At 42.9% G+C, this 72,089-nt stretch overlaps 2 non-coding genes across 2 annotated transcripts; both read right to left on the bottom strand.

The window, feature by feature from the left end:
• Positions 1-24,877: 24,877 nt before the first annotated feature.
• LOC119929379 lies at positions 24,878-25,015 on the bottom strand. The gene has a single exon (XR_005451505.1). It is a non-coding gene; the product is annotated as a small nucleolar RNA SNORA7 (small nucleolar RNA).
• A 14,373-nt stretch (positions 25,016-39,388) lies between these two features.
• On the bottom strand, positions 39,389-39,526 carry LOC119929222. The gene has a single exon (XR_005451357.1). It is a non-coding gene; the product is annotated as a small nucleolar RNA SNORA7 (small nucleolar RNA).
• Between the last annotated feature and the right edge of the window lie 32,563 nt (positions 39,527-72,089).

The following is a 72,089-nucleotide window of genomic DNA, read 5'->3' as shown; positions in this document are numbered from 1 at the left end:
TTTTATCACCTGACTAGAAAGAGATAAGCTTTTATCCCCCAAAAGCTCAGAAAGAGAAAAGATGCAAGGATACTCCTTGCTCATGGCCTCTCTCCTCTCTAGAATTCCCTCCCCCAACATATATGACAAGCTACCACTCAACCCATTTTCAAAATCCTACTAAAATCACAATTCCTCCAAGAAGCCTTCCCTGACTATTCTCTCATCACCTCATCCTCTTTTCTCTCCCTCCGTGTGACTTATACTTATCTGAATCCCTCTCTGCACTTAGGTACTCCCCAAGTAAACACACACGTACACAGTTTTGTACCTATTTTTATACTCAATAGACTCTATCTGCAATTTATTTTAATATCTCTCTTCCCAAATAGATTGTAAGCTTCTTTAGGGCAGGGATTGGGGCCTACTTACTCAATTGTACTCTCCCAAGCACTTAGTACAGTACTCAATACAATAAGCACTCAGTAAATGCCATTGATTGAGTGATTAATGGAGAAGGTCAGATCTCTGTGGAGAAAACACCATTCCATCATCCTTGAAACACTTTCCTACCTTGGTTTCATTGAAGTGGTACTCATCGGATTCTCCCCATACCTCACAAACTGTTCTTTCTCAGTCTCCTTCATAGATTTTTCTTCTGCCTCCCATCCCCTAATTGGGTGTCCCGCCGGGTTCAGTTGCCAAGTTCCTTACTCTACTCACACTACACTCATTCCCTCAGGGATCTCATCCAGTCACATTATTTTAGACTGTGAGCCCACTGTTGGGTAGGGACTGTCTCTATATGTTGCCAATTTGTACTTCCCAAGCACTTAGTACAGTGCTCTGCACATAGTAAGCGCTCAATAAATACGATTGATTGATTGATTATTTTAACTACCCCCTCTTTGAGGATGACTCCCAAATCTACCTCTCCAGCAATGACCTCTCACCTAATCTCCAAAGCCCTCTTGCCTTCAAGAGATCTTGGAGGCACTGAAACTCAACATGTGTAAACTGAACATTTCATCTCCCTCCACCCCTAAATCTACTACTTTCCCAACTTTCCCATTTCCATCACCAGCAGCACCATCCTCCCTGCCCCATAAACCCGTAATCTTGGTGTCATCCATGACTCCTCAATGACTCAGTTTTTGCCTTCGGTCATTTGTTAAATCCTGCTGGTTCTTTTCCGCAACATTTTTCAGTTCTTCCTGCTCCTGTCCACTCAAACAACTGCCGCCCAGGCCCAGACTCTTCTTGTAACATGGTTAGACTATTCTATCTGTCTCCTTCCTGGCCTTCCTACCTCCAGCTTCAGCCCCCTCCTTTAGTTATCCTGTACACTGTTCCCCAGATGATCTAACAGAAACTTTACTCAACCCACTCCTTGTCACATTTGGCTTCATTGTCTTCCACCAACTCTCCCCATCTTATTTATCTGAGTCAATCAATAGTGTTTACTGAGCTCTTACCATGTGGAGAGCACCACACTAAACCCTTGGGCAAGTGCAGTATATCAGAGGGGGTAGACACATTCCCTGTCCACAAGAAGGTTACAGTCCAGAGGGAGGAAACAGACATTCAAATAAATTATGTATATGTCCATAAGTGCTCTGAGGCTGAGGGAGGAGTCCTTAAAAGAGACCACAGAAAAAAGAGGGACTAAGGGAAATCAGGGCTTAATCAGGGAAGGCCTCTCTTTCTTTCCTCCAGACATCACCTTCTTACTGTAGTTACAGTTGCTTTCAACTCTTCTGTCTCTAACCTCTTCCTCCTCTGTTCCCCTGGCCTATAACTCCCAATACTCCCTACCCTATATGGGAAGCAGTGTAGCCTAATGGAAAGAGCACAGATGTGGGAGTCAGAGGACCTTCGTTTTAATACCAGCTCCATCACTTGCCTGCTGTGTGACTTTGGGCAAGTACTTAACTTCTCTGTGCCTCAGGTTCCTTAACTGTAACATGGAGATTTAATATGTTTTCTCCCTCCTACATATTCTAGGTAGGACATGAACTGTGTCCAACCTGGCTAACTTGTATCTACCCCAATCCCCCCAGTATTCATTCATTCAATCGTTTTTAACCCCCCCAGTATTCATTCATTCAATCGTATTTATTGAGCACTTACTATGTGCAGAGCACTGTACTAAGTGCTTGGTAAGTACAAGTTGGCAACATATAGAGACAGTCCCTACCCAATAGCAGGCTCACAGTCTAGAAGGGGGAGACAGACAACAAAACAAAACATATTAACAAAAGAAAATAAATAGAATAAATATGTACAAATAAAATAAATAAGTAGAGTAATAAATACGTACAAACATATATACATATATACAGGTGCTGTGGGAGGGGAAGGAGGTATGGTGAGGGGGGTAGGGGTGAGAGGAAGGAAGGGGCTCAGTCTGGGAAGGCCTCCTGGAGGAGGTGAGCTCTCAGTAGGGCTTTGAAGGGAGGAAGAGGTACCTGCCGGACCACAGGTCTCACGCTGAGAAGCAGGGTGGCTTAGTGGAATGAGCACAACTTGAAAGTCAGAGGTCGTGGGTTCAAATCCCAGCTCCACCACTTGTCTGCTATGTGACCTTGGACAAGTCATTTAACTTCCTGTGCCTCATTACCTCACCTGTAAAATGGGGACTAAGACTGAGAGCTCCACGTGGGACAACCTGATTACCTTGTAACTACCCCAACACTTAGAACAGTGCTTGGCACATAGTAAGTTCTTAACAAATGTGATAATTATTATTATTATCATCTTTAAAGCCCTCCCCAAACCCCATTTTCTCCAGAAAGCTTCCCAGATTAATTTTAAGAACTCTATCACATCAACCTCTCAGCCACCAGTAGCACCTACAAATTTCATTCCTTTCCTCAGCACCGATGTATGCATGTATATTGATTTGTATCTTCAATGACTTATTCAGCTATTTCATCCTGACATATTTCTATTACTTACTGCTATATCCTTTTTCTTCCGCCTATTTCCACTATTTGTAAATCGTTTTTGCTTGTATCCCCCATTAGACTGCTAGTTCTATGGGGTTAAAAAATATATATCTACCAACTCTTTTGTAATGTCCTCTCCCAAATACTTTGCATATGGTAATCAGTTAATAAATACAATTTATTGATTGATGTATCTTGCTTCTGTTGTTCTCTCCCAAATTATTTCATTTTTTGAGTTGCACTCAGTGAATGTTCAAAAAATACCACTGATTAATTACTTAATTGTTTGGGTTAACTCTCTCACTTTCTTCCTGTTTCCCTATTTCTTTCTTTTTTTCCCTCCATTTATAACGGTTTCTAGATTGAGGAACTTTGCCAGAACAGGAATTTTGTTAACTTTAGGCTTTTTTTAAAGTCCCAGTTTGACAGAATCCTAAACCAAAAAAAAAAACAAACCAAAACAAAAAAAACCCAGCAGTGGTCCAGGCCCTCTTTTTACAGAGAGCCAATTCCCAGAGGAAGGATTCTTCACAAACCCACTGAAGAGTTTATTTCTGCAGGGGCTTGGGGCCTGGAACCTTTACTTCCCAAGCGCTTAGTACAGTGCTCTGCACACAGTAAGCACTCAATAAATACGATTGAATGAATGAATGAATAAATACGATTGAATGAATGAATGAACCTTTCACACCTATGTTACCTGTTTGTCAAAGCCAATCGTTATTGCCCCATCTCCCTCCTGCCATTTCTCTCCAGATTTCTTGAAAGCATTATTTACACTCAGTGTCTCCACTTTCTATCCTCCAATTCTCTCCAAGATCCCCTCCAATCTCTTTCCTGGCCCCTTCACTCCACAAAAGCAGCCCTCTATAAGGTAACTAATAATAATAATAATAATAATAATAATAATAATAATAATGGTATTTGTTAAGCACTTGTTATGTACCAAGCTCTGTAACTAATGACCTTCTTCTCACCAAATCGACGGCCTCTCCTCTATCTTAATCCTCCTAGACCTCTCAGCCACTTTTGACACCATAGATCACCCTTTTTTCCTCAAAACATTATCCAACCTTGGATTCACTGACACTGTCCTCTCTTAGTTCTCCTCCTATCTCTGACCTCTCCCTCTCAGTCTCTTTTGCTGACTCCTCCTCTGCCTCCCACCCTCTGACAGTAGAGGTCCTTCAAGGCTCAGTTCTAGGTCTCCTATTTTCTCTCTAGACCCACTCCCTTGGAGAACTCATTAACTCTCATGACTTCAATTGCCAGATAATTCCCAAATCTACATCTCCAGACCTGACCTCTCTCCTTCCCTTCAATCTCACAGTTCCTCCTGACTTCAAGACATACATATTTGGCTGTCCCAGTGACACCTCAAATTAAACCTGTCCAAAACTGAACTCCTTATCGTCTCATCCAAACCCTGTCCTTCCCTTGTCTTTCCCGTCATTGTAGACAATGCCACTATCCTCCCTAACTCACAAGCTTGTACCTTGGCATTGTCTTTGATTAATCTCCCTCATTCCACGCACCTATTTGTTCTGTCACCAAATCTTGTCAGTTCTACCTTAACAATATTGTTAAAATAATAATAATTAATAGTAATAATAATTATGGTATTGAAGTGCTTACTATGTCAAGCACTGTACTAAGTGCTGGGGTAGATGCCAGGTAATCAGATTGTCCCAAGTGGAGCTCACAGTCTTAAATCCCCATTTTTACAGATGAGGTACCTGAGGTCCAGAGAAGTTAAGTGGTTTGCCCAAGGTCACACAGCAGACAAGTGGCAGAGCTGGGATTAGAACCCATGACCTCTGAATCCCAAGCCTGGGCTCTTGTCACTCTTTCATCTCCATCCAAACTGCTTCCGTGCTGATCCAAGCACTTATCCTATCCTGCCTTGACTACTGTATCTGCCTCCTGTCTCTCCCGACTCCATTCCAAACTTCACTCTGCTGCATGAATCATTTATCAACAAAAATGTCCAGTTCATAATCATAATAATAATAATTTTTGTATCTGTTAAGTGCTTGCTATGTGCAAAGCACTGTTCTAAGCACTGGGGAGGATACAAGGTGGTCAGGTTGTCCTCTGTGGGGCTCACAATCTTAATCCCCATTTTACAGATGAGGTAACTGAGACCCAGAGAAGTGAAGGGACTTGCCCAAAGTCACACAGCTGACAAGCCGTGGACTCGGGATTTGAACCCATGACCTCTGACTCTAAAGCCCATGCTCTTTCCACTGAGCCACGCTGTCCATCTTCCCACTCCTCATGAACCTCCAGAGGCTGTCCATCCACCTCTGCATCAAATAGAAATTCCTTACCATTGGCTTCAAAACACTCAATCAGCTCTCTCCACCCTACCTCACCTCACTAATCTACTACTACTGCTAATAATAATAATATTGACATTTATTAAGTGCTTACAGACTCCACTCCTCTACTGCCACCTTCCTCACTGTACCCTGATCTCATCTATCTCACCGTTGAGCTCTTTTCCACAACACCCCCACCAGGCCTGGAATTTCCTCTCCCTCCATATACTCCAGAACATCATCCTTTCCACCTTCAAAGCAATTCTAAGGTCACATATCCTCCAAGAGGCTTTCCCAGATTAAGCCCTCTTTTCCCCGGCTTGCTGTCCTATCTGCTTCATCTGTGCACCTCAGTCTGTGACTTTTGGACATTTGGGCCAACCCAACATCACTTATGTACATAATCTTTAAATCATATATTTTAAATTACTTATTAATTCATATTAATATCTGTCTCCTCCCTCTAGACTGGAAGCACATTATGGGCAGGGATCGTATCTGTTAATTCTGTTGTATTGTACTTTCCCCGGCACTTAGTACAGTGTTCTGTATATAGTTAGTGCTCAATAAATACAATTGATTGAATAGTTACATTAATCAATCAATCAATCAATCGTATTTATTGAGTGCTTACTGTGTGCAGAGCACTGTACTAAGTGCTTGGGAAGTACAAATTGTCAACATATAGAGACAGTCCCTACCCAACAGTGGGCTCACAGTCTAAAAGTCTTAAGTCTTCCCTCTAGACTAAGCTCCTTTTGGGCAGGGAATATGTCTACCAACTCTGTTGTATTGTGCTCTCCCTAATAACAATAATAATGATGGTATTTGTTAAGCACTTACTATTGCCAAGTACTGTTCTAAGTGCTGGGGGGTTACAAAGTGATCAGGCTGTCCCATGTGGGACTCACAGTCTTAATCCCCATTTTACAGATGAGGTAACTGAGGCACAGAGAAGTTAAGTGACTTGCCCAGAGTCACAGAGCTGCTCAGTGGTGAAACTGAGATTAGAACCCACGACCTCTGACTCCCAAGCCCAGGCTCTTTCCACTGAGCCACACTGCTTCTCTAAAAAGCCACTGTCACCCGACTGTGGCAGGACTCGAACCTGCAATCTTCTGATCTGAAGTCAGATGCCTTATCCATTAGGCTTGCGGCCACCCATTAAGTCTCTAGTGCTTAGTTAAGTGCTCAAAATATACCACTGATGGACTGATCGAGTCTTTCCAATTCCAGGTCTAGGTATGCAGTGTCTAGCCAGCAGAAGGAAGAAAAGTTTCCATGATCTTTTTTATGTCTCATCCGGGATAGCCTGTTCACCAAAGATCACTTTTAGCTGCCATAATAATGCCCCATGATATAAGAGGAATAAGGACTGAATATGCAATTAAAGGTGGTTTTACATTAAATATGGTGGCTGAGCCTCGCCTAATGATCTGTCCTTGGAAATGGTAGTTTTTTGAAAATTCTCTGCGGTCTTCTAGGTGTGGGCCACAAAAACTTAGCCAGTTTCTGGAGGCATTTTAAAGAGGAACCCGGAGTGAGTCCAGCGGAGCTGTAAAACATGTTCTGAGTGCAGCTGAGGTGGTGAAATGGCTATTTGTATAACTCCTAAAGATTTACCTTATAAATAGTAGCCCTTTCATCATCACAGATAATTGGTGAAGCAATAAAGTTGCTTCACCATTTCACTGTACCCATCTTCATTGAAGATCAAAGCAGTAAATATCACAGGAGTTAATGGGTTGAAAAGTTTCCCTGAAATGCAAGCTGGGAAGCCTTTGGCAGTGCCTCTCCCTAAAGAGTTTAGCATAAGGACAGAAAGAAGAAGGGAAGATTCCATAGGAGGGGAAAAATTCCATTGAGCCACCCAGGACTAGAATTTGGCCCTCAACTTGGAATATTCCCTCCCTTGATTGAGGACAGAATGCAAATTATGAGGCAGGAAATAGTCTTGGAGTTCCAGTACAGCCAGTTCCTGGGGATGTGCAGGTCTGAGAGATTAAATAAAACATACTTAGATAAACATCGATTGATGAAAATCATGACTATGGTGGGGGCCGGTTTAATCTCATCTTTCCTTATTTTGGACCCCACAAGCTCTCCTGAAGCCTATTACTGCGAAGAAGTCTCAGTGACCATCCTGGCTCCTTTGATAGGAATAATAATAATTATGGTATTTACTAGGTGCTTACTTTGTATCAAGCATTGTCCTAAGTACTGGGGTAGATACATGGTAATCAGGTTAGAATCTCTGTTCCACATGGAGCTCACAATAAGAGGAAGAATAGATATTGAACCCCCATTTTGTAGTTGAGGAATTGAAAACACAGGCACAGAGAAGTTAAATGACTTGCCCAAGGTCACACAGCAGATGTGGTGGAAGAAGGGTCACAACCCAGGCCCCCTGACTCCCAGCCCCATGCTCTTTCCACTAGGCCATGCTGGTTCCCGTAATAATAATGATGGCATTTGTTAAGCACTTACTATGTGTAAAGCACTGTTCTGTCAAAAGCTATGGAGGCTCTCACCTATTATGCTGCTGAGCTGTCTTGGATGCAGGTCAGGCTGAAATGATGCATGGCTCACCAAGTGACCAGGAAGTTTTGATTATGATGGCATTTATTAAGTGCTTACTATGTGCAAAGCACTGTTCTAAGCGCTGGGGAGGTTACAAGGTGATCAGGTTGTCCCACGGGTGGCTCACAGTCTCGATCCCCATTTTACAGATGAGGTAACTAAGGCACAGAGAAGTTAAGTGACTTGGCCAAAGTCACACAGCTGACAATTGGCAGAGCCAGGGTTTGAACCCATGATCTCTGACTCCAAAGCCTGTGCTCTTTCGAATGAGCCACACTGCTTTTCTGATAGTTTTGATAGTGTTTGTTAAACACTTATTATGTTCCAGGCACTGTACTAAGCACTGGGGTAAATACAAGTTAATCAGGTTGGACACAGTCCCTGTAATGCATAGGGCTCATAGTCTTAATCCCCATTTTACAGATGAGGTAACTGACACACAGCGAAAAGAAGTGACTTGGCTGAGTTCATTCAGCTGACAAGTGGTAGAACAGGGATTAGAACCCAGGTCCTTCAGAGTCTCAGACCTGTGCTCTTGAGCACTAGGCCACACTGCTTCTTGAATTTTCTAGGTAATAATCAACAAAGAATAATCTAAATTCCATAGCTGTCAACCACCCACCCTCACTGATGGCTTTTGAACAGTTAATGACAACGATGGTAACTGTGCTATTTAAGTGCTTACAGTAAGGACTGCACTAACTGCTGGGGTAGATACAAGATAATCATGGATAGGGGATACATGAGCATGTTTGAAAGCAGCAGGAAGTAGCCACTGGAAAGTGAACAGTTGAAGATGGTGGTCAGGGAGGGAAGGCGGGGGCAAGGGAGCTGAGTATAAGGATATGTGCATAGATGCTGTTGGGTTCAGGGTGGGGTGAGTATCAAATAGTTAATGGTTGCCAACCTAAGTGTATAGATAATGCAGGAAAGAGGGTGAATTGGGGAAGTGAGGGCTTAGTCAGGAAAGGCCTCTCAGAGGAGATATGATTCTAAAAGGGTTTTGAAGGTGGGGAGGGTGGGGATTTTTTGGATATGAAGGTAGAGGGAGTTCCAAACCAGAGGGAGGATATGAGCAAGAAGTTGGCAAAACAACAGGTGAGACTGAGGGATAGTGAGTAGGTTAGCATGAGAGGAGTGAAGTGTGAGAGTTGAGTTATAGTGAGATCAGGTAATGGAGTGCCTTAAAGTCAGTGGTGAGAAGTTTCTGTTTGAGTCAGGGAGTGATGGGCAACCATTGAAGGATTCTGAGAAGTGGGGTGACATACAGAATTTTCTTTAGAAAAATAAAGACAGGAGTAGGGAGAAACAGGAGGTAGGGAGGTCAGTGAGGAGACTGATGCAGTAGTTGAGGCAGGTTATAAGTGCTTGACCAGCATGGTAGCAGTTTGGATAGAGAGATAGCGAGATTCTGGTGAGATTTTGAAGGAAGAACCAACAGGATTTGGTGATAGACCATATATATGGTTTGAACGAGAGAGAAGTCAAGGATAATGCCAAAGTTACACTCTTTAACACAAGGAGAATGATAGTGTTGCCTAGGGTTTGGGGAAGGTCAGGGGAATGAAAGAGCTTGGGCAGGAAGATGAGTACGGTTTTGGAGATCTTAAGCTTGAAGTGTTGGCAGGATATCCAAATAGAGATGTCCTGAAGGCAAGAGAAAATCTGAGACTCCAGAGAAGGAGAGAGGTCAAGGTAGATCTGTGAATCACCCACATAGAGATGATAGTTGAAGTTGTGGGAACCAAAGAGTTCTCCAAGGGAGATGATTTAGATGGAGAATAGAAGTGGACCAAGAACTGAGCCTTGAAGGATTACCACAGTTAGAGGGTGGGAGTCAAAGGAGGAGCCTGTGAAAGAGACTGAAAAGGAGTGACCAGGGAGATAAGAACCAGTAGAAGACAGTTTCAGTGAATAATTCTTACTACTCCAAGCCAGAACTATGGCCTGCAAACTAATCAACCATGTTCATTCATTCATTCAATTGTATTTATTGAGCGCTTACTGTGTGCAGAGCACTGTACTAAGCGCTTGGGAAGTACAAGTTGGCAACATATAGAGACGGTCCCTACCCAACAACAGGCTCACACATTTGAAATGGCAGCACTCCTTTGCTGTTGTCTTTCTTGAGTCAAATCTGCTCCTGAGTTATTTCTCTACTAAACTTGGGTTAAGGCAATCATGCCTAATTCTCTATCTGTGAGTATTTTTATTTGTTTGGGCTGTACATTCTGGACCTCACCTCTGACCTTTCATTTCCATCCTCTTTGGGGGGCTATTTTCCTGATTTATTAACTTGGCTTTGAATTTTATTTCATTATACCTAGTGTTGAAGATCCACACACAAACTAGTGTCATTTACAAATTTGTGGAACACTCTCTCACTTCTAAGGCTACTGATGAATTTACAGGAATGTATGGATATTGCTGGTCCTTGCCTTTAAAATAAGCGTGACGAGTTTACCCAGTCTCCCTACCTTTCAAGGGCTTATGAGTAATAAAACTGGTTTTCTCCATATACCTGGCATTAAGAGTTTCTAATCCTAGAAGAGTGGACAACGACTCTTTGCTGACTGGCTTTACGCTCTGGTACTTGTAAAAAGGAAGTTGGGTTCTCTGGATTGGGCTATCTTTGGCTTTTTAAGAAAATGTTCCAAAAGCAAGCCAGCCTTTGTAGAAATTTTCTTTCATTTTCGATAGTTCTTCTGTTCTATTTTCAGCCTTCAGCATAACCCTTTCGTTCCATTGTAAGCCACGGACTCACATCCAATTGAAAAGACCATCCCCAACCACCACAATGTTTCTGATCCTTGGTCAGTGTTTGACCGCATGAGCCTGTTTGTTTGTGGCTTGTTCAGTTGTTTTATCAGCTGGTTTACCAATGGTAGAAAAACTCACATGAAAGAGTAAGGTTAAAACAGTTAAAATCATTTTTTTCATTCACAATAAGTGCAGCTGTCACATGCTTTAACAAAGGTTTCCGAGTTATCCTGAAATATTTCAAAATGTTCTATTCCACTACCCAATTATCCCAAACCAAAACCATGGCCCAGGGTACACATCAGATTGGCTTCAAAGTTATTCCATAGTAACATCACAGTTATTCCATAGTATCAATCTGTAATAGTACATTATTGGGGAAAAATTCCAGTAAAACACCTAATTATTTTCTCCTATATCATTTGTTCTTTAATAGAACATTTTCTTCTGCAATAAATTAGGTCATTAAAAATGTTAAGCAGGGCCCACCAATCAATACTCTTTGGAAGAAGATGGACATCTGGGCTTGGAGAAGTTTGAACTCGGACTATGTAATAAAACTGCAATAATAATAATTAGGGTATTTTTTAAGCACTTGCTATGCATCAGGCACTGTACTAAGTGCTGGGGTGGATGTAAGCAAATTGTATTGGACATCGTCCCTATCCTCTGTGGGGCTCACAATCTCAATCTCCATTTTACAGGTGAGGTAACTGAGGCCCATTCATTCATTCATTCATTCAATGAATGGTATTTATCAAGCGTTTACTGTGTGCAGAGCACTGTATTAAGTGCTTGGGAAGTACAAGTTGGCAACATATAGAGACGGTCCCTACCCAACAGCAGGCTCACAGTCTAGAAGGGGGAGACAGACAACAAAACAAAACATATTAACAAAATAAAATAAATAGAATAAATATGTACAAGTAAAATAAATAGAGTAACAAATATGTGCAAACATATATACCTATATACAGGTGCGGTGGGGAGGGGAAGGAGGGGGAGATGAAAAGTGAAGGTCACACAGCAGACAAGTGGGGGAGGCAGGATTAGAACCCATGACCTTATGACTCAGGCCCGTGTTCTATCCACTATGCCATGCTGCCTCTATGAGGTTGACAAATTCTACAATCTGTAGGGAGACTGACACCAAGTAGAGGATCAAGGCTGCTTCATGTTGGCTTCCATCAGAATGACTCTGATGACCAAACACAAGAGGACAAAAAATTGAATTGGAACCTTATGGGATAGATTTCTTTTATCTTATTCTTTGCCATTATCATTCTCATCAGTTTTTACTGAACTTCCACAACATGCAAAACAATGGGGATTTTCAGATGACTAAAAACAATCTATCTCTGAGGAGTGACCAGTGAGAAAGAGAAGCAATCACAAAACATCAAACAAGTAATTAAAAGTAATAAATGCATTCACTCCTCCATGACACAGGCATTGTGTTCTTGTAGAAACCCACATTAAGGAGAATTTGCCTTGTAGAACTCACCCTGTGTCGATGTCATATGAAGTGTGCACAACCATTCATCTTACGCTGTATCTTGCCACATCCAGGTGGATATCCCTTGAAGTCTCCAGCCCTTTGTTATCCAAAGCATGCATGTTAGAGATATTTATAGATGGAGGCATGGGTACAAGGATAGCATAACTTAATTACCGGTGGTCTGTGGATGGTGAATAGACAGTTATCAGAGCTGGCTTTATGGAAAAGAGAGGATTTTAGAACTCCTTAAAGGAGGTAAGAGACATGGTTAGGTGAAGCAGAAGAAAGAAAACATTCCAAGTGGAAGGAATTTCCTGGGTTATTGGTCAAAGGCTGGGGAATTGTGTAAAAAAGGTATTTTGGAAACAGTCTTGGGTGGTGGACAGAACATATGCTGGGGGTAGGAGAAAAGTAGGTCAGGTACGGGGAATCAGTTGGTGGAGAACCTTACAGCAAAGTGTGGTGCATTTTGGTTTTATGAGAGATACAATTAGAGTGTTATCTTTGGAAACTTCATAGGTGTAAGAGAAAGATAGAATGAAGTGTTAGTGGGGTTGTGATAAACCTTGCCCCTCATAAAGACATTTCAGGGTGGTGTATCATTCAATCATATTTACTGAGCATTTACTGTGTGAAGAGCACCATACCAAACGCTTGGAAGAATACAATATAATAGTTGGAAGACACGTTCCCTGCTCACAATGAACTAGAACATCCTACAGAGGGAAGGGACAGGGGGCAGAAAGAACAGCATGGAGGATATGGCAATAATCAAATGGGAAGTGATTAGGATTTGACCCAGGGTATTGCTTGTAAAAGCAGATAGGAAGGAGTAAATCCATGAAATATTACAGAAGACGAATCGGCATAAGTGGGTACATTTTTTTTTCAAATTGTTATATTGGAACCCAGCAGGGTAATGAGTCACTATATGGGGGTTTTGTAATGATTTATAATCTTCCTTTTTAATCAACGGCATAGTGAGCGGTCAACAGCAGTATCCGGAAAAGACCAAAGGGGGGAAAATTTACCCCAGTTTTGATAAATGGCCCCCTGAAATCAGGTGTTATTTCCTTCGGAAGTACCCTTTCTCTCTTGAAGACAATTTTAATGCAGCCATTGTGCAGAAAAACAACCGCTATGTTTTCTAATATGTTTCTCCTTTCATGGTGAAAACTGTAGTGCTTAGAGTGCTCTTAGAAATGGGACAAGGGTGGCAAAGTGGCCATTCGGTATTCTGAGGAAACTGTGCTCTTGAACCTGGGCTTTAAGCACTAGCTTAATGGCTTCAATTATGTCCTGATTTTCTAAACAATGGCACAGAGGTTTAATAGATCACTCGATGTTATCCCAACTGGTTCAGTGCCTGCCCTCTGTTTACGGTTGAAATGTAAGGATTTCCGAATTTCAGTTGCAGCTCATCATGTTTAATTAGTATGTCCTTTTTGGGTGTTAATTTAAACAACTGCAAAATGAACCTGACAATTCTGAAAAGTTTCACAGTGATGGTGTTTGGATTTGTTGTTTTCAAAGCTTTTCACCTCAAAGAAGTGCCATCAAAGGTGGAAACATGCATTTTTTCAGGGTCTTTCCATTAGTGAAAATGGAAACTGTTTACTCTGGAAACCCCAATTGTATGGTAAAATCTTTGATTTACTACTACTACTAATAATAATAATTATGGTATGTGCTTACTGTATAAGAACAAGCACTGGTGTAGATACAAGATAATCATGTTCCACATTGAGATCACAGTCTAAGTATGAGAGGGAGAACAAGTATTGAATCCCCATTTTGCAGATGATGGAACAGGCACAGAGAAGTTTAGGGTCTTGCCCAAGATTTTATGGCAGACAAGTTACAAAGTAGAATCAGTATGGCCTTGTGGATAGAGCATAGGCCTGGGACTCAGAAGGACCTGAGTTCTAATTCCAGCTCCGCTATTTTTCTGCTGTGTGACCTTGGGCATGTCACTTAACTTCTCTGTGCCTTAGTTACCTCAACTATAAAATGGAGACTAAGAATGTGAACCCTATGTGGGACAGGTACTGTAACCAATCTGAAGAAACTGTATTTACCCCACTGCTTAGTACATTGCCTGGCACACAGTAAGCACATAACAAATACCAAAAACAAAACTAAACAAAAAAAACCAAACGAGTGATGGAGCTGGGATTAGAATGCAGGTCCTCTAGCTCCCAGGCCTGTTTTCTTTCTACTGGATTATGCTGCTTTTCTACTAGCTCAGGATGTGAACGTTTATAAGCTCTTTGAGTTTCTTGGGTTGTATTTCCCAACCCCTATCCCAAGCCATTGCTGTGACCTCTCCAGAGAGAGAGAGAGGGAGGGGGAGGAAGAGGTAGAAACAGGGACAATCAATCAATCAATCAATTGTATTTATTGAGCACTTACTGTGTGCAGAGCACTGTACTAAGCGCTTGGGAAGTACAAGGGGAAGAATGGAGATGTTTTAGGGAACAAAGCATACACAAGTGCCAACACCAATAATTCAGAAAGGACACTTTCTGCATGTTTCAACCTCTGGTAGTTCTATTTTTACTTTTCAAATCAAGGTTTGCTTCGAGCATCCCATTAGATATTAGGTAATAAGTCCCGGGATGGAGAAGACCTGTCTTTTCTTCTTAAGTTGAACTGCTTATGTTTTGTTGCAGTTGAACCTGACTGATGTTTTAGCATTTTTATTGTTTGATTTATCCTTATATGGTGCTAGTCCCCATTCACCCCTCTTAGAAGTTAGGCTGTAAGCTTCTTAAGGGGTAGAGTCTATGTCTAATGTCCACCATGTCTTGGTAAGTAGCATGGCCTAATGGAAAGAGCACGGACCTGAGAGTCCGAGGACCTGGGTTCTAATCCAGCTATGTGACTTGTCCAGTGTGAGACCTTGGACAAGTCATTTCACTTCTCTGTGCCTCAGCTTCCTCATCTGTAAAATGGTGATTCTATACTACTCCCTCCTGGTTAGGACATGGGACAAGGACTGTGTGCAGTCTGATTCTTTTGCATCTACCCTAATCAATTAATAATAATCATAATCTTTTCCCTGTGCTTAGCACAGTTCTTTGTCCACAGTATGTGCTCAATGAATACTATTACATCTACTTCTTTTATTACCACTTCTTCCTTTGATGTTCAGGCTGCTTCAGTACAATTCTTTTTGAGTTCCTCCCATTATAACAATTCTTGGTAAGAGGGGCCTTTAACACTTCTGGTTTGTGTCAAATAGGAATGAACCCAAATTAGGTCTTATTGGAGCACCACTTGTAAATGATTTAGGTAATTTTACTGTTCTCCAAGAAGAGAGGAGAAATCAAGGGCATATTCATTAGTAATTCAGTGGCATAAAAGTGATAGCATCCATTTATTGCTTCTACTACTTCACTTTATTTTGCGAACAGGGTAAGAAGAATCTGAATAGCTCAAGCATCAAGTTTAAGACTAGCGGTGAAATAGATTTTTAAATCGATAGCAGACAAAAAATTTTCACTGACATTTTTGGCATTTAGTGAATTGAAAGAAAATCATGACTTCTTTATAATAGGGTCATTTATATGTATGATCTTGAAATGGCTTCGGAAAGGCTTGGACTCCTAACCTCCTCACTGTACCTCGTTCTTGCCTGTCCTGCCATCGACCCCTGGCCCACGTCCTCCCCCTGGCCTGGAATGCCCTCCCTCTGCACATCCACCAAGCTAGCTCCCTTCCTTCCTTCAAAGCCCCACAGAGAGCTCACCTCCTCCAGGAGGCCTTCCCAGACTGAGCCCCTTTTTCCTCTCCTCCTCTCCATCCCCCCAACCTACCTTCTTCCCCTCCCCACAACACCTGTATATATGTTTGTACAAATTTATTACTCTATTTATTTTAATTGTACATATTTACTATTCTATTAATTTTGTTAATGATGCGCATCTAGCTTTATTTCTATTTATTCTGTTGACTTGACACCTCTCCACATGTTTTGTTTTGTTGTCTGTATCCCCCTTCTAGACTGTGAGCCCGTTGTTGGGTTGGGACCATCTCTATATGTTGCCAACTTGTACTTCCCAAGTGCTTAGTATGGTGCTCTGCACACAGTAAGCACTCAATAAATACGATTGAATGAATGAATACCTGTATTTTGGTTTCATGAAAACTGTCTGTGGGTCATATTTCACTTTGTAGCAGTGCATGTGCAGATAGGTTGCTATGATGTGATAGAGCAGGAGATTAAGCTTGTGGTGGGCAGGGAACGTGTCTACCAACTCTGCTGCATTGTGTTCTCCCAAGCATTTGGTACAAAGCTGTGCCCACAGTAAGTGCTCAATAAATGTATTAATGATTATGATGATGCCAAATACTTCAGTACACAAAACAGTAGACTGTGAGAGTATATCTTTCAAATTCAAAATGTCAATCCTAGCAGTGAAAGTTTATAGCTGTTTGCAGACGTGGCTAAATAGACCTGTGCCCATATAGCCCATCCAACCCTGTGCCTGTAAGGATGGCCATTTGCCGTGCTGATGAGTTTGCCACTTTCACATCTATCTCTTCATTTTCTAGTCTCCTTAATGCCTCAGATCTTGGAGAGCAATCTGCTTGGTGGCCACATGCCAGGCTAATCTGTCCACTACCATCACTACTTCGCTTGGAATGATATTTTCCTAGGTCTTTAAAGACTTTTGCCTTGCTTTTCTGCTTGTGTATACCTTCGCTCGCCATAGCATTGCCATTTGGGATGCTTGCTTTTTATCTATTTTTCTTTCATGGAATGGAAGTGGACATTGCTTCAATTTCGGTGGTCTGATTGGAGACCAGGAACTCGTGGTTGATGGACTCTCGCTATTAGACATTACGTATTGCTTGTGGGAAATGCTGATGAGATTGGATGAGAAGCTCCAAGCTTCACAGCCATGTAGACTGTTGGGTAGAAGTACACCACTGTAGACCTTCAATTTGGTATGAAGGGCAGTAGCGTCCCTTACTGATTAGAGCACGGATATGGGAGTCAGAAGGACCTGAATTCTAATCCTGGGTCTGCCTCTTGTCTGCTCTGTGACCTTGGGTAAGTCACTTTACTGTGCCTCAGTTACGTCATCTGTAAAATGAGGATTAGAACTGTGAGCCCCATGTGGGACATGGACTGCGTCCAAACTGAGTAGCTTGTATCTACCCCAGCATTTAGTACAGTGCCCAACACATAGTAAGTGCTTATCAAATACTATAAAAAAGCCATTCCATTAATCATCAGATTCTGACACACTGTCAAAGGACATACTAACCTAATTGACTGTTTCCACTGCTTAGGATAGTATACTACACGGAGCCATGTTATCACTGAGTTTCATGACCTATGTTGCTGATGATAATCTTTGCATCTTCTAACTCTTTCATACTCCCACAAGCATTTAATTCAGTGCTCTGTTAAATGTAAGCAATCAATAAATACTGCTGATTAATTGATTCCACTGTGTCTAAACTGCTTTTGTTGAAGTTGGTAGTGACCTTCAGTCTTCTTCTGGCTTAATGTTAATTCATATGGCATGCTCAATTCGAAAGTGTTTTTTTTGGCCAGCAAAGAGAGATGACATCCTCACTGTTAGATTCAGGTCCATCATGGTGCATCAGGTAATCATGCACCATTAGTCCAGTTACTTGGAATGAGTCTGCTAAATCCAAGAGGGGAGTGGAAGTTCCTCTCTTTCGCAGCTGGTCTAGTATGGAGTGTGCTCATATGTTATATTCCTTAAGGTGGATGCCCACAACACTGAAAATCCATTCCTCCTGCATTAGCCACTGCATTCAGGATGAATTAGATGAATACTTCTGACTTGTTGGAGCTTTGGGAAAGAGTTTATTCAGCTTCTACTCAAATTGTCTTTACTAAAAAAATGAAAATGGGTCTTGGGGTGGGTGGAATGAAACAGTACATGCATGTTTCCTCCAGGACAAGTTTGTTCCCAGGTAGAACCAACATGAAATAACTGAAAAGTGCAGTGTGCAGAGTTGTTTTTTTTTTTCTAAACCTGATCCTAAAGTGAAAAATGCTTACAAGATGATTAGAAATGAAAATAGAATTAGAAATAGAAGTGCTAGTAGTAGTAGTAGTACTTATGTACATATCTGTAAATTATTTATTTATAGTAATGGCTGTCTCTCCATCTGGAAACCTGTGGGCAGGGAATGTGTCCACCAACTCTGTTGTACTCTTCAAACTGTTTAGTACTGTGCTCTGCATACAGTAAGTGTTCAGTAAATACCGTTGGTTGATGGATTGATAGTAATAGTTACAGTAGTTATAGCAGTAGTGACATTTATTAAGCACCTATTCAGAAAGTACTGTACTAAATTCTGGGGTGAGGTACAACAATATAGATTCATTCAAAGTTCTTGCCCACAGGAATGGTAGAGCAGGGCAACCTCATGAAGCAGCGTGGCTCAGTGGAATGAGCATGGGCTGTGGAGTCAGAGGTCATGGGTTCAAATCCCGGCTCTGCCACTTGTCAGCTGTGACTTTGGGCAAGTCACTTCACTTCTCTGTGCCTCAGTTACCTCATCTGTAAAATGGGGATGAAGACTGTGAGCCCCCCCGGGGGACAACCTGATCACCTTGTAACCTCCCCAGCGCTTAGAACAGTGCTTTGCACATAGTAAGTGCTTAATAAATGTCATAATTATTAGTGTTATTATTAAAGAGCAAGGGCCTGGGAGTCGGGACACCTGGGTTCTAATTCTGTCCCCATCTTGTCCCTGCTAAATGACCGTGGACAAGACTTAATTTCTCTGTGCCTCAGTTTCCTCATCCGCAAACGGTAATTACATAACTGTCTCCCTCCCACTTAGACGGTGAGCCTTGTTGTGAGACAGGGACTGTGCCTGATCTACTTAACACCAGAGCTTAGCACAGAATTTTGCACATAGTAAGTGCTTAGTAAACCCTACAGTTATTGTTGTCATTATTATTGTTATTACAGGGAACTCAGAACCAAAAGTATGTGGGAAACGAACACACAGGGGAAAAAATATTGGTAACTCCAACAAAAACAGTAATGATTAAACAACTATAAGAATGACAGTTAATTATGGCTGGGAGAGAATTCATCTCAGCATCCTCATTGTTTCAGGCAGGGCCATCATACTTGGCCAAAATAGAATCTTTCCAACACTGCAAATGGAAAGGAATAATCCTGCAGAGTTTAGACCTTCTCCATGGTGATGGCTTGTGGAGAAGAAGTAGGGGAGGGGGGTTTCCCAGTCACCAGGCACTCCCAACACCCCATCTTCCCGCCCTACTCTGAACATGGGGATTTCAGAGGGATTGCTGAAAAGTTCAGGGCAGCCTGTCTTTTTTAGGGAAGCAGCTAAGCTTTTTAGGTTCTTTAAATGAATGAGTTGCTCATTGTGTCTCACACTGCCAACTTCCTTCTTACAGTGTGTGACATGTTGGGTCCCAGCCCACTGGAAGCCACAGAGTCATAATAAACTCTGAGACAATTGTCTCTGAGACAGTTGTACTCCAGGGCTTTAGTACTTAGGAAGTGTAGAAAACAGGCCTCAGAATTAGAAGGACCTGAATTCTAATCCTGGATCTGCCACTTGTCTGCTCTGTGACCTCAGGGAAGTCATTTCACTTCTCTGTGCCTCAGTTACCTCTCGTGTAAAATGGAGAGTAAGGCTATTAGTTGTGAGACATGAACTGGATCCAGTCTGATTAGCTTGTATCTACCCCAGCGCTTAGAACAGTGTTTAATACATACTAAGCGCTTAACACATATCATCATCCTTATTATTAGTAGTATCCCAAGTCTTTCTGTGCTTAGTTCCACACTTTGCATGCTCAGTAAATCCTTGGTGATTATGAGGAGTGCCATCCATTCAAGTAGGAAGCTTCACATTGCTCCTTCATTGAGTTTCCTTGCTGGCCACTGGTTGGAATTAACAAAAAGGCCCCAACAGCTTGTTAATCAAGACAAATATTAGCATAGAGCTCTGAAAGGAGTCTATAAACCTTGTTGAAAGTTTGTCAGAGGTGAATGGAATAATAGGAGTAAGATAAACAATTCACTGTTATTTCCCTAATGCAGGCCCAAACTCCGCATTGTTAATGTTGAAGTTGATCTCCATCATACTTGAATTGGGTAGTGTGCTTGTAAAAATCATCCACAAACATACAAAGAATAGTATCCTTTGAGTGCTAGAAAGGAAGAACAGCTCCTTTTTAGTATTCATGGTCCTCCTGGCTCTACTTTGAATTGCTATGCAAATGATGGAGTTCTTGGTGTTTTGTGCCTGGCTATAACACGCAGTGAACTCGCTGTTCACTCATGCATGCTTTGGGGATGATTAGAAGGAGGACATGGCTACCTGCAGTTAGACCTTAATTTAACAGAGGCAATGCAGCTAATTGGAAGTAGCGGAAGGAACCTTATATCACAGAACAACTCAGGGACATAATGGCTTCCCTGGTAAAACCGTGCTTAAAATCGTCCTGTTGAATTAATTTTCCTTCAGTATATGGCCATTAATCTCAGAATTATATCATTATGTGTTGCCGCCCCTATAAAAGGATCTGAGAATATTTTATTCATTCAATCATATCTATTGAGTGCTTACTGTGTGCAGAGCACTCTACTAAGCACTTGGGAAGTACAAGTCGACAACATATAGATATGGTCCCTGTGCCACAATGGGCTCACAGTCTAGAAGTTTTATGCAAACTACAAACACATTTCATCAGTTTGTTCTTTTGGATTGATCATCCCAGTAGATCCATTCTTTTTAAACATTATGCATTTTCTTTCTAACATCAAGTTCTCATGGTTTCCAAAGTGTGGGTACAATCTCCTCAAATAGAGCCAGTGCATATGTAGGAAAAATACACTAGTCTATCAAGGAAGCCACATAGAGTGATAGAGGGTTTATAGTCACCAAGTTTCCTCTTTATATTAAGTGTCCTATTGTTACCAATGGCCAATCGACCGATACTGCAGCATGAGGAGCAGTGTGGCTCAGTGGAAAGAGCACAGGCTTTGGAGTCGAGGTCATGGGTTCAAATCCTGGCTCCGCCAATTGTCTGCTGTGTGACTTTGGGCAAGTCACTTAACTTCTCTATGCCTCAGTTCCCTCATCTGTAAAACGGGGATTAAGACTATGAGCCACCCGTGGGATAACCTGATCACCTTGTAACCTCCTCAGTGCTTAGAACAGTGCTTTGCTTAATAAATAACAGGGCTTAATAAATGTCATCATCATCATCATCATTATTATTACTGCACCCAGAGCAATGTATTAAGCTGTAGTAGAATATTATACTTCTTAGAACTGATCCCTGCCCTCAAGGAACTTACAATTTCATGGGGGAAACAAGCACTAATGTGATTTATAGATAGGAGGAAGAATACAAAGGAGATATATACATAAGTTAGTGTTTGAGTGATAGGGTCTGTGAGATAAATGCTACAGGAGTCGGTGAGTGCATTAGCATTCAGTTGGCACAGAAGTTTTGGGGGATGCTTTGAGGAGGAGATGTCACTGTAGGGGGTCATTGAAGATGGGGAGAGCTGTGGCCTGTTGATTTTGAAAGGAAAGTGAGTTTCAGGCAGAGGGAAGGGCATGAGCAAGAGAGGTCAGCGGCTGAAGAGGCAAGAGTGAAGCCAAGTAAATAGGTTAGCTTGAGACAGCAAAAAGTGCAAGCTGGAATGAACTGAGAGAAGAGTGTGGATAAATAGTGGGGAAAGAATTGAAAGTGCCTTACAGCCAGTGGTCAGACATTTCTGTTTGACGTGGAGTGGAACGGATACCTAATGGAGATTTTTGAGGAGTGGGAGATATGTGTAAAGTGATCTTCAGGAAAAATGATCCTGGCAGCAGAATAAAGTAGGGAGGCAGGGAGATCAGTGAAGAAACTAATGTGATAAAACTAAGTCAAGCCAGAATAGTACAAGTGCCTGAACCAATAGGATGGGTATCTGAATGAAGAGTAGTCGCCCCTGCAAGAATAGGAAATAATTCATTGTATTTCAGTTTAGAAGGGAAGTAATCATTCCCAGGATTGACCCTGAAAGGGAAGACTTTGAAGATATGGGAGCAAAGATAAACTGCCCAAGATTCTTGCTTAATCTCCAGGATTTACAAAACTGGGAAATTAGCTTCCCTAGGAAGAGTCTGATGACGTTCTCTGCTTAGTTTCTTCCTTTTCCCTGTAATGAGCACAGCCTTTCTTGGCAAAGACCTGACAATAAAGGAAAATGAAAATCAGGAATGGGGAAATTACAGCCAAAAGCTTAGAGACCTGAAATGAAGGTTGGTTTGGAGCCAACTCTAAATTTGCGAAGGCGAAGATTGGGATTTCACCAAAATTCTTTCCCTCTCGAAGTTTTGATTACTAATTTTTTTTTCATTTTAATAGTGATGATCACAAATCACTCCTGCTGCTCACTCTTTGTCCCTGTTCTGCTTGCTAGCTGGCAATAGCATAGCTGGCAATCAGTCAATCTCTTGCATTTAGTGAATGCTTTCTGTGAGCAGAGCACTGTACTAAATTTGGGAGAGTACAATACAGTAGAGTAATTAGACCCAATCCCTGCCTGCAAGGAGTGTAAAAACTAGAGGGGTAAATCAATCAACAGTATTTAGTGAGTGTCTCCCAAATGCAAAGAATTGTAGAGGCATACCCAACGATAGAGATGTGATGTGTTCCTTGAAGTTGGGGACCTATTGGAAACAGTTGTACTGTGGGGTACCTTTTCCTGTAGACTTCCATGCAGTTTGTTAGAACCTGCCCAGAAGTTATGACCAGACCCTATCAGCAGGTTAAAATTGCACTTTTAATCCCTCCCCATTACTAGAGACTTTCTTACCTCCATCTTTACTTCCTCCCCTGTCTCCCCACTCCCAAACTCCATTTTTTAAATTTTGCCACCCTACCCCTTCCCCTCTTCTAAACCCCAGCCAGGAAAGAGAAAGGAAATGGGAAGTGGGAGGCAAGGCTAAAAGGAGCAATTGTGGGATGGGGCTATGGTAGATACGATTCGTTCAGTCATATTTATTGAATGCTTACTGTGTGCAAAGCACTGTACTAACAGCTTGGGAGAGTACAATATAACAATAAACAGACACATTCCCTGCCCACAACAAGCTTGCAGTCTAGAGACAATGGTGGCATGAGGCAACTGGTGCTCTCCCCGGAACAGGGCTGGGGGAAAGCATGTTATATCTGGCTGCACTTGCAGGAGGCTTTTGGTAAGTTAAGCCACTGGGAGTTGCTGCCATGGGGAGGATGGAGTCATTGCTGAGGGCTTTGGTGCTTCAGAATCAGAGTGAAGTGGAAGAGGCTACCTAAGCCAGGCAAGACCAATGTCCCTTCCATCCAACCTCAACTGTTGGATTTGAACTTGGATCTACACCCTTTCTTCTCCCCACTCTCAGCTCCACAACACTAATGTACATAACCACAACTTATTTATTTTAATGTCCGTCTCCCACTCTAGACTATAAGCTCCTTATGGGCAGGGAGCGTGTCTACCACAGTAAGTGCTCAGTAGATATGATTGATTGATTGAATGAGTGAACTATGCTCCCGTTCACCCAGACAATGGCCAAAGTGAAGAAGCTGAGCTTTGAGTCTGTCTTCAGGAAACAGTAAAACCTCGGATAATCCCTCCCCTCTTCCATTTTCTCTTCCTTGAAGCCCAACTTCTGCCGGGGTCTATGGAGGGAGGCAGCCCAGGTAGGTCATTCTCTAGACTGCGAGCTTACTGTGGGCAGGAAATGTGTCTACCAACTCCATTGCATTGTACTCTCCCAAGCACTTAGCACATTACTCTGCAAATAGTAAGTATTCAATAAATGCCACTGATGACGAAGGACGGGGAAAGGAGGGAATTGACTTCCCTGTAGCAAATGGATGTAATGTTCACAGGGTGACAGATCCTTGGTCAGCAATTAGTAAGAAGTGCATCTCTGCTTTTGACTTACTGTGGGCATTAAGAACCCTGGAGACACCTATTCTATGTTCTTGGATTGTACAATAGAGGTCAAAGGCACAATTTCTGTCGTCAAAGAGCTTTCGGTCCAAGAAGAGAGGCAGCTCAAAACTGTTTACATTTGGAAGGAAAAACAAAAGAATTAAAAGAAGAATAAGCCAATAAATAAGTGCTTATAGAATAGACTACATAAGTCAGTATGTTCAAGAATATTACAAGTGGCTGTTAGTGCTTCAATGCTGAGGTGGTATTTGAGAGGATATGACCTGAGGAGAAGGAAATTAATTGGGAAATGTCTCCTAGAGAAGGTGGGATTTTTAGGAGGCCCCTGGCAATTCTATCGTGAGGTTTTGAATCTGCCCAAGAAATGTTAATTGTGTGTCATTAGGGTATGTAGTGTCTGACAACACTGGGAAGTGGGAAGAGAGTGATTTCTCCCTATCTCTTCCTCTCTCACCCTCTCCTCCTGTCTTAAGTGACAATCATTCCTCTAGGTGTTCCATTTTACAGTGTCAAAAGTGGGAGAATATGAGAAATATCTGCTATTCACCTGATAAAAGGTACTTTGCCCTCATGGTCTCTTGTCTTGTTTTGTCTTATGCTCTCGAGTCATCTTTGACTCATAGCAATGCCATGGACACATCTCTCCCAGAATACCCCACCTCCACCTGCAATTGTTGTGTGTTAGTGTACTCACAGAGTTTTCTTGGTAAAAATACAGAAGTGGTTTACCATTGCCTCCTGCACAGTAAACTTGACTCTTCATCCTCGACTCTCTCCCATGCTGCTGCTGCCCAGCACAGGTGAGTTTTGACTTGTAGCAGATTACCTTTCACTCACAAGCCACTGGCCAAGCTAGAAATGGAATGGGTAGGCCTCTGCCTGACTCTCTCTCCTGTAGTCGAGACTGGTAGAGTACTGGGAGCTCTCCAGGTGTGACCCTGAGAGGCATGGTCTCTTAAAGGAAGTCGTCTTCATAAAGCAGTTAATACATCCTGTAGATCTAGGTTTCAGGTCCTGGAAGCTGTATGTTAAATAAGACCAACAGCTAGTTGGGCAGGTTGTCCACACAAGTCAGACAGGCATTTAGAGTACACGACAATTATGAATTGAACACCACAATTAACAGCAAATAAATTGAATTCCATCTGAATACCCATTAAATGATCTGGTTGCAAACTCTGAGCCCCTTAGTCAATCATATTTATTGAGCACTTACTGTGTGCCTAGCACTGTACTAAGCCCTTGGGAGAGTACAGTGTAACAATATAACAGACACATTCCCTGCCCACAGTGAGCTTACAGTCTACAGGGAGAGACAGACATTAATATCAATAAATAAATCACAGATATATACATAGGTGTTGTGGGGATGGGAGGGGGACTGAATAAAGGGAGCAAGTCAGGGTGACCTAGAAGGGAGTGGGAGAAGAGGAAAAGGGGCTTAGTTGGGGAAGGTTTCTTGGAGGAGATGTGCCTTCAATAAGGCTTTGAAGGAGGGAGAGTAATTGTTGTATTTGAGGACTGAGGGATTTCCAGGCTAGAGGTAGGACATGGGTGAGAGGTCAGTGGTGACATAAATGAGATCGAGACACAGTGAGAAAGTTAGCATTACAGAAGTGAAGTGTGAGGGCTGGGTTGTAGTAGGAGAGAAACGAGGTGAGGTAGGAGAGGCCCAGGTGATTGAGGGTTTTAAAGGTGTTTCTCTATAAATCAGTAACGTGCAAATGTGCTACAGATGACTGTGAGTCCATGAGTGCTCAGTGGTAGCTGGGAGAAGATGACCTGGAGAGAAGAAAATGAATAGCCCCACCTGGACAGGCCCTGATTAATACCAGGGGGTCACAGGGCTGAGGCTCAGGGGGTCTGGGCAAATGGGGAGTCCCCAATCACCTTACATCTTGGCCCCAAGATGCCCAAATGACACCACCCATCCAACCCCTGTGCAAAGCCACCCATGACTATGCCCCCCCCCCCCATGGGACAATACATGATAGCATGATAATAATTTTAATCATCATCATCAATCATATTTATTGAGCGCTTACTGTGTGCAGAGCAAAATTGTGGTATCTATTAAGCACTTACTATGTGGCAGGCGCTGTACTAAGTGCTGGAGAAGGTACAAACTGATAAGGCCTCACATGGGGCTCACAGTCTAAGTAGGAGGGAGAACTGGTATTGAATCCCCATTTTGCAGTTGAGGGAACCGAGGCACTGAGAAATTAAATGACTTACCCAAGGTCACATATCAGACTAGTGGTGGAGCCCAGATTAGAACCCAGGTCCTCTGATTCCCAGCCCTGTGCTCTTTCCAATAGGCCAAGCTGCTTCTCAGTGAATGGTTAATTAAATGCACATACCAAATGAGCTAATTAAAGGGCACTTTTCCACCACATGGTGATACAGCAATTTCCCATGTCAACCTCAAAATATAGAACCCCTCTCACTTTCCTCCTGTCCTCAACCTCCCCTTTTCCTCTGAACTGTGGGAGTATCTACAGATTTGAAAACAGAAGTGGATACCCCAAGTTGGTTATTCAATATTTTTTGAGTAATTTATTTGTGCAAGCACTGTACTAAGTGCTTGGAAGAGGACTGTATAAACACAATACATGACCTCTGCCCTCAAGGAACTTAAATGTAATGGATTTTGTTCTAAAGGAACTTGCAGTTTAATGACAAATATATCCATGTGGCAAGGACCCAGGTTTATGGGCAAATTGTGTAGATTGGCTTGTCAGTCATGTATAGCACTATTGAGCCACATCCACATATATGGACTGGATCTCACCATCAGCTGTGTCACCGTAAAATTTGAAAGACAACCTATATATAGTTATCTCCTATCCATCACTGCCCACATATGCTTCAGGCTTTCAGTCATAGAAAAAAGGAAGTGAGATGATTTGTGTATCTTTTCAATTGGATAAATAAGGAAGAAATGTGGTTTGTCCACAGGCCCAGGTTTAACCCCCTCTTCCCAGCTTCCCATAAATTGCCACAAACCCTATTCAACCGCAGTGCAGAAATTCTGCCCGTGTTTCAAAGTTCTGACAAATTCAAAAGAAAGCATTCGGTCAGCTTAGGTTTTAGTTCCTGAGGTGAGGTTTGTTTGCATTAAAATCCTAATGAGAGGTTATTAGTTTTTCAAAGGCATTCATATTTATTGTTGAGCTGTCCACTCTGCGTGGATCTAGAATCATTTGTGTGCATTACTGTCGTGAGAACTGCAGCGCTCTGGATGCCAATGATACAGAGAAGCAGAGTGGCCAAATAGAGTGTGGGCCTGAGAATCAGAAGGACCTGAGTTCTAATACCGGCTCTGCCACCATCTGCTGTGTGACCATGGGCAAGTCACTTCACTTCTCTGGGCCTCAGTTAACTCATCTGTAAAGTGGGGATTAATACTCTGAGCCCCATGTGGGATATGGACTGTGTCCAGTATGAATGCCTTGCATTTACCTAAGCACTTAGAACAGTGCCTGGTACATAGTAAGGGCTTATCAAATACCTAAAGTACTAAAAAAAATACAGAGAAATTGGAGTAATGGAACCATAGGGAGACAATGCGTTTCTCAGTATAGGTTTTGATTATTTGGGCCACAGACAGAGGGACAAATATAAACCACCATGCCACCTCCATATTACTGATTTCATTTATTTTTTGACCTACTTAATGTTAGGCACTCAATCACTTTACCCCCTCCTATGTCACCTCGCTACTCTCCTACTACAACCCAGCCTGCACATTTTGCTCGTCAACCCCCGGCCCATGTCATCCCCTGGCCTGGAATGCCCTCCCTCTGCACATCCGCCAAGCTAGCTCTCTTCCTCCCTTCAAAGCCCTCCTAAGAGCTCACCTCCTCCAGGAGGCCTTCCCAGACTGAGCCCCGTCCCCACCTCCCCATCCCCCCCGCCTTAGCCTCCTTCCCCTCCCCACAGCACCTGTATATATGTATATATGTTTGTACGAATTTATTACTTCATTTTATTTGTACATATTTATTCTATTTATTTTATTTTGTTAATATGTTTTGTTTTGTTCTCTGTCTCCCCCTTCTAGGCTGTGAACCCACTGTTGGGTAGGGACTGTCTCCATATGTTGCCAACTTGTACTTCCCAAGCGCTTAGTACAGTGCTCTGCACACAGTAAGCGCTCAATAAATACGATTGAATGAATGCATGAATGAATGCTAACCTTCTCACTGTACCTCAGTCTTGTCTACCTCGCCATTGGCCTCTCACCTACATCCTTCCTCTGACCTGGACTGCCTGCCACCCTCCTAATACTGACAGACAATGTCTCTCCCCCACTTCAAAGCCTTATTGAAGACACACCTCCTCCAACAGGCCTTCCCTGACTAAGCCCTGCCTTCCTCTTCTCCCACTCCCTTCTGCATCACCCTGACTTGCTCCCTTTGTTCATCCCCCCTCCCACTCCCACAGCACTTATGTACGTAGCTGCAGTTTATTTATATTAATGTCTGTTTCCCACTCTAGACTGTAAGTTTGTTGTGGGCAGGGATTGTATCTGTTTATTGTTGTAAGGTACTCTCCCCAGAGTGCAGTGCTCAGCACACAGTACATGCTCAATAAATATGATTGAGTGATTGACTACTAACTTCCTGAATCACAGTAGTCTGGTAAATGGTGAAATCATTTGTCCAGTTGGAAATAAAACTGCATGCAGGTCTGGCTGTTAGAAGCAGTTTCTGAGCCAATGCAGTGCTGTAAATAGAAGCAAAGGGCACTGGGAAAATAGGCAGCACTTAGTATGGTGCTCTGCACACAATAAGGCCTTAATAAATCGTATTCCTATTATTACCGTAGAAGTATTCATCTGTTTCAAGTAATACCAGGTAGTGGGAGTGGTTTCGAGTCTGGAAAGTAGTGATGTGACCAATAATAATAATCAATCCATCAGTGGTATTTATTAAGCACTTACTGTGTGCACAGGGCTGTACTTTGCACTTGGGAGAGTTCAATCTGACAGAGTTGGTAGACACATTCCCTGTCCACAAAGAACTTGCAGTCTAGAGGGAGAGAGAGACATGAATGTAAATAGATAAATAAATTATGGTTATATACGTAGGTGCGGTGGGGCTGAGGGTGGGATGAATATCAAATGTTCAAAGGGTACTGATCTAAGTGCACAGACCACGCAGAAGAGGAGGGAGTTTGGGAAAAGAGGGATTAATTAGGGAAGGCCTCTTGGAGGATATGTGAGCTCCAAGATTACCTCTCATACTGATTGTGGCATTTATTAAGTGCTTACTCTGTGCCAAGCATTAATTAATTAATTAATTAATTGATTAATTCCAACATATTTATTAAGTGCTCACTTGTGCAGAGAACTGTACTAAGTGCTTAGGAAAGTATAGTACAGAAATAGTGACAATACCTGTCCTAGAGGGGTTGGGGAGAGAGACATCAATACAAATATACAGACATCAATATAAATAAATAAAATTGCAGATATACACGTAAGTGCCATGGGGCGGGGAAGCGGGGGAAGTGCAATAGGAGCAACTCAAGTCAACTCAGAAGGGAGTGAGAGATGAGGAAAAGTGGGACTTAGTCTGGGAAGGCCTCTTGGAGAAGATATGCCTTCAATAAGGCTTTGAATCACAGTCCCAATCCCACATGAGATGTGCTTCCTCAGAGGGAGAACAGGCAGTTTATGCCCATTTGACAGATGAGGACTCTGTGACACAGAGAAGTTGTGTCCAGCCCAAGGTCACACAGCAGGAGTCAGGCTAGAACCCGGATCTCCTGAGTTTCAGACCCACACTCCTTCCACTAGGCCACACTATGCCCCATGAGGGACAGTATCTTTCCTCATCCCACTCCTTTTCAAGTCCTGTGTCCTCCTCCCCGTTCCTGTGTACATGAGCAAGTGTTCACTCTCCAAACTGGCCCACCCTAATGTTTGACTACTTGCCATGAAGTAAACAACTGCCCCAGGACAAGATCTAGCTGGATTTGACCCCTAAACAGTTCTAGAAAAGGAAGGTGAGTGTCTGCTGGGGATGAGTTACAGCAAACATGAACCCTTCCCTCTTATCTGGGGGCAAAGGGAATCCTTGGCATGAAGGTACACAAATATTTGCCAAGCCCTCACATTTCTGTACATTCTGATACCTCTGACAACTGTGGAGTACAACCACGTAACCTGTGAGACTTCTTTTGCAGTTGGGATATCTAGATCGACACCGGTAATTGCTTACACACACTCTTCGTTAATTTGACAGGAGATGTCTAATCGTATATTTCCTTATAATGTCATTGTAGCAATGAATGGCTTCATCCTTATCATTTCCCTTGTCTAATCACTTAATTACCTCAGTCTCACTGGAAAGAAATATCCAGCTAGAATAATGGAGCAGCGCATTTCAATTTAATCTTTCTGCATTCAGCCAGCGTACTTCTGAATATTTTTATTTCCACGACCATGAAAATATATCGTTGGCAATACACTGTTGGTACAGCCTGGTGGAATGCTACAGCCGCGGTTTGAGAGTTAATTGAGATTAACGTAGGGATGGAAATTAAATGTCAGCTCACCTGTTCATTAATAATTGAGTGGTTACCTGTCCCTTCAAAAGAAAGCAACGCATTTTCAAGTTACTAAACCTACAGTCTCCGTATTCTGGAAACCGATCTAGCTGTTAGGTCAGTACCAGGTAAGTTCCCAAGAGCAACTTAAAGATAGGCTGTAGCATGGTTGCTGAGAAAAAGGGTAATAATATAGTCTCAGTTTTGGTCACTCTGGCAGTAAAACATTAAAAAATGTTTGCGTTACGGTCACAGTGAGCTGCCCCCTGCCCGCCACTTCCCCCACCCCTCCCATTTCACTCATTCATTCAATCGTATTTATTAAGCGCTTACTGTGTGCAGAGCACTGTACTAAGTGCTTGGGAAGTAGAAGTCGGCAACATATAGAGACGGTCCCTACCCAACAACGGGCTCACAGTCTAGAGTATGGGCCTGGTAATCGGAATACCTGGGTTCTATACGGTCTGCCAATTGCTTGATGTGTGACAATGGGCAAGTCATGAATTTCTCTGTGCCTCAGTTTCCTCAGCTGTAAAAAGGAGATTCGATCCTCTTCCCTCTTACTTAGACTGTGAGCCCCATGTGGAACAGGAACTGCATCCAACCTGATAAACTCATACCTACCCCAGTGCTCAGAACAGTGCTTGACATGTAGTAAAGGCTTAATAAATACCATTCAAAAACAGCTTACAGTCTAGAGGGGGAGACAGATGCTGAGATAAATTAGTGAATAAATGACAAATGATCGCCAATCACTGTATCTTCATATCTTCCTAAGGAAGTATTTCCTTTCCCCTGCTCTAGATTGTTCTGTTCTGTATGTGCTCCAGTTTCAATATGTCCATTCCATATGTCCAGGGAAGCAGCGTGGCTCAGTGGCAAGAGCACGGGCTTTGGATTCAGAGGTTATTGGTTCAAATCCCGGCTCCGCCACTTGTCAGCTGGGTGACTTGGGGTAAGTCACTTAACTTCTCTGTGCCTCAGTTACCTCATCTGTAAAATGGGGATTAAGACTGTGAGCCCCACGTGGGACAACCTGATCACCTTGTAAACTCCCCAGTGCTTAGAACAGTTCTTTGCACATAGTAAGTGCTTAATAAATGCCATTATTATTTTTTATTATTATTCTAAAATACAGCAACCAGAAATACAGAATTCTGGGGCCACGGTGGGACACAAGTAGCCCTTTCATTCCTTGAAACTGATTAGAGAGTAGAGTCTATCAGGCTGGTTGAAAATCCCTCAAGCTGGTCGAAATAACCAGGGTATGTGTGTAATCAAGGGGAAATATAGATCTGACCCTGGGGAAACAGGGACAAGCCAGTGCATAGGGCACTGCACACAAACCACCTTCACTGGAATCAATTCCTCTTTGCGGGTTCTGGGTCCCAAGGCCTCTGACCGAGTGTCACCCATTATTTCCGATCGGAGATACATCATCAATTTTCTGAGTATTGTGACTATAATACAAGCAACACATTGCTCTACATGTAAGGGATACCTATTCAGAAGGACTCTAGCACCTCCAAAATTCTAGCACCTTCAAAAATTGATCATTTTTCTACAAAAATGTTCAGGGCATGTCACCCCACTACTCAAAAAACTCCGGCAGTTGCCCATCCACCTCTGCATCGAACAAAAACTCCTCACCATTGGCTTTAAAGCACTCCATCGCCTTGTCCCCTCCTACCTCACCTCACTGCTCTCATACTACACCCCATCCCACACTGTTGGTTCCTCTAGTGCTAACCTTCTCACTGTGCCTCGATCTTCCCTATCTCTCCCCTGACCCCTCGTCCATGTCCTGCTTTTGGCCTGGAATGCTCTCCTTCCTCAAATCCAACAGACAGTTAATCTCCCTCCCTTCAAAGCCTTATTCAAGGCACATCTCCTCCAGGAAGCCTTCCCTGATCATGCCCCCCCCTTTCCTCTTCTCCCACTCACTTCTGCGTCACCCTGACTTGCTCCCTCTGTTCTTCCCCCTCCCAACCCCACAGCACTTATGTACACATCAGTAATTGATTTATATTAATGTCTGTCTCCCCCACTCTACACTGTAAACTCGTTGTGGGCAGGGAATGTGTCCATTTATTGTTGTAGTCTCCTAAGCACTTAGTACAGTGCTCTGCACACAGTAAGTGCTCAATAAATGCAATTGAATGCAGATGCCTAAGCGTGGCTCAGTGGAAAGAGCACGGGCTTTGGAATTAGAGGCCTTAGGTCTAATCCCGGCTCTGTCACTTGTCAGCTGTGTGACTTTGGGCAAGTCACTTAACTTCTCTGGGCCTCAGCTACCTCATCTGTAAAATGGGGATTAAGACTGTGAGCCCCCTCCCGTGGGACAACCTGATCACCTTGTAACCTCCCCAGCACTTAGAACAGTGCTTTGCACATAATAAGCGCTTAATAAATGCCATCATTATTAATCATCAACGGTATTTATTGAAGGCTTCCTATGTGCGGAGCACTGCACTATGTGCTTGGGGGAGTGCTGTACACAACAGAGTTGGCAGATACATTCCTTGCCCACAGAAAGCTTGCAATAATTACAAAATCCAACTGAGCCATGAAGGGTGAAGTTGGCAGTCGCTTACTTGGAAGAGAAGCAGCGCGCTCAGTGGAAAGAGCCCGGGCTTTGGAGTCAGAGGTCATGGGTTCAAATCCTGGCTCCGCCACTTGTCAGCTGTGTGACTTTGGGCAAGTCATTTAACTTCTCTGGGCCTCAGTTACCTCATCTGTAAAATGGGGATTGACTGTGAGCCCCCCGTGGGACAACCTGATCACCTTGCAACTTCCCCAGCGCTTAGAACTGTGCTTTGCACATAGTAAGCACTTAATAAATGCCATCATTCAAGGTGATAATCTCCTCACTGTATCTCGCTCTCGCCTGTCCCGCCATCGACCCCCGGCCCACGTCATCCCCCGGGCCTGGAATGCCCTCCCTCTGCCTATCCGCCAAGCTAGCTCTCTTCCTCCCTTCAAGGCCCTGCTGAGAGCTCACCTCCTCCAGGAGGCCTTCCCAGTCCCCCTCGTCCCCCTCTCCATCCCCCCATCTTACCTCCTTCCCTTCCCCACAGCACCTGTATATATGTATATATGGTTGTACATATTTATTACTCTATTTATTTATTTATTTATTTATTTTACTTGTACATTTCTAGCCTACTTATTTTATTTTGTTGGTATGTTTGGTTCTGTTCTCTGTCTCCCCCTTTTAGACTGTGAGCCCACTGTTGGGCAGGGACTGTCTCTATGTGATGCCAATTTGTACTTCCCAAGTGCTTAGTACAGTGCTCTGCACATAGTAAGCGCTCAATAAATACGATTGATTGATTGATTGATAATCAGAACTTTGTCAGCTGGATTTCACATTTGCAGAATTGTTTACTTCCTGAGCCAAATCAGTAAGAGTGCAGTAAGTGAATGGGCTATTTACCTTCCTGATAGGAAATAATGGATTAAGAGATGTGCTCTTCTAATAATAATCATAATAACTGTGGTATTTGTTAAGCATTTCTAATGAGTCAATGTACTAAGTGCTAGGGTGCAAACAAGGAAATCAGGTTGGACACAGACCCTGTCCCACATGGGGCTCACAGTCTCAATCTCCATTTTACAGATGAGGTTACTGAGGCACAGAGAAGTGAAGTGACATGCCCAAGGCCACACAGCAGTCGTGGCAGAGCCAGGATTAGAACCCATGACCTTCTGACCCCAGACCTGTGCTCTATTCACTACGCCATTCTGCTTTTGTTCCCCCTCTGTTCCTTTCTCAAATGTGGTTATGGGTTTCTGGACCTTCCGTCACTTTCCCATTTTGTTTAATTTTTGTCCCCATAAGGGGCCGTGGCCCCTATCGATTGGCCCCGATAAAACACAAGGGAAGGAAGAGAATACCTGTTATAATACCCTCAAGGATTTCACCATATCTTCTAAATGGAAATAGTTTCCAAGTTTCATATTTGATGAATAAGAGCCAAGCTAGAATGCAATTCCATAATTCTCCAGGTGCTCACAGGGGATTATTTAATCATATCGCAGAAATTGCAGGGTATTTATAGACCATCAGGGTTGCATCTCCGCTGCATCTATCTCTCCTTGGACTACAGTAACCCATGGCGCTTGGACACAGTTGAGCCATTAACCAGTTGGAAAATGTAACTGCAGGGGGAGTATTGGACTTTGTTCGGTTGAGGTTAGATCAACATTTCCATTACAAACTCCTGCTAAAAGCATGACACACTTGGCTTCAAACTGAAACCAGAAACTTGCACATCTGCCCCAGCTTATGTTAAGTTCGCAAGCTCTGTTTTTCTTCTCATCAGAGTTGAGAAATATTTAAATTTTCTAACCGGAGGACTCTAATCTATTACTTCTTATTGTGGGTGATTGGATTGGATTTGGGGGGTAAAAGGGTAGAAGGTAAAAGGGTGGGGAGTAAAGGGGAAAGAGTTGTTTGGATTTTTTTATTGGTATTTATTAAGCACTAACTAAATGCCAGGCACTGTATTAAAACACTGGAGTAGATTTTGTTTTATTGTTTGTCTCCCCCATCTAGACTGTGAGCCTGTTTTTGGGTAGGGACTGTCGCTCTGTGTTGCCAGCTTGTACTTCCCAAGCGCTTACTACAGTGCTCTGCACACAGTAAGCACTCAATAAATACAATTGAATGAAAGAATGAATAAAAGCTCATCATGTTGAACACAGAACATGTCCTATTTGGGGCTTGCAATCTTAATCCCCATTTTACAGATCAGGTAACTGATGCACAAGGAAGTTAAGTGACTTGGCCAAGGTCACACAGCAAACAGGTTGGTGCATTTTAAATTAGACTTGATCCTATAGTAGTAGCAGTAATAGTATTCATTTAGTGCTTGCTATGTGCAAAGCACTATCCTAAGCACTGGGAAAGAAATACATGCTTGAGGTATGATATGGACACTGTTCCCTGCCCCCAAAGGGCTCCCAACCCAAAATGAAGTGGATAAGGGCATTGACATCAGCCATATCAGTCAATAAAAGATACTTGCTGAGCACTTTCTGTGTGCAGAACACTGTACTAAACACTTGGGAGAGTACAATGAGAAGCATCCTGGCTCAGTGGAAGGAGCACGGGCTTTGGAGTCAGAGGTCATGGGTTCAAATGCTGGCTCCACCAATTGTCAGCTGTGTGACTTTGGGCAAGTCACTTAACTTCTCTGGGCCTCAGTTTCCTCATCTGTAAAATGGGGATTAATGTGAGCCCCCCGTGGGACAACCTGATCACCTTGTAAACTCCCCAGCACTTAGAACAGTGCTTGGCACATAGTAAGCGCTTAATAAATGCCATTATTATTATTATTATTATTACAATGCAATGGAGTTGGTAGACACGTTTCCTGCCCACATTGAGCTTATATTCTAGAGAGTAGAAAGCAGAGAGAAGTACTGTGGCCTAGTAATAATAATAATAGTAATAATTATGGTATTTGTTAAGCACTTACTATGTGCCAGGCACTGTATTAAGCACTGGGGTGGATACAAGCAAATTGGATTGGGATACAGTCCCTGTGCCACATGGGGCTCTGTCTCAATCCCCATTTTACGGATGAGGTAATTGAGGCCCAGAGAAGTGAAGTGACTTGCCCAAGGCCACACAGCAGACAAGTGGAAGAGCTGGGATTAGAACCTATGACTCCCAAGAATTTGCTCTATCCACTATAGTGAAAAAGATCACGGGCCTGAGAATCAGAGGTCCTGGGTTCTAATTCTTACCGCCATTTGTCTGCTGTGTGACCTTGGACAAGTTACTTTGTTCCTTTGTTTCCTGATTTGTAAAATGGGGATTTAAATGCTGTTCTCCCTCCATCTTAGACCGTGAGCCCCATGTGGTGCAGGGACTGTGTCTGACCAGGTAATCTTGTATCTACCCCAGTACTTAGTACAGCGCTTGGCATATAGTAAGCACTTAACAAAACCCACAATTAGCCCACTGTTGGGTAGGGACTGTCTCTATATGTTGCCAACTTGTACTTCCCAAGTGCTTAGTACAGTGCTCTTCACACACTAAGCACTCAATAAATACAATTGAATGAATGAATGAATGATTTATTATAAGGAAAGGGAAACAAAAATGCAAAAAAAAAAAAGATAATTGCAAACATGAAGGGAGCAGCTGGATTTCAGGTTCCTCACAGCTCAGTCCAACAGTTCCTGCCGATGGTCAAGGTGTTCCCCAGACTGAAGCAGGGGTCTGTGTCCACCCCAGTGTCCACCTTGCACCACACAGCAGAACTGTGACCAGCTCCCGGTGATGTTTCTTGGTGGCCTTCCCCAAGTAAGCCCTCTTTTCCTCAGATCGCTCTCCCTTCTGCGTCATCTGTGCACCTGGATCTGTGATCTTTGGACGTTTCATATTCAACCAACCTCCAACCCCACAGAACTGAAGTACATTTCTTTAAATTACATATTATGAATTATTTGTTCATATTAGTGTCTGACTCCCCCTCTAGATTATAAACTTGTGGAGGGCAGGGAACCTGTCTGCTAATTCTGTTGCATTGTACTGTCCCATGTGCTTTGTGCAGTGATCTGCACATAATAAGCACTCAATAAATACAATTGATTGACTGTTTGAGTCGAGAAAGGCCCTAGCCCAGCCCCTTAGCACATTACTGGGCTGCCATTTGGTTAGGCATAGGGAGTATGGTTAGCCATCCAGAGAGTCCTATGCAGTTAGAATGAAGAGTGATTAAACGTTCCCCAATGCTTACAAATTTCCACCGAATACGTCAGCCTGCTGGACCCTATTTCCTGTTTTTTCTCAACAAACCACACATCCATTTTCACCTGCCTGAAACCTTTTACTGGTCCAGGGACAAATAAATCACATTTAGTATATTCCCTGGACAGTTGAGCTAAAAAAAGGATATCAACATGAAGGACAATTGCAGTGTCGGCCTGTCATCGAGTCCCCACAGGTACCGTGAAAAATTACATCCAATAAAATAACATTTTTCAAACTGTGACACTACCCTTAAATTTATCTTTGGCAACAAATGAGTTCTGAAGAGAACATTTGGGTGCAAACTACTTTTTCAGCCCTGAATAGCATTTTAGAAATAAATTGCATTAGTAATTTATTATAGCCTAATTGGTTTGCTTCACCAGTCACGTTTACAAGTGCAGACATTCATTTTCTCTTCTTTCTTAATCTTCTCAGATACTAACTGATGAAAAACTTGAAAAAAAAAGTCACCAACACTGACTGGGTGATTTAAGATGAGCTAATATTGCAAAATCTCTTATTGAAGCTGAGGGAAGTGGATTTTTTATTTCCCTTTCTGTGTCGATTTTGACATTCAGTATGTCCTCCCTTATTTGAATGTCCATGGCAATCCGCTAGAGTACTCAGAGTGGAACGTGGAGAGCTTAGGACAAAGTTTGCATTTCTTAATTTTAGCAGACGTCGGGAAATATTTGTGCAGGTGTTTCTTAGCTTCAGGTTGCGAACATGCAAATGTTTGTTCTATAAGGAATGGAAAAAAATTCCAGTTGATGCATAGTGTAAACTTCCATGAATATTGAAGGTCGGCTAAATCAGAGTGAGAAAAAATTAGTCTTTTTGCCATACTTACGATTAGGTTCTTCTGCAAGATACTTGTTTCCTAATCAATAAAGTTTTCCCTAAAGCTTCTGCTCTAATGATTGATTAGCCAGTCCTTTATTTCTCCTTTTCCCTTCTCTAGTGGTCCCCACACACAGCTCTCTCTCTCATCACCTTCATCTCTCCCCAAAATATGCATCTCCTCCTCATTCATTCATTCCTGCATTCACTCATTCAGTCGTATTTATTGAGCACTTACTGTGTACAGAGCACTGTACTAAGCACTTGGGAAGTACAAATCGGCAGCATATGCGAATAAGCCCCCCAGCCAACCTCCCCAACCACCATTCGCACACAGAGACTGTCTTTAATGCCTCTACCAGCAAGAAGACAGAGGTGGACAGAAGGGCAAAATTCAATTCTATTCATTCTTTTGCATGACAGCTCTAGTAAAAGGCTTGAAGTAAATGACTAAAATACAGGTTGGAGACTGAATTATGCCTGCTCTCGTTATGTACCCGAAAGCACAGATCACTGTAGAGAGCCAAGCCTGGGAGTTAGAAGATCTGGGTTTTAATCCCAGCCTGGCACTTGTCTGCTGTGTGACCTTGGACAAATCATTTCATTTCTCTATGCCTCATTCACTCATCTGTAAAATGCAAGGGATCCAATACCTGTTCCCTTCCAACTTAGACTGTGAGTTCCATGTGGGACAGGGACTCTGTTCAACCTGATTATCTTATATCTACTCCAGCATTTAGTACAATGCTTGGCACATAGTAAGCATTTAACAAATACCATTATTACGATGCTCGTTATCACTATTATTACTACTGTCATCGTTATATCAGGTATGGTCTGAGATGTACAGAGTTCACAATATAAGAGGTGGTGAGACTGAGACCTTAGGTATCTTAATCTCAAGTTACAGATGAGAAAGTTAAGGCACAATCTTGTCTTCTCTTATGCCATTGAGTCATCTCCAACCCGTAGTGACGCCATGGGCGCATCTCTCCCAGAACACCCTACCTCCATCAGCAATTGTTCTGGTAGTGTATTCACAGAGTTTTCTTGGTAAAAATACAGAATTGGTTTACCATTGCCTCCTTCTGCAGAGTAAACTTGATTCTCTGCCCTTGATTCTCTCCCATGCCACTGCTGTCCAGGACAGGTGAGTTTTGGCTTGTAGCATATTGTCTTCTACTCGCTAACCACTGCCCAAGCTAGGAATGGAATGGACAGGCCTCTGCTTGACTCTCCCTCCCATATTCAAAACTGGTAGAGTATTGGAAACTCTCCAGGTGCAACCCTGAGAGGGCTAAGGCACAGGGAGGTTATAAAATATGCCCAATATCTCCCGACTCACGAGCCTATACTCTTTCTACTAGGCCACGCTATCTGTCTTAGCAAATTCACTATTAGCTTCGAAGATTAAATGAAGCTTCCCCCAGTGTCGAACCTACAATCGGGAAATAGTTTGGTCCTGGGAGATAGTATTCACCCTAACCCTTAAAGTGCCCTGTTTATTTGCCAAGCAATGCCCATCGAGACGGGTTCCCTTTCCTAGACCATTGCGTAAATCGGTTGGGAGGAACTGTATAGAAATGACTAAAGTTGGGTAAAATGGCATATTATCAGAATAGATCATGAAACCGATCCAGCTTTCCTGCCAGTGCGGGCTCTATGGGCACCCATGGTGTGATACTGAAGCAAGCTGGAAATGCTTGTAGGCGAAATGTTGGGAATTCTGTCAAAGGCCCTTTTACGTGCTCTAATGTTATTTTAGTCATAACAGAACAACTGCTTCCGGGAGCTAGACAGAGACTTTTCAGAAGAGCACAGAGAGCTGTGGAAGATTTTAGTAGATCCTGAGGTCAAATTTTAATTAGATTTATGATTATATTTTTTCTCTATTTGTGCAACTGTTCAATTAGTATTTAAATAGCACAGTGCTTTTAATGGGCTATTAGCAGAAAATGTTGCACGATTATTATTTTTTGTTATTGCATTATTAAGCCTTCATACAGGTCCTTTCTCAGAGGACCCCAATTACCTAGTCTTTCCACCTCAGAGAAGAAATGAAGCCAGTGTCTGCACAGATGGAGCATAGCAGAGGCCTGAGCTTGTACCTGGATCGAGAAGCAGTGTGGGTCAGTGGAAAGAGCCTGAGCTTGGGAGTCAGAGGTCATGGGTTCTAATCCCAGCTCCGCCACTTGTCAGCTGTGTGACTTGGGCAAGCCACTTAACTTCTCTGTGCCTCAGTTCCCTCATCTGTAAAATGGGGATTAAGACTGTGAGCCCCACTTGGGACAACCTGATCACCTTGTATCCTCCCAAGAGCTTAGAGCAGTGCTTTGCACATAGTAAGCACTTAACAAACGCCATCATTATTATTATTATTCAATGAATCTAGATAGGCAAACTGGATCACCCTGATCCTAAACACATTCTCAACAGCAGGAGAAGATTTGTGGGGCCTGGATGATCTGGATAATTGCCCCAAATCCCTATTTCACTCTGCATATGTCTGTGCAGGCAGTAAATATGATGCTTCTGTTTGGGCTCATGTAAAAGAGAGAAGAATTGCAGTCTGAAGCCAGAGACACAGGCAAGGTGTGGAAAACAGCCATTCCCTATGCCCTTAATGGCCACACATCCCTGGCTACCAAGCAGGGTTTGTAGCAGTAAGCTACCCCACAGGGAGCTAGGGAGGGGAGCAAGCATATTTATTTCTACTAAATTACTGCACAGTTTGGTACAAGCAGTTTGGGAATCAGAGGACCTGGGTTCTAATTTCACCTCCACCACATGCCTGCTGAGTGAGACCTTAGGCAACCCACTTAACTTCTCTGTGTCCCAGTTCCCTCATCTGCGAAATGGAGATTCAATGCCTGTTCCCCCTCCTACATAGCTGGAGAGCCCCATGTGGAACCTGATTTTCTCTTATCTACCCCAGTGCTCAGTACAGTGCTTGACCCATAGTAAATGTTTAACAAATACCACAATTATTAACTCTTTCAGGCTTCTACGGGATCCTGAAGGTCAATATTGTGCAGTAATGCTGGCAGCAATACACCACAAAGTCTCCCTAGTGCTCCTCTCAAAATGTCTTCATTCATTGTCATATTTATTGAGTGCTTACTGTGTGCAGAGCACTGTACTAAGCACTTGAGAGTACAATATAACAATAAACAGTTACATTCCCTGCCTACCTTACTACAGGGATTAGACTCAGGCACTGGAAGCATAGTGCAGTGCTCTGCACATAGTAAGCGCTCAATAAATACGATTGATGATGATGATGATTTACTGTCTGGTAACAAACTCTAGTTCACAATGAACATTTGCCTCAGAACATCTCTGCAACATAGCACTTTCCTTTCTTGATTATGTGAATGCCGGTCGTCTACCTGCTGGCAAGAGCAATTTGATTTTGCTTGCCCCCATCAGACTTACATTTTAATCTTCTTAGAAGCCCTCGTTCAGCAAGTGCTCTGCAGGCACTGAAATGCAGGTGTGGTTATTTATAACTCTTAGAGCTGCCTCAAGGGTTCATGTAGGGTAAAGGCTCCTCTAAGAATCAACTCAGTCAACAAAAAAATCCCAGGGTGGGTAGCCCTATGCTAGATGCTCAGTTAAAGAAGCAATCCAGGGTGAAACAAGCCTGTTTCCCCCTTTCTTTTTAAACCACTGTATGGCATATCTTCCTTTTTAGCTTCATCTTCCCATTCAGATTTATCTTTCCATTAAGATCTATTCCCATGCGTTTCTCTTTAAGGGTTCAGGTGTATCGGTAATGGATGTGAAGAGGCAATAGTTTGGATAGCATCCTTCAATCCGCCTTCTTCCATTTCCAACTGCCCACGTCCCAATGCTGCGGAAAACCGTAGGCACAAAGGATGTGGTTACTGCTTGTCTTCTTTCGCTCCAATCCTGTAACTTCCATATTGCAGGAGATTCAAGGGTAGTTGGACATTCCAGCTTTGCAAAGTGAGTTGGTGAAGCCGGAGCATGGAAGCTGGATGAAATGAGCTGGAAGGTAGATGGGGAGATTTGAGAGAGACAATGAAGTGCACAAGTGGACTTGGGGAAACTGGTGTGGAACGATTAAGGCAAGCGCGATTCGAGAATGAAAACAAACGGGTTTATCATGATGGAACTATGAGGAAATCTCCCCAATTCAGCTCGGGTCAGGTCTTTCTGAGCCTTCGAGTACTTGTTGAGTGTGGAGTTCCAGAATTGAGACTACATATGGGAAGGTCCATATGAGGTTTAGAAATTGGACATACCCTAGGAGGAGAGGGTGAAGAAATGGGACTTCATTGAGCTGTCAAAAGAGAAATAACCGAGACTTTGTATGCGTGTTTGTAAAAAGCAGTTCTGTTCCTACCAAGGACAACATAAGAGAGTCTAACGTACACCTGGGGAGACAGACTACATTTTAGGTAGAATTTCTTGACTTTAAGGGTTGTGGAATATTGTGGAAGAAGGCAGTAGAGCCCCCTCTGGTTTTTGGAGAAAGGGGCAGACAACTATTTATTTTCTGGAGTGGTTTGACTCCACTTCCATAGACCAAGCACACATAAGGGCTCTTCTGTTTTTATAATCACCATTTCCTGCCCTCTCAGTACATTAGAAAATCAGTCAAGAGGGTGATTTTCCTCCCCAACAGAAAGTCCAGCTTCCATTAGAATATTTTACAGAGGGCTGTGTTCTTTGATCAGATTTCTTCAGGGTACTTTAAGCTTTTAGTTACGCATCACTGGGGGATTGAACAGATAGTTTCTTAGTCTCTGAATTTAGTATATTTGGGCAATTACCTGAGATATTTTAGGCAGAGGAATCGCTCAATTGGTGAGATGGTTCCACAGATTTTCTTTGGTGTTTAATAAAGAACCCCCTCAGATTGCTACACCCCTTTATTCATCTGAAGCCTTGTACAAAAATAAATGTTGATTTTAGTCCCTGATTTCAGTGCTTGCATAGAGAACATGACCCACGATGGCTTTCTTTGGAAAATGAAGGTTTTTAGCTTATGGACTTGTTTAGAAACTAAGAAAATAATTTATACTCAATATTGAAAGATGTAGTACTTTCAGTCTAATAAGAAGTGCACTTTAGTGGGTTCTCGTTGTACCGGGCTTTACACAAGTCCTCAAAAAATGCAGTTGATATTATTGATAGTAATGATAATAATAATAAAAACCAACAAAAACAGTGGGATGCTCTACTGCTCTAGAAATCAAATTATTCTTTGTCCACTAGTGCCAGCATCACTAATTTTTAAAGGGCAATACATTCATTCATTCAATTGTATTTATTGAGCGCTTACTGTGTGCAGAGCACTGTACTAAGCGCTTGGTAAGCAGAAGTTGGCAACATATAGAGACGGTCCCTACCCAATAGTGAGCTCACAGTCTAGAAATGACATGTGTTTATCTTGACTTTTAGGTAATAGCCTGTTTTCCCTGGGAATATCTGGGGAGGGTCTTTATTGTTGGAGACTTGAGGATTGGCATGGTGATGAAGGTGAATCAAGTTTCTTTCCAATGCTAGACCTTTGATACTACACTTAGATTTTTCCATTGATGAAGAAGTTATGCATTTTATATGAAATAAAAGAACAGTCTATTTTCATTTTGGTCACATGCTCCTCCCAGTAAATTAGGGATCTGCACATTGATTCAGTTTATACCCTTAAAATGTTTTGAAATATATGGGAACTTTACTAGTGTGATTTCAACCTCCACTATTGACCTTGCAGTCTTGGGAGGACAGACTCCCTAATTCCCCAGCCCTGACAACTTTCAGTGAGGTCAGGTACATTGCAGTGAAATTTCTTCAGGCATTTTGGCACTTCCATTTCTGAATCAGGCCAAATCCAGGTTGTGGTTTCTTTGAAAGTAGTAGGTGGATGTGGGTAGGCATATGAACATTTAGAAGTCCTCATGAAGTAATCTGTTTCTTTTTAGAAAGGCAAAGATCCAGTGTAGGCCTGGGGAAAATGTTCAGAGTGACTGCACCATCTAAAAAAAAAAAAAAATTGCCACTCCCTCCTGAAAGAACAGAGCCATGAATAGGGGATGAAGGGCTGAAACAAGGTATATAATACATCACCGGTATTTATTGAGTTCTAATGGGTGCAGAACACTGTACTAAGTTCACGGAAGAGTATAATACAATAGAGTAGGTAGACCTGATTATCATTATTACTATTATTATTATATTTGTTAAGCGCTTACTATGTGCCAAGCACTGTTCTAAGTGCTGGGGTAGATACAATGTAATCAGGTTGTCTCACGGGGGGTTCGCAGCTTTAATCCCCGTCTTACAGATGAGGTAACTGAGGCAAAAAGAAGTTAAGCAGCTTGCCCAAGATCACACAGCAGACAAGACATAATCCCTACCTTCAAGAAGTTTACAATCTAGTAGAGGAAATGGACATTAAAATATATTGCAGGTAGGGGAAGGGGCAGAGGGTTCCATGAAGGATTTTGAACTACGACCAGTTTATCAGGCGAAGTCCTTCAAAACTACTGGATAAACATCCTCCTTATCTCACTGCTTCATCTTGCCAAGTCACCTATAGTTTAAGTGACTTAAACTATGGAATCACAGACCTAACAACAAGGAGGTGAAGCCGGGGAAGAGGCTGGTGGGAGATTCTGGTGCAACTAGTTTCTACCTTTCCTGGAACAGCCTCTCTGTCACCTTCCACCAATACCACCCCTCCAAGAGCCCTCCTCTGCCTCCTCTATATCCTCAAGAGGAGTTGTAATGGCAGAATGACACCCCCAGAGCCCCTCCTGACTCCTCTCTGTCCCCTGGAAGGGAGGAAGCAGGAATGGGGAGGAATGCTAATTTTGATTTTTCAGAAACATTTGCTCTCCCTCTATGAGTTAACTGAGTCATAAGATGGGCAGATCTTCCGAACAGTCAGATCCTGTCTGTAGGAACAGATCAGAGGAAGTGGCTCTTGAGCATGCCATAAATCAAACCCTTTAATTGGGTGGAGGGTGTTGAGATAGGGATGTCCAGGTAATCGAATCAGATGCAATTTAGGCAGTTCACACTCATATCTTGTACTCCACTGGTATGAAGCATTTGGAAGAGTACAATAGAGTTGGTAAATAGGATAAATAGAACTGGTAGCATTTCTGTAGAGAGCATTTGGGAGAGTACAATGCAATAGAATTGGTAGATAAGATAGGTAAATACAACTTGTTTGTTTAGAAGCAAATACAAAGAGTGCGGGTAAAAAAAAATGCTGAGGACACTATGAAAAAACATGTGATTGGGAAGCCAAAGCAACTCACTGCCCATTACAGTGATGTGTTCGGGAACAATAACTGTGGTGTCTCTTTCTGAGCAGAGGCATCAGGATGAGAACCAGCCCAAGAGGCAGTCACAGATAGTGCTGGGTTTAAGCCCGCACTGCCCTCAGCCTCAAACCGAGGGTTGGGCTTGGGCCTAGGAAATGTGGAACGACAATATTACATATTGCCATTTCAGCCACACCCAGTAACCAGCTAGGCATCACAAGGGGCAGCAGCATTTTGAACATAAAGGACAAAGATAAGCATAATTGGATGAAAAAATTAACCAGTACAGCTTCCCAATCTTTACCAGCTCCTCAGGACTGAGATTCAGGGAAAGAATTGTAGATGTGTAAAAATGAAGCATGGCCCCATCACACAAAATCAATTAGCTTGCCCCCTGTTAAATCCACTCCAAGTTGCCGCATGATATTATTAGAGCATTGGAGTGGTGGATACAGGAGGAAACACAAACTGAGGGTTTTGTGTGAAGATTGAAATTGTGTCAGTCAGCCATTTCCACACTCAACAGTTCGTGTGTGTGTATGCGTGCGTGAGTATGTGTTTTGTTTAATTTCATTTTTGATGGATTGACCTACCTGGGGTTTTGCTTTGGGTTATTTGGTTTAAAAGAATCTGATAACTCAAAGTGAAACCCAGCCCTGATTACCCAATTTCCCTTGATTTCATGAGAGGAGTCCCGGCTTCGACTTTTGCTCTGACTGAATTAAAATCCCCCAGAAATCAGGACCGTTTTTCCTCCGGGTGGGGAAAACTTTAGAGTGAAAATGACTGCAAATTCCTGCTTTCCTCTTCCCTATCACCCTGATCTCTGATGACCCAGAATAGAAGCGGATCAGAAGTCATCAAAACAATTACATCCCCCCAAAAAATCGGCATTTCGTTTCCTCTTGAGTGAGATTGTTTGCTGCTAGCTTTTATCCCAGCTAATTATTTTGTCCTCCCCCTAGTCTGGAATTCCCTCCCCATCCATATACACCAGACCACCACTCTCCCAAACCTCAATGCATTATTAAGATCATCTCCTCCAGGAGGCCATCCCCAATTAAGCTTTCTTTTCCTCAATTCCTTCTCCCTGCTACATCTATACACTTGGATCTATGCCCTTTGGACATTTGGTATTCACCCCACTCTCAGCCCCACAGCACTTGTGTACATAAAGAGTAATTTATTCATTTATATGAATGTCTGTCTCCATCACTAGACTGTAAGGTCATTGTGAGCATGGACTGTGTCTACCAACTCTGTTGTACTGTACTCTCCCAAGCACATAGTACAGTGCTCTGCACACAGTAAGCACTCAATAAATATCATTGACTGCTTGATTGCATGATTTTGTCTTTCATGTTTGTGTTTACGTTCCACGATCATTCCATTTCCATCTATGACCAGGTTGGTGACTGGGAGAAATCACCTGTTTTCAATTTCACAAGGTATCTCTAGAGGCCAAGTCTGTCTTTTTTTTGGCTGCCTTGCAGTACACTATGTCCCAATGCCAGTTTAATCCTAATACTTTTACTGGAAACAAAAACACACAGATTTGCTCCAGGGCTCCACAGCATAACCTGCAGTTCAGTTTGACAGAATACAAAATTCTTTCATCCTTAGACACCGAATGGGTTTGTCGGTTCTGAGTGAAAGGAATAAAGTCTCCAAGATGAATTAAACAATCCACTGACAGAATGTATTGAATGTGAACTGAGTGCAAAGCAAGGGACAAAGTGCTAGAGAAAGTACCACAAAACTAAGCATGGTCCCTGCCCTCTAAGAGCTTACAGTTTAGCAGGGGAACTTGCAGACATGAATTATCCACAAATAATCAGAAGAAAGGCAGTGTAATATAGTGGAAAGAGTATGGGATTGGGAGTCATTAAACCTGGATTCAAATCCCAAATCTGCCAGTAGCTTGCTGTGTGGCCTTGAGCAAGTCATTTAATAGTTTTGTGAATCAGTTAACATATTGTTAAATGAAGATAAGATCCTTGCACTCCTTCTCACTTAGATTTTTTGAACCCTATGTGGAAGAGCGGCAGTGTCTGATCTGATTGTTTTATATCGCTTAACACAGTATTTTGGTACGTAACAAGCATAAAAACCATAATTGAGAAACAATATTACAATGTTTCAGAGCAGGAGAATGATAGATAAATAGGTATAAATTAATATTTCAAGACATACACATATATGCATATGTGAGAAGCAGCATGGCCTATTGGTAGGGACTGGAAGTAGGAGGACCTGGGTTCTAACCCAATTTATGTTAATTGTTTGTAGTGTGACTTTAGTCAAGTTAACTTCTCTAGGCCTCCGTTTCCTCATTTGGAAAATGGGGATTCAATACCTCTTCTCCCTCCTACTCAGAGTGTGAGCAGAATGTGGAACAGGGGCCATGTCCAACCGGATGAGAAGCAGAATGCCCTAGTAGAAAGAGCCTTGCCCTGAATTCTAATCCCCATCCTTTCACTTGTCAGCTATGTGACCTTGGGCAAGTCAGTTAACTTCTCTGTGCCTCAGTTGCCTCATCTGTAAATTGGGGATTAAGACTGTGAGACCCATGTGGGACAGGGACTGTGTCCAACCTGATTTACTTGTTGAACGCTAGCACTTGGTATGGTGCCTGGTGTGTAGTAAGCACTTAACAAATAACATGATTATTACTACTACCTAGATTCTGTAATCCAGCTCCATCACTTACCCACTGTGTGACCTTGGGTAAGTCACTTAATTTATCTGTGCCTCAGTTCCCTCATTTGCAAAATGGAGATTCAATGCCTATTCTCCCATCTTGTATCTACTCCAGCACTTAGTATAGTGCTTGACATAATAGTAAGTGCTTAAGAAATACTACTGTTGTGATGATGATATGATTACCATTGCTATTTAGGAGTTGGAGGAGAGAAAATGAAGATAGCTGTCTTTTCTCTCACCAACTGCCTTTTGCTTACACTCTGCTTGGAACTTCCTTCTTCACATATGACATACCATTACTCTCCTAAGTCTCAGACCCCTACTAAAATCATGACTCCTCTAGGAAGCCTTCCCAGATAATCTCTTATCCCCCGACCCTGTTCCTAATTTTCTTCTCTATTACATCACTTATGCACCTACCCCCCAAACACTTGGGACCTCCCAGCCCCTTTACCCCCCCACTCCCAAACAGGACTTAGGTTACTAGTCATGCTTTCCCTACATCTATTTTATTTTAATTTCAGTCCTTCCAGATAAATTGTAACTCGTTAAGGGCAGGAATCATGTCTACCTACTCTCTTGGACTTTTGCCAAGTACTTAGTAGAGTACTCTGCATAGAGCATGCATGCAATGAATATCTTTTAATCAATGGTATTTAGGGGGCACTTGCTATGTGCAGAGCACTGTACTAAGTGGTTGGGAGAGTACAATGCAACAGACTTAGACAAGTTCCCTGCCCACAATGAGCATACAGTCTAGTGGAGAGAAACAGATATTAATATAAATAAAGAACTTATGATTTATAGTTTAAAGATGTACATGAGTGCTGTGGGATTGAGGGTGGGGTGAATAACATTGATGTTGCCAACTTGTATTCCCAAGTGCTTAGTACAGTGCTCTGCACACAATAAGCACTCAATAAATATGATTGAATAAATGAATACAATTGATTGACTGTGAGCTCTGCGAGGGACAGAGACTGTGTCCGACCTGATTATCTTGTACCTCTCCCAGCGCTTAGTAGAGTGCTTGGCACATAGTAAGTGCTTAACAAATGCTACAAGTTGTTGTTGTTAATATTTTTACTGTTGTTATGGGAGTGGGGAGATGGGATCCTAATTGGAAAGAGCAAAGGGAATCAGGAAAGACTTATTTTTCATATAGGAATTCTTGACCATGTTTAAAGACAAAGGGAAAAGAACATCAGAGAGTGAGAAGTTGAAGGTAGCAGTGAAGGAAGGGAGGGGGGTCACAGCAAGCATTGTTAGAAGATGTGAAGAATTGGGATCAGAAGATACAGGCAGAGGTTGTAGATTCTGGAAGCAAATGAGTCTTGGGGGACTGCTGAGAAGGAAGGTGGAGGTAGGTTAGGAGAGCACTGGGGAAATGAAGGAAAGGCATTTTGGTAATATAAAGTCTTCAGACATGAATTCCCTGTAATTGTTGAATAAGTTCTTCAGGGGTTAGAGAGGGAGTAGGTGAAGCAACATGGCCTGGGGGAAAGAGCGCAGGCCTAGGAATCAGATGACCTGTGTACTAATCCCAGCTCCATCACTTGTCTGCTGTATGATCTTCACTTCTCTGTGCTTCAGTTTCTTCATCTGTAAAGTGGGGATTAAATCCTACTCCCTCCTACTTAGAATGTGAGCTCCATATTGGAAAGGGACTGTGTCCAGCCTGATTATCCTGTATTTACCTGAGCACTATGTGCTTGGAACAGAGCAGTTGCTTAACAAATACCATGATATTAATATTATTACTGTTATTGTTATTACCATTATTATTACCCTGCTCCACCTCCCATCTAACTTGCAGGCAAAGTTGTTAAGCTGTTGTCCATGCTTTGACCATTCAGCCTTTTCCCCTTAGGTTTCTTTAGTGAATTCCAATGCCTCAAATCATCAAAGCCCTTCCCCAAGACTTCTGGCTCCTCCCGATAAAATCTGTACAATTATCCCCTTTGTCTAGCCCTCGGATCTCCAAGTGCTTTATGGGCTATTCCTTGTTCCTAGAATGTCCTTTTCCACATTGTCCTCATCATCTGCTCTTCCTTCAAATCTCTTTACCCCCACTTCATCTCCTCCAAGTAGTCTTGCACAGTTAATTTAAATAACCCATCAAAACATGCAACTCCCTTGAGTCTCCTCTCTTTTGTAATTCCCCCAAATAAACTTGTGTCTTCACTAGTACACGATTAAATATAAGTTTTTTATAAACCTATCTGCAACAGTTTACTTTTTTAAACTGGTTATCCTGAGAGAGCAGGGCCTCGCCTTAACTCATTTTACATTGCAGTTGAAGTTGACTCTTCAGTGTTTCTGGTATTTGTCATGATATTCAATTGACAAATACCTTCGCTTTAAGAATTGATGGGTTTTGTTCAAATCAGCTCTGAATTTATTAGGATCTCCAAGGAAATTCTCCTCTTTGCCCCTTTCGCATTAGACTCCCTACTTTAGGCCTTGATCAGATCAGAATTCTGCATCCTTAACTTAATGATTTCCAGATTATTTCAATTCAAATATCCTTTAGTATTCTTTTTCCCCTTAGCTAAAACTGTCATTCTCAAAGTAGCAGATGATATGATTGTGAAAGAACTTCTCAGTTTGTGATTTCTGTTCTTAGTCTTTTCAGTGGAATACAAACAGGGCAAAACTGTAGAGTAACCTTTGAGGACTTGGAATGAGGAAATGATTTGGGGATTCATACCCGATTAAGGGGTCTACTTCTGGAATATTTTTACAGGTATCTATTAAGTGCTTACTGGGTACCGTACATTGTGCTAAGCCCTAGAGTCAAGCCCTGGAGTTAGGGGAAGCAGCGTGGCTCAGTGGAAAGAGCCCGGGCTTTGGAGTCAGAGGTCATCGGTTCAAATCCCGCCTCCGCCACTTGTCAGCTGTGTGACTTTGGGCAGGTCACTTAACTTCTCTGTGCCTCAGTTACCTCATCTGTAAAATGGGGATGAAGACTGTGAGCCCCACGTGGAACAACCCGATCACCTTGTAAACTCCCCAGCGCTTAAAACAGTGCTTTGCACATAGTAAGCACTTAATAAATGCCATTATTATTATTATTATTATTACAAGAGATAGCGGTATTGTAGATACCTTTGAAATCACATTTAAGCCTTTGTTTTAAACTGCATAAAATTATTACTAGTGGATTCCAATTAAGTGAAAATAAGCAGGTCTCCCATTCTTAAGGGTATGATTCAATCACTATCCAATGTGCTTGGGAAAGTTGGTAGGTATGATTCCTGCCCATAAGGAACTTCTGATGAAGATGATGACGATGATGGTATTTGTTAAGCGCTTACTATGTGCCGAGCACTGTTCTAAGCGCTGGGGTAAAATCAAAGTAATCAGGTTGTTCCACGTGGGGCTCACAGACTTAATCCCCATTTTACAGATGAGGTAACTGAGGCACAGAGAAGTTAAGTGACTTGTCCAAAGTCACACAACTGTTAAGTGGTGGAGCCAGGATTAGGACCCACAGCCTCTGACTCCCAAGACCAGGCTCTTTCCAGTAAACCACGGTGGTGGTTGAGAAGATAAATTTGGGAGAAATAGATGACTCCAGAGGTACTGTTCACCCCACCTCTGCTTAATTGGAGTGTTCTTAGCCAGTCCTTTTTCACACCAGGTGTCTGAACCAGTGTTCCGCCTTTGAGCTGGCTTTGAAATGGACACAGCTGGCACAGAGATAGGGAATTAGAGAAAAACAGTCTACTTCTCAGTGGGAGATCTAGTCAAAGAACATTCATGGTGATGTTCAAAATATGAGTTCTCCAGTGTGATTAGTCTTGGAGACCCCTATTACATTTACAGACACATGCATGTATGAAAGACTTGGGAGTGAGACAAAATCAAGCAATATAATAATGAATCACATTATCTGTGTTCTGAAATGAAAAAGTTCTCTTACACAGGTCCTTAAATCAAATGAATGACAAGCATCCCTGCATCCAACATCAATCAATCAATCAATTATATTTATTGGGAGCTTACTATGTGCAGAGCACTGTACAAAGTGCTTGGGAGAGTATGACCAACAGTATAACAGACCTGTTCCCTGCCTGTAATGAGCTTATGGTCTAGAAGTAGCTTACACTTGTATCAACCATTGATACCATAAGCATTACATGGCTTGATCATCAGTCAGGTCTAGGAAAGGAGGAATGTATCATCAGTCCACAATTAACACATCTCTAAGACACCATCTCCACTTGGGAAATGAAACTACCCTTGACTGAGACCCCAACCCTGTTGGTTTGGAGGGGACAGTTGTGTCGATGATTGCTCTTGCTGTTGATTGAAGTTCAATTTTTGACCCAGTGAGTACTTATCGATGATTTGAATTTCAACCACTTGTGGCACTCATGAGAATATAGCTGTCACCTCTGTTACCCGAGTGTGTAGCATTTTGCTGCTATCCCACACCTGAGAAGGAAGTAAATTGCCTTTTTTCTTTTGCAGTGCACTAATTCTAGGGCCACCAACTTTAAAAGAATGAGAATTTGTCAATGCTTATCTTGGCGGCAGAGGGACAGAATATGCATTAACATCGGTAGATTGAGTCAGAAGAATGAGTGTACAATGAAAATTGGTGGATATTTCCATATTATTCAATTAACCCAGTCCCAGTCTGCTAATATTCTGAGTAATCCCAGCCAGTTTAGGATGAGCTGTCTTTCTGTCTGTCTGCAACATGAAAGGGTGAGGCAGGTGCTTTCAGTGAGGGCTCTATTGACTTCCTTTGATGCATATTGCTCTAGAGAACTTGAAAGAACAGGAGTCCCGCTCATTTCACCCCATGTTCTACCTCACTGGTTCCATTGCCAAAATTTGTTTTGTTTTGTTCTGTCTCCCCCTTCTAGACTGTGAGCCCACTGTTGGGTAGGGACCATCTCTATATATTGCCAACTTGTACTTCCCAAGTGCTTAGTACAGTGCTCTGCACACAGTAAGCGATCAATAAATACGATTGAATGAATGGACACATGGGAAGGCAAGCGGAATCTATGGTAGACGTTTTCCAGGAGAGCCATTATTATGGTCAGACAAAGTCAATACTGATCACAGGATTTGCCCACACTTCATAGAATGGTTTAAAAATGTGCTAGAGAAGCTGTTTTAGTGCAATTGCTAGTTGTCAAACCTGCAGTAAACATATATTACATTTGTATATGTTTCAAGAAATGCATAGTTCTAGAAGGGAAACTTCCTTTACAAAGTTGGGTAAGAGATAATGGAGGTTTGAATAGGTTTGCAATTTGGTATCTTTAGGGTTAGGAGTTAAAGTGGCCAAGTATTTATTGAATGCTAACTGTGTGCAAACCACTGTAATAAGCACTTGGGAGAGTTCGATACAACAATAAACTGGCACACAATGTGACATCCTATGTGAGCTGAGCAACATCATTCCTGCCTAGGATGAGGAGGAAGAATCTTCATGCCACCTTCCAGGATTGCTTTGGGGCAGATTGGCCTCTGGATGAGGGACCAGGCTGACTTCTTCAGTAAACTTTAGAAACTAAAGTGGGCCAAACATTCTCGTCTGGGCAGGAATGTAGTGCACAGTTTGGGGAGGGTTTCAAATATTGCATTCTCTAGAGCAGTGGCACACGTTGCAAAGTGGCATGCATTGAGGGACTGATTCCTCGGAAGGTACAGGTGTCACCTCCCAACGTGGCCTCCGGAGAAGAACGTGGGGCATGGCATCAGAAGACCTTGTCTTCAGAGCTGGCTTCAGAAGGCGAGCAATAGAGAAAGCACTTTCAGAGCACACCTTTAGAGGTGGAGGTCCACGGGACAGTGCTGGTGGAAATTTGAAAATCTTCCAGCCTCCCTCTGTCCAAGTCCAAAGCAGTTCCTGGGTGAACAGGAACCTAGGAGTGGAGGCAGTAGTCTTGAAGACAAGGGGTGGCATCAGAAGCAGCAGTGTGCTTAATGGAAAGAGCCCGGGCTTGGGAGTCAGAGGTCATGGGTTCTAATCCTGGCTCCGCCGCTTGTCAGCTGTGTGACCTTGGGTAAGTCACTTAACTTCTCTGGGCCTTAGTTACCTCATCTGTAAAATGAGGATGAAGACTGTGAGCCCCACTTGGGGTAACCTGATTACCTTGTACCTACCTCAGCACTTAGAACAGTGCTTGGCACATAGTAAGTGCTTAACAAATACCAACCTTATTATTATTATTATTATCAGAAGGGTTAGGGAAGACTTCCATGTGATTTTTTATGGTATTTGTTAAGTGCTTACTATGTGCCAGGCACTGTACTAACCGCTGGGGTAGATATAAACTAATCAGTTTGGACACAGTCCATGTCCCATGGGGGGCTCACAGTCATAATCTCTATTTTAAAGATGAGGTAACTGAGGCCCAGAGACGTTAAGTGACTTGTCCGAGGTCACACAACAGACAAGTGGCAGAGCCAGAATTAGAACACAGATCCTTCTGACTCTCAAGCCCATGCTCTATCCACTAGACCATGCTGCTTCTACTTTCTTGCTTTGTGTGCCTGCCTAATACATGCAGCACTGTATGGGTCAAGAAGCCCCTCCAGGAAGAGGGTACCTTTTTCCCCCATCTCAGGGCAGCCAGATATCTGAAGCTGGCTCTGCCCTGCATTCTAGTCCCAGCTCTGCCATCATCCTGCTGGGTGACCATGGGAAAGTCACTTAACATCTCTGTGATTGTTTCCTCAGCCATTAAATGGAGAGGAGGTGTCCTCTCCCTATTTCCATATGGTAATCTCATGTGGGACAGAAATTGTGTCCAATCTGACTATCTTTATCTATCCCAGCACATAGTGCAGTGCTCAGCATAGAGTAAGATGTTAATCAGTACCATAACCAACAATGTGGTATTATGAGTCTGTGATTATTATCTAATTTTGTATTTTTATTCAGCAGTGCCTTCCTTCCACTACTGGCATGTAAAATTTCAACCCACAGACTATTTGGGGATACACATTTAAACACAAATGGAGTCAGAAACATACAACGCTGATTAGATAGCTAAAGAGCTATCCATTTGTGTTGCTCCCAGAGTCCATTCTAAACATTGTCATTATACCTACATACCTTATCATATCATGTGCAGTCCTTAAGCTGTGAAGTCTAGTGGATAGAGCACAGGCCTAGGAGTCAGAAAGACCTGGGTTCTAATCCTGGCTCCACCATCTGTCTGCTGGGTGACCTGGGGAATGTCACTTAACTCCTCTGTGCTCAGTTATCTCATCTGTAAAATGGGGTTGAAGACTTTGAGACCCCACTGGAACATGGACTGTGTCCAACCTGATTAGCTTGCATCTACCCTGGTATGAATAAAGTGCCTGGCATATAGTAAGCGCTTAACAAATGCCATTAAAAAAAAATTTAGTAAATAGATCTGGCCTAAACTATCTTTATCATGTCCTGAAACTCTATGAATCTCAGAGATGACTGGATCGCTACCCAACCATCCCACTACCTCAAGGGAATGAGAGCAATCAGGGAAACGAATGGTTAGCAGCCTTGATTATTTCATGCCCTTTCTCTAGTTTTGGGTTGGTTTCCTTGTCTCAGGTGAAAGCAGTATGTGTGTGTGTGTGTGTGTGTTTTACTCATTTCTTTCTCCTTTCTCCCTGATTGGTTTTTGTTGGAAACCTTGTAGGCAGTTGTAACTCACCCAATTAAGTCAGCCACGGTGTAGTCTTTTGTAGAATGTGGACATGTCTGGTTTTATGCCTTACGATTGTGTTTCATGGGGAGGACAAGAGACACGGAGGTAAAGGTTGCAATCACTCCTTTTCTGCATTATTATTGTTCTACTGAGAGCTCATAACTAATTTTGATGTGATAGCACTAGTCATTTCTAGCCTCAGTGAAAGTCAACCAAGTCTGTAGCCCAGCAAACGATGCTTCTGACCTTTAAAGCTGTGGGTAATGGCCAAGGTTGTGGTACAGTGACCTTTTAGCCCGAAGTGGGTGGCCGCTCTCACTTTTGTGCAACATGCATTTTTGTTTTTTATTTTCTTCATTGTTTAATTGGAAGGCTAGACTGTGTGAATCGGCTTCACCTCGGAGTTCCGGCTATCAGTAATGTGAGGGTTGCTGGCAGAGACCGGGCTGGGAACAAGCCCTTACAATATACCACCCACAAGCTCTGTGGTAATTGCCTGTGTTGTAGAGCAAAGAAATTAAATAATTAGTTGTTTCTGAACCCTGACATGAAGCGACTGCCACTTGGTGCCACCCAACTGAGAGGCAGCATGGCATGGTGGAAAGAGCTCAAGCCTGGGAGTCAGAGGACCTGGGTTCTAATCCCAGTTCTGTCACATGTCTGCTATGTGATCTTGGGCAAAGCACTTAAATTCTCTTGCTTCAGTTATCACATCTGTGAAATGGGATTAAGACTGTAAACCCGATGTGGGCCAGGGACTGTGTCCAACCTGATTATCTCGCATCTACCCCCGTTCTTAGTACAGTACCTGGTATGTAGTAAGTGCTTAACAAATACCACATAAATAACTGGAACTTTTTGGTCATTTTTTCCATTCCTCTGCCTGAGCTTTTGGAGATGAGTTGGCATTTTGTTGAGAAGCTTGGGTCTTGATTAGCCTCTTCTTCTGTATTAAAATCCTTCATCAAGCAGTGGTGCTTACTGAGGATCTACTGAATGCAAAGTACTAGTCTTATCAATCAATTAATCACATTTATTGAGCTTTTAATGTGTCCAAAGTACAATATAACACATTGTTCCCTGCCCACAAGGAGCTCACAGTCTAGAGGGGGAAACAGATATTAAAATAAATTGTAGATACATACTTAAGTGCTGAGGAGTTGAGGGAGGGGTGAATAAAGGGTACAAATCCATTTGCAAGGATGGCACATTGGAAGAAGGAGTAGGGGAAAAGAAGGATTAGTTGGGGAAGGCCTCTTGGAGGAGATGTGATCTGAATACGGCTTTGAAGGTGGGGAGAGTGATGGTCTATCGAACATAAAGGGGGAGGGAGTTCCAGGCCAGAGGCAGGATGTGGACGAGAGGTGGGTGGTGAGATAGATGAGATGGAGGTACAGTGAGCAGGTCGGCAACAGAAGAGCGAAGCAAGAGTGTTAGGTTGTAGTAGGAAATCAGTGAGGTAAAGTAGGAAGGGACAAGGTGATTGAATGCTTTAAAGCCAATGGTTAGGAGTTCCTGTTTGAGGAGATGGATGGCTAACCACTGGAGGTTCTTGAGGAGTAGGGAAAACATAGACTAATTCTTTCTTTAGAAAAATGATCCGGGCAGCAGAGTGAAGTACGTCCTGGAGTCGGGTGAGACAGGAGGCAGGGAAGTCAGTGAGGAAGCTGATTAAATAGTCAAGGTGGGATAAGGTAAGTGCTTTTATCAACATGGTAGCAGTTTGGATGGAGAGGAAAGGGTCGATGTAGCCATGTTTGTGGAGTTGGAACTGACAGGGTTTGGTGACAGATTGAATATCTGGGTTGAATGAAAGTGATGAGTGGAGGATAATGGCAGGATTATGGACTTGTAAGACAGGGAGGATAGTACAATATATGTCAAGCACATGTTCCCTGCCCTCAAGAACTTTCAATCTGGTGGTTGAGGGCAGGCAGGGGTGGGCACTAATATTTACACTGGGGTATATAAGTATAAGCACTGGGGTGGGTACAAGCAAATTGGTTTGGACACAGTCCCTGTCCCGCATAGGGCAAAAACTTTACTCCCCATTTTACAGATGAGATAACTGGGGTACAGAGAAGTGAAGGACTTACCTAAGGTCACACAGCAGACAAGTGGCAGAGCCGGAATTAGAACCCATGACTTTCTGACACTCAGGCCCGGCCTCTCTCCACAATGCCACACTGCTTCCCTATGGGCTATGTGCTCCCATAGACTTATTATAAGAAAGAGAAGTAATAATAATAATGGCATTTATTAAGCACTTACGATGTGCAAAGCACTGTACTAAGCACTGAGGAGGTTACAAGGTGATCAGATTGTCCCATGGGGGGGCTCACAGTCTTAATCCCCATTTTACAGATGAGGTAACTGAGGCCCAGAGAAGTGAAGTGACTTGCCCAAAGTCACACAGCTGACAATTGGTGGAGCCGGGATTTGAACCCGTGACCTCTGACTCCAAAGCCAAACCTCTGAGTTCGTTCTTTCCACTAAGCTACGCTGCTTCTCTTAGTAGCATTGCCTAGTGGAAAGAGCATGGGCCTGGGAGTGAAAGGACCTGTTTTCTAATCCTGGCTCCACCACTTATCTGCTGTGACACGCTGCTCTGCACACAGTAAGCGCTCAATAAATATGATTGATTGATTAACTGTGTCTCAGTTCCCTCATCTGGAAAATAGGGATTCAGTACCTGTGCTCCCTCCTATTTAGACTGAGAGCTCAATATGGGACCTGATTATCTTGTATCTACCCCAGTGCTTAGCACATAGCACTTAAACAATGCTATTGTTATTGGTATTATCATTGGTATTATTATGAATTAAGATCCAGTACAGAACCTCTGGAAAAATAATGCGGAGTTCCTATAGAAATTATATGTGGTAACATTAAGAATCACTAAACAAGCACCACTTAGATCTCCCACTCCCACCCCCGACCCCTCCCTGGTATGTCCCTGGTCCAATTCCCATAGCTTTGCTTGAAAGAGAGAGGCGGGTCTCTGTGTGGCAAGGAGAGGAGAGGGAAGGGGACAGTGCCCCTCTATGATTAGTTTCATTAAGGTGGAAACATATTAGAGCATGGTGGGAAGGGCCAAGTTTGGGCTGTGAGAGGTAGGGCAGGCAAGTGTCTGTCAGTAGAGAAGGGAGCAGAGCAAGAGTAGGAGGGGCTAAGGAGGGAATTAACTTACCTTCAATCAGTAGTATTTACTGAGTACTTGCCTTGTACAGAAGATATGACTAACATCTGGGAACGTACAATACAACACAGTTGGTAAATGCGATCTCTTTCCATTGATCAGAAGTACTGCGGGACATGGATCTTTATACTAGCTGGAATGTCAGCAAATAATGCAGAACACATCGTCTGGTTGTGCATGTTGTGGGTTGTTGTGAGAAGCAGCATGGCCCAGTGGATAGAGCAAGGGCCTCAGAGTCAGAAGGACCTGGGTTCTAATCCCGGTTCTGCCATTCGTCTGCTGTGTGACCTTGGACAAGTTACTTAACTTCTGTATTCCTTGTCTGTAAAATGTGGATTGACTGTGAGCTCGATGTCCAACCTGATTATCTTGTATTTACCACAACGTTTAGTACAGTGCCTGGCACATAGTAAAGCACTTAACAAATACCAGTAAAAAAAAAAAAAAAAAGTGGTCTGGTCATCATCTGGGTTATGCCTGTACATTGTTGCTGTGGATGGAGAAAAATAGATCAGTGCTGAGTGGCAGTTGGGTTTAGAACAGAATTTGTACACAATGATTTACCTGGGATGTTCATTCATTGAAGTACTGGTTAGGTCAGGGAATGTATGTCTGTTTATTGTTATATTGTACTCTCCCAAGTGCTTAGTACAGTGCTCTGCATACAGTAAGCACTCAATAAATATGACTGGTGAAGTATATGCTGACCACCAGATTGGGTCAGAGGGAGGTTTCTTCCCAATGGTGCGCTATTGTGAATTGTCAGGGCACTGAAATTGGGATTTTTCTTTCCTCTGAAGTCACCTGCATGGGTATCTATTAAAAAAAAAAAAAGTCCTTCATTAGCAGGTCCATGTCTTCAGCACAAAATAAGGAATGGAAGAGAAAGTTGACCCCTTGTGATTCTCACTGCTTGACTTTATATTCTCATTTTCAAGAGAAATAAGGATTGGGGAAAAAGATCTCACATATCTTGGAGTTCTGTGATATGTCTGGACTTGGACCCCAGATCAATCGAGGTTTTTAGTACACTCCTCCCATGTGCTGAACACTGTACTAAAGTCTTGGCAGTATATGTCAGAAGCAAAAATTATGGTCCCTGCCTGCAAGGATCTTGCAATCTAATAAGGGAGATAGGCATAAATTATTTACAAATAGTGGAAGCTGAAAGAAAAACAAAGATGTAAAAGGTACTAGCATAAATAGATCAGCTGAAAAAATGTTTGAATATACAGTTGAATCTACCTACATGCCAGTTAATCAACTATATTTCTTGAGCACTTACTCTGGGCATAGCATTTAATTAAGCATTGGAAGAGTGCAATGCAGTTAGTAGATACACTCTCTGCTGTCAAGGAGCTTACAGACTAGCAGGGAAAAAGACACTGAAACAAATTGCAGGTGTTGGGGTGAAGCAGCTGAGTATAAAGATACGTACATAAGCGCTACTCGGATTGTGAGGACCCAAATGCTTAGCAGAAGTGCTGGAGGACAAGCCTGGGGGTAGAGGGGTTGGAGGCAGGAGCAGAGATGAAAGTTTAATCAGGGAAGGCCTCCTGGATGGATATGGAGCATGGGGAGATCCAGGCAGGGGGGAAGAAGGGAGCAAGGGAGACAACAGCAAGAGATGAAAATGACGTATATGGTGAATAGGTTGGCTTGAGAAAAGTCAAGTGTGTAAAGCTGGGGTGTAGTGTTAAGTGCTTTAAAGCTAATGGCCAGGAGTTTCTGTTTGGGGCAGAGAGGAATGGGCAACCCTTAGAGGATTTTGAGGAGTGGGGAGATAGGTGCAAAATGATGTTTTAGAAAGATGAGTTGGGAGGAAGACTGAAGAGGTGATTGGAAAGAGAAGAGGCTGGAAAAGGCTGGTGTAGTAGTTGTCGAGCTGGGACAGGTTCTTGGACTGGTGTGGTGGCAACTTGGATGAAGAGGAAGGGGACAATTCTGGAAATACTGTGAAAAGTTTCTGATGCAGAGAGGCAAACGACCATTGGAGGTTCTTTCAGGACCTGGGACTGATCTGTAGAACAGTGATCTTGGCAGCAGTGAAGTGAGGACTGGAGAGGGGAGAAACTGCACTCACGAAGATTAGTAATATGATGGGTGCCTGGAACAGTATGGTGATGGATTCGATGCCTGACTGAATGTGTGGATTGAATGACAGGGAAGTCAAAGATGATAGCCAGGTCACAGGCTTGAGTTTTGGGAGAATGGTGATATTGTCTTCAGTGATAAGACAGTGAAGAAGAGGAGAGGATTAGAGAGAAGATGAGAAGTTCAGTTTTGGACATTTTGAACTTGAGATCAACATCAAGGTAGAGATGTCCTGGAAGCAGGAGGAAGGCCGAGAGTGTAGAGAGGGAAAGAGGTCAGGACAAGTGTGGTGGAGTTGGAAGTCATCTGCAGAGAGGTCTTAGTTGAAGTTGTGAGAATGGATGAGCTCCCAAAGGGAGTGGGAAAAGACGGAGATGAGAAGGGGACTCAGAACTGAGCCTTGAGGGACAACCATAATTAGGGAGTGGGAGGTAGATAAATGCCAGTGAAAGACACCAAGCAAATGTGGCTGGAGAGATAAGATGAGCTCCAGAAGAAGATGTGTGAGAGACCAAAGTTAGGTAGTGTTTTCAGGAGAAAGAGGCAGTCCAAAACGTCAGGCTGCCGAGAAGCCAAGGAGATTAGGATGGAGTAGCGACCAGGAGCATTAGTGCTGTCCAGACTTGCAGGAAAATAGGAAAGACTTCTTGGAGGAAGCGGGATTTTTAGGAGGGTGTGAAGATGGGCAGGTATCTTACCCATGGATTTTTGTGCTCAGTCACGTTGGCCAAGCACCTCCGTCTTGTTCTGATCCTCTCAAATCCATCCACAGAGACCTCATTTCGCCTGTTGAATGGAATAATGATTTGTAGCTGCTTCCCTCCATGGTGCCTGTGATGCAGTTTCTGGATCACAGAATTCAAAACTCCAATTATCAAGAGAGCGAGAGAGGATACAGTTCCATCCTCTTTAGGAAAGAGCTGTGCTTTTATGTCCAAACTACTTTTGAAATCCAGATCCTGTTTGTAATTTGTCATGTAATCATGTCAAGGATTATATGCTTTTGTCCTGATGATTCAAATAGCCCAGCTAGCTGGGAAGCCCCATCCACATCGTAAAGTTCCTTTCGCTTAACAAGAAGCCCGACAAGAGCAATGTGTTACCGCCTTTGTTTGTACCACATCTTCCCACCCACTCACTCGGCAACCGACTGAATGAAATGAGCTCCAGTGCTTTGTGTGGAGGAAGAATGAAAATAACAGCCATTCGAGCAAAATAAAGCTTTTCTGTGCCTTTCAGAACCCAGTCTTGTTTTCGTTGTTGGCCTTGTGTTCTCACAATGGCCTCATCCTTGTGTTTCATTGAAAGATATCAGAGCTGGAAAAACATCTCACCACACACACAAACAAATAATGCACTGTCTGAATTGAACAGGAAAATGACTGTTGTAGGTTTTTTTTTTCTATTCAACATGTACAGTTCTGAGGGTCAGTACTCTAGGCACTCTCCCAGTCACTTAGAGGCAGTGACAAATGACTGAAGAGAGAGGGATGATGGGAAAACCACTTGGGTTGGCCATCAAGAAAGTTATTTTTTGTCTTGTCAGTTAACCATATTTATTAAGCTTTTACAGAGTGCTGTGCAATATAGCAGAGTTGATAGACACATTCCCTGCCCCCAACTAGCTTACAGTTTAGCAGGGCACACAGACAACATAATCAAGTTAAAATCGTGCTAGCAACGACCTTATAAAGGACGGAAATAGAGAGGTCCTGAGAAAAATTCACATATAAGTAATGATGCTATGTAACTGTAAAAAGAAGAGTTCCTTGAGGCCTAGTGGAAAGAGCATGGGCCTGGGAGGGATGGGAACTTGGCTTCTAATCCCAGCTCTGCCACTTGGCTGCTGGTTGACTTTGGGCAAGTCCCTTAATTTCTCTGTGCCTCAGTTTCCTCATCTGTAAAATGGTGATTAAGTATCTGTTTTTCTTCCTCTTTAGACTGTGAGTCCAATGTAGATCAGGGACTGCATCTAATCTGATTGTCTTGTATCTACCCCAATGCTTAGTACAGTGCTTGTCACATAAGTGTTTAACAAACTTATTAATATCACTATAATAATGTTTGTATGTCTTTGTTAATAGTGTATTTATTGTTAGTAACAATAATAATAAAAGTAGTAATAGTAGAGCTTCTGTGAGAAGGTGGCCTGAAATTAGTCTGGTTTAATCCCTTGCTATCAGCACCTCATTTCTGTGCTTCTAATTCCTTATATTCAAAAATCCTAAATTGGGTGGTTGGTTGTCGTCCTGCCTGAAGCTTTCCATAGAGTGAAGGAGCTCTACAAATGTTTATCTCAAGTTTGAGTTTTATCCCTCTTATCCTGTAGGAGTATTAGCCATGGCCAGCTGATGGAACTCATTTGAGGGCCTCTGTTAACAAGAGCCTCATTGAAGGGGTTGAGTATGTGCAGTGCCTTTCTCCTGAAGTGTTCCTCTGGCTGCTCAAGAGCTTGGGAAGGCTGAGTTCAGTTCTGCCTTCATGAAAGGGAAGCAAGGATAGCTGTAAAGCCTGCAGAAAGATTCTTTCATTCATTCATTCAATCGTTGCAGTGTCAGTTTTGAGGAGTAAAGGAGATTAACTCCTATGTCCCAGAATCCAGACTCATTCATTCAGTTGTATTTACTGAGCACTAACTGTGCTCTTGGGAGAGAACAATTTAACAATAAACAGACACATTCCCTGCCCTCAACAAGCTCACAGTCTAGAGGAGGGAGACACACACCAATATTAATAAATCAATTGCAGATATGTACATAAGTCTTTGTGGGGCTGGGAGGAGGGGACGAATAAAGGGAGTAAGTCAGGGTGCTGCAGAAGGGAGTGGGAGAAGAGGAAAGGGGACTTAAGGAAGGCCTCTTGGAGGAGATGTGCCTTCAATAAGGCTTTGAAGGGGGGAGAGTGATTGTCTGTCAGATATTCATTCATTCAATCATATTTATTGAGCACTTACTGTGTACAGAGCACTGTACTAAGCGCTTGGGAAGTAACAATGGGCTCACAGTCTAGAAGGGGGAGACAGACAACAAAATGAAACAAGTAGACGGGCATCAATAGAATCAAAATAAATAGAATTATAGGTGTAGACATCATTAATAAAATAGAGTAATAAGTATGTACAAATATACTCAAGTGCTGTGGGGAGGGGAAGAGGGTAGGGCAGGGGGAGGGAGTAGGGGCGATGAGGGGAGAAGGAGCAGAGGAAAAGGGAGGCTCAGTCTGGGAAGGCCTCCTGGAGGAGGTGAGCTCTCAGTAGGGCTTTGAAGAGGGGAAGAGAGGTAGCTTGGCAGATGTAAGGAGGGAAGGCATTCCAGGCCAAAGGTAGGACGTGGGCCAGGGGATCGACAGTGGGACAGGTGAGGAGGCACAGTGAGGAGGTTGGCGTGGTGCAGTGAGGAGGTTAGTGGCAGAGGAGCAAAATGTGCAGGCTGGGCTGTAGAAGGAGAGAAGGGAGGTGAGGTAGGAGGGGGCGAGGTGATGGAGAGCTTTGAAACCAATTGTGAGGAGTTTTTGCTTCATGAGAAGGTTGATAGGCAACCACTAGAGATTTTTGAGGAGGGCAGTTGCATGCCCAGAGTGTTTCTGTAGAAAGATAATCCAGACAGCAGAGTGAAGTATAGGCTGAAGCGGGGAGAGACACGAGGATGGGAGATCAAAAAGGAGACTTATCCAGTAATCTAGTCGGGATATGATGAGAGATTGTACCAACAAAGTAGTGGTTTGGATGGTGAGGAAAGGGAGGATTTTGGCGATGTTGTGGAGGTGAGACGGGCAGGTTTTTGTGACAGATTGGATGTGTGGGGTGAATGAGAGAGTGGAGTCAAGGATGACACCAAGGTTGTGGGCCTGTGAGACGGGAAGGATGGTAGGGCCGTCCACAGTGACAGGACGAACAGGGAGAGGACCAGGTTTGGGAGGGAAGATAAAGAGCTCAGTCTTGGACATGTTGAGTTTTAGGTGGCAGGCGGACATCCAGGTGGAGATGTCCTAAAGGCAGGAGGAGATATGAGGAGACACGAGGAGGAGATATGATATGAAGAGGGAGGGCATTCCAGGCCAGAGGGAGGACGTGGGCAAGGGGTTGGCAGTGAGATAGATGAGATCGAGGTACAGTGAGAAAGTTAGCATTAAAAGAGTGAAGTGTGCGAGCTGGGTTGTAGTAGGAGAGTAGCAAGGTAGAGGTAGGAGGGGGCAAGCTGATTGAGTGCTTTAAATCCAATGGTGAGGAGTTGTTGTTTTATGCAGAGGTGGATGAGCAACCACTGGAATGTCTTGAGGAGTTGGGAAACATGTCTTAATGTTTTTGTGGAAAAATGATCTGGACAGCAGAGTGAAGTGTGGACTGGACTGGGGAGAGATAGGAGGCTGGGAGATCAGCAAGGAGGCTGTAATTAAGGTGGGAGAGGATAAGTGATTGAATTGACATGGTAGCAGTTTGAATGGAGAGGAAAGGGTGGATTTTAGCAATGTTGTGAAGGTGGAACGGACAGGATTTAGCGATGCACTTTGATGAGCAGCATGGCCTAATGGAAAGAACATGGGCCTGAAAATCAGAGGATCTGGGTTCTAATCCCAGCTCCACCACTTGTCTGCTGTGTGATCTTGGGCAAGTCACTTCACTTCTTTGGGCCTCAGTTACCTCATCTGTAAAATGGGATTAAGACTGTGAGCCCTGTGGGGAACATGAACTGTGTCCACCTGATTAACTTGTGACTACCCCAACACTTAGCATAGTTTCTGGCACATGAAAAGTGCTTAACAAATACCATTTTTTAAAAAAGTACGCACAGGCCTGAGAGTCAGAAGGACTCGACTGTCTCATTGCTGACCTCTTGCCCGTGACCTGCCTCTGCCCTGAAATGCCCTCCCTCTTCATATCTGACAGAAAATTACTCTCCCACTTTCAAAGACTTACTGAAGGCACATTACCTCCAAGAGGCCTTCCCTGACTAAGCTCTCTATTCCTTGTCTTGCCCTCCCTTCTACATTGCTCTGCCTTGCTCCCTTTATTCATCCCTGCACTCAGCCCCACAACATATATATACATATACGTAATGTATTTATTTATATTAACATCTGTCTACCCCTCTAGACTGTAAGCTCACTGTGGTCAGGGAATGTATCTACTATACTGTTATATCATTCTCTCCCAGATTCTTAGTACATGAGAAGAATTTTGGCTTAGTGGATAGAGCATTAAGCATTCAATAAATAGTATTGATTGATCTGTGTTCTAATTCAAGTTCTACCACTTGCCCGCTGTATGACCTTGGGTGGGTCACGTAACTTTTCTGTGCCTCAGTTACCTCATCTGGGGAGTAAATATCCATTCTCCCTCCCCCAGAAAACTACGAGCCCCATGTGGGACAAAGACTGTGCTTGACCTGATTATCTTTTATTTTCCCCAGTGCTTAGAAGAGTGCTTGGCACATAGTAAGCATTTAACAGATACCACGATTATTGAGCCTGTTGTTGGGTAGGGGCCATCTCTATATGTTGCCAACTTCCCAAGCACTTAGTACAGTGCTCTGCACACAGTAAGCGCTCAATAAATATGAATAAATGAATGGATGAATAATTTTTATTACTTCATGTGTTGGCAGGTTTGAGTCTGGAGGAACTTCAGCCAAAACTTTCTGGATCTTTAGTGAAGATCCGCAAAGACATTAAGCCACCAATGCCAGCAATGGAAACAAAGGTCCAGAGCAGGACAAATTCAGAAAGCCAAAAAAAGGATTATCAGCCACTTGACCTCAAGGGCATGAAATATTATGTCATACACTTTTCTGAATCATAGTACACTTTCTCCTTGTTCTTTTGAAACCTTTCTGTGACCCTATTAACCATACACGTCTGGCCTGCAATGCTGTAGCACCCATAAAGGATCATCTGCATTCATTTAGATTTTGCATTGGTACTAAATTGAAAGGGTTTATGAAACAGCAAAAAGATTTGAATTAAAACACTTAGGTCATGGTAGTTTGCATAAATGTGAGCTGATGAGTAACATATCCAGAACTGTAAGGGAATGTAAAAATAATATTGAGTGCCTATTGTAACTCTTTGGGATCATATGCATTGAATGTAATGATTACACCCACAAGAATCGTGTTTTAGCAGTTATAGTCCGTTCCCCTCACCCTCATGAGCAGTACATTTGATTGATCAGCACGCGGAGATCCATAAGACAGAGGATATGTTGTGTTAGTGTAGAGATGCCACTTTTAACATTTTATTAGCGTCAAGGAACTCTCAGTAAGACTCTTTAGATTGCTCTGGCTCTAATCAGCAGTTCCCCAAACCAGGTGGTCTCGCAAAAGACCTAAGCAACATGGCTACTTTTCAGCACTCAATGCAGGAGTTTCAGTAGTGCCCTTCTCAAGTGACTTTTTTTATTGTATTTGTTTAGTACTTACTATGTGCCAGGCACTGAACTGAGCGCTGGGGTAGATACAAACTAATCAGGTTAAACACAGTCGATGTCCCACAGGGGGCTCATGGTCTTAATTCCCATTTTACAGGTGAGGTAACTAAGGCCCAGAGAAGTGAAGTGACTTGCCCAAGTGGCAGAGCCAGGATTAGATCCTACATCCTTCAGACTTCCTGGCTGCCCAGCTTCCCTTTGCATTATGACCTTGTATTATGGGATCAGGATAGGTCAGTGTGAAAGAGTAGCAAACTGAAGGAGGATGATTGAGGGAGAGAGGTGCTGTGTTGTAGGGAACGCAAATGGCAGATGAAGCCCAATGGAGACCTGCCTATGTCAAGTCACACTAGAGGATATGCAATCCTTGGGATGAGTGAGAACAAATCTCTCAACAGCACCAAGAACTGTGGTTGTTTTGTAGCCTGAACAAATCTGGCAAGTGAATCGAGCCCAGTGTCACTGTCCAGGAAGAGTTGAACATTTTGTATGAGAAACCCTATTTATTTCCTACCCCAGAAAATAATTGAAATGACTGAGCCCATCTTCAGTAAAGACCTTCAAGATCCATAGCAGAAAGATGCTGGAAGGAATGGACACATTCTAAATAGCAACAATAATAATAATAACAATAATTGTGGTGTTTGTTAAGCACTTACTAGATGCCAGGCACTGTACTAAGAGCTGTGGGGATGTAAGCAAATTGAGTTGGACACAGTCCCTGTTCCACGTCAGGCTCAAACTCTAAATCCCCATTTTACAGATGAGGTAATTTAGGCACAGAGAAGTGAAGTGGCTTGGCCAAGATCACACAGTAGACAAGTGACAGAGCTGGGATCCCTTCACCCTTTGATTTTTCATCATGCTCAGTCGCAGTTTGAGGAGCAGTCAACTTTGGCCAAAGTGTTCTGTGGAAGGAAATACACACATACAGGCACGCACACATGCATGCACCCACACACCTATAAAAACTTCTGCTGCCCACATGTACTATGGTTGTAGGGACTGACAGCTGATACAACTCATGCAGCGCAAGTGAGATTGAGTGTGGATTGGAACGTTGGCCACAAACGGTTCAATGATGTGTTTGCCATTTATTTGAGCTTCCTGCATGCTCTCGGGCAGATACTCTGTTTCTTTATCAGAGAGAATTGTTTCTCCGATAGAAACGTCAGTGTTAATAACTAGATACCATCTTCTCAGGCAACGAGGCTCCACACCACCTTTTTTTTGTTTGAGTTGTAACTTTTCATGTCTGTTTCATAAAAAAGATGATGTGGTTAGATTTAAGCAGAGCATTGTCAGGGGTATCATTTATGCCTGGGGTTACCCACATCATCACATGGGCTCCTTACTTCTGCAGCATGTTGATGTTATCGTTCTTGCAGAGCCTTGTACAGCTCTCAGCTCCCTCTCACCTCAGCATGCGTGTGTGTTTGGGTTGTGTGTGTGTGTAGTGGTGTGTTTGCTCATGTCAGCTTTTCTTATGGTACTTCTGATCTCCAGTTCAAATGGAAGCTGGCAGTAGTGACACTCTCATTACACTTTGGTGTTGAGGGAATGAACTCTGGTGTTTGACAGCTTTGATTTGCAGCATAGGAAATGGTAAACTGGTGAATCTTTACAGCCGTGTGGCCTAGTTGATGGAGCATGGGCCTGGGAATCAGAAGGACCTGGGTTCTAATCACGGTTCCTCTACTTAATAATAATGATAATAATAATAATAATGGTATTTGTTAAGCACTTACTATGTGCAAAGCACTGTTCTAAGCACTGGGGGGATACAAGGTGATCAGGTTGTCCCACGTGAGACTCACAATCTTAATCCCCATTTTACAGATGAGGTAACTGAGGCACAGGGAAGTGAAGTGACTTGTCCAAAGTCACACAGCTGATAAGTGGTGGAGCTGGAATTAGAACCCATGACCTCTGACTCCCAAGCCCGGGCTCTTTCCACTGAGCCATGCTGCTTCTACTTGTCGACTGTGTGACCTTGGGCAAGCCACCTAACTTCTCTGTGCCTTAGTTACCTCATCTGTAAAATGAGAATTAAGATTGTGAGCCCCATGTGGGACAGGGACTGTGTCCAACCCTATTAGATTTTATCTCCCCCAGCACTTAGTACAGTGCTTGGCACATAGTGAGCCCTTAACAAATGCCATTAAAGAAAAAAGGAAGATTTTCCCTCCTGGGCCTTAGCTATACATTAGCATCGGTCTCCACTACTTTACTGATATTGGTTAATTAAGGCAAAGTAATTTAGAAACCTGTAACATGTGGGCAGGGATCATGCCTGTACAGTACAAACACTGTTGTACTGTACTCTTCCAAGCTCTAAGTACAGTGCTCCACACACAGTAAGCACTCCATTTAATTTAATTAAATACCACTTCTGGATTAAAAAAAGATCAACGGAGATTCTAGAAGATCTATACTGAAACTCAGAAATTTGATATAGTAATCGCAGCCAAAATTGGGACTGGGATTCTATTGCCAACTTGGCCCCGATTCAATTGTATTTATTGAAAGCTTACTGCCTGCAGAGCACTGTACTAAGTACTTGGGAGAGTACAATTTAATACAGTTGGTAGACACGTTCCTTGCCCACACTGATTCAGAAAGTAAGTATGGAAAATAATTTAGTTTATTGAGCACCATCATTTACCTATCCAACCATAATAGTTAATAGTTAATAATTAATAGTCCTTGGCTGTTCAGTATAAGAAACAATAATAGATGTTGCCTTTGCCTTAGACATTTTTAATTGCAATATCATTTTTTTACCCAATTTTCTAAATGGGTTTATCTCCTCCACCTAAATGGCCCACAAAACAGCTGTGATTAATCCTGAGATCTATTCCAAGTGTCTTGAAATTGCCACCTTGCTAGCCCCTGCGAGTTACCATTACAACTTTAGAAAGTCTTTACGGTGACTTATTTATTGATGTTAATGTCTGTCTCCTCTCCTACACCATAAGCTCATTGTAGGCAAGGAATCTATCAATGGACTCTGCCATATTGTACTCTCCTGAACACTTCGTGCCGTGCCCACAGTAAGCGCTCAGTAAGTACGGTGGATTGATTAATTGTTTGGTGTTTGAGAAATTGGGCTTACTGCAGAGGACTGTCTCATAATGCAGTGACTGGGGATGTTTTCCTGTCTTTGGCAAGAAAAACACATTAGCAGGTAGCCTGGTAAGTGCCCCACTTAGCAGCCTGTAACAAGGCAGGGACAGGCGTGAAAGCGACGGCACTAAGACTTCTTGATGTTCAGCCTCATGTTCAAAGTTGGGTATCCAGGAGCTTGTACCTAGAGCCAGGCGACCCATTTAGTATCCAATCCCTCCAGTTTTGTGGCAGAGATTTTTGCCTCTATCAGACGAGCATTTGCCTTGAAAGCCAAACATTTTATGTTAGCCTCTGAGCAACAATCGGCAGTGTGCTGATTTCTAGTGCCTTCTGTGTTTGACTGCAACTTTCAGAACTTACAACCTGCTTTTGTTGATTCTGGTTGATTTTTCCTTCATGAATCTCAGTGTTTAAGTTTTCATTCCCTTGGTTGTAGCTGTCGTGGTGGTGAAATTATTTATTGAGCACCCCTTGGGAGCAAGGCGTTATACCAATAGTTAGGAAAGTACAAGCCAAAATAGTGACATGTTACCTGCCCACAAGAATTTACACTCAAACAAGGGAAATAAACATGAAACAATTTACATGTAAGAGAAGGAAAATACATAATTAGATGTACAATGGAATCAAAATGTATACATAAATGTGGAGTATGGGTGTAAATAAGCGCATAAATGCAAGAGATGTCCATTGGATTTTTAACAATCATATTAATATTAATAATAAAATATCAATAACGATTGTGAGTTTTGTTAAGCACTATGCTCTGAGCACTAGAGTAGATCAAATATAATCAAGTCGACACAGTCCCTGGGCACGCATGGGGCTCACGTCCCGAAGGTGAGGAAGAACAGTCATCAAATCCCCATTTTACAGATGGGAAAACTGTGGCACAGAGAAGCTAAGTGACTTGCCCAAGGACTCAAAGCAGACACATGGCAGAGTTGGGATTAGAACCAGGCCTTTGCTCTTTCCACTAGGCCACACTGCTTCTCTTGGGGCTCTAGGGATGGCCTGTTGGAAGAGAATTTTGAATATGAGAAGGGCTGTGGCTATGAGGACGGAAGGCATTCCAAAGCAGTACTGTCATTTCAAGGGACCTAAACTCCTATAAATTCAGTGACTCACAGCTACACCATTTAAGTGTGCTACTTTGGCATCTATTTGATGTAGGTGGTGTTCCTTCGTGTAAAATCATTCCTCACCCTTGAGCACTGTGCTTGTGGTGGTAGGTTGGCTGTTAGAACTGGAGTCAAGGTTTACTTGACGACATCGAGCAGTGGGAAAAACAACTTAATAGGTCCTGGCATTTGCGTTCAGCCTCGCTGGGATTTTAGTTTCCTCAGA

The sequence above is a fragment of the Tachyglossus aculeatus genome, chromosome 5 (genome assembly GCF_015852505.1).
Source record: "Tachyglossus aculeatus isolate mTacAcu1 chromosome 5, mTacAcu1.pri, whole genome shotgun sequence".
Lineage (NCBI taxonomy): Eukaryota > Metazoa > Chordata > Mammalia > Monotremata > Tachyglossidae > Tachyglossus > Tachyglossus aculeatus.
The sequence above is the reverse complement of the archived record's forward strand: the minus strand, read 5'-3'. Positions and strand labels throughout refer to the sequence as shown.